Here is a 72,089-nt window from a genome sequence, read left to right as displayed (position 1 = left end):
TTAGGGGCCAATTTGAGGCTTTGTTCTGCTGATCATATGTCTTCTTGATTGATATACTCGACCTACTCTTAGAAACAAAGGAGGATTGTATAGTTGTAGAATATTTTAATACAATTGTTGAAGTAAAATGTAAAGGATGACCATGTGTGACAGACAGGCCTATTACCCTTCTCTATGCCATCTCTTCTCTCCTGTCTGTGCTATGAAGCTCCAAAAAAACCCTGGCCTATGCAATGGCAACCCTACTGCCAAGGCCCTGGGGAAACAACAGCAAAGATGATAGATGAGTCAGTGATTACAAGTCAATAACAATTTTGCAATTATATATTCTATAACCACATTAAAAACAATGTCATTAAGCCTCAATGGCAGGAAAAATTAATTAATTTAATTTTTAAAAATCTTCTTTGTTTGTCCAAAGTAAATACCCTGGGAAATTGCACAATGTCATTTGGTAATTACTATGGAACAATATAGGAATAGATCATGATTGGTGTCTAGCAAAACAACAATCACATTCTGCCTTCTAATTATGGTTGAGCTCTGGGGGAAACACAGCGAGCAGTGCTCCCTGCTGTTACACCACAGCAATAACACTCATTACCCCAGTAAATACTGTGGAATTGCACAGTAACACACAGGGGCTTCCCTGCTGCGAGGCTGTGGCAGAATCACTCATTAGGCTGGGAAGTACCACTGGATCCTCTTTAATTACTTCCAAAATATATGATAACAGGCCACTGTTACAATGCAGTGACATCACTCAATACTTCTGTCCTCATTTTTATTTTATTTTTTTAACATACTAAGAAACTCTGCAGTAGCCTTACTATAATGGTGATGCATTGTTAACTTATATGGATTTAATCACATAGATTTGTGTGCTTTTAGACTTATAAATACACAGGCTCCCAATGTGAAATGAGCACCAAGGAAAATATGCAGAACCACGGCTATCTTTCTAGCAATATCCTTTTTCTCACGTTACATTACTGAGTAGTAGCAACACTGTTGTAATCTTTCCTTTTTATTCTTGAAATTCGAGTGATAATTGCAAGGTAGCCCTATGGAATCCAGGGTACTTGTAATTATATCCAGCTACCTAGGAACACAGCAATTTCAAACCTATTACCCACAGGTATCATTTATGTTTATTGCTCTCTTTATGCAGCCACTACTTTTACTATGAATTCCAAGAGCCTGGATGCTTCAGTGGGGCCCCATTGCCATGGGGAAACAGACAGAGGACAGAGCAGAGGAGGTATAGGAATCAGGGTGTGCTCCTTTTCAGGAGAATTAAATCTAAACCTTATTAGGGTCTCTCCAGTGTATTTTCAAGTGGAAAGAGTGGTTTGAGGTTTGTACTGTTTCTGGCACAATTTCAAGGTAAGACTCAAAGTTGGCTTCATGTTTAAAACTTCACTTTATGCACACCTGCCTCATGTGCCACAAATGTCTGCATCAAGGGTGAACTAATTTTTGATCATGACTTGCCATGGCAGGTGAATTAATGGCTCTTGGGACAGCAGTTTGAAAAAATAATTAAAGCTAGGTGTTGCTGTTTTCATGTGAAAGAAGAAAATAACTGCTATGCCAGTGTATTCATCACTTCGATTTGAACAATTTATTCTACACATCAGTACTTGGGGAGGTTGTGCATGCAGTTATTGAGTAGTCCATCCTCATTCCAAAAGAGCATGTGATGGATGGATGTTTTCCTCTCTGCGGTAATTGTTGGAGTTGATTTGTGATGCTATAGTTGCATAAGGAAGACCTAGTCTTAGACTTATGAATAATAATGTTGAATATGTACTGAATATGTAAGTCAAGTATTAGTTAACTATAATAATTTCTCAGCAAAATCACATGATGGGCCCATACATGAGTAAGGAAACTAAGCCTTGGAGAGGCTGAGCAACATGCTCAGGATCATTCAGCTAGAAAAATAGAGCAGTCGGGATTCAGTGTGAGTCCATTCAGGCCTTAATGCTTGTCTTTTTACAGCACTACTAGGTAGCTTCTTTCACCTGCCTCCAACTCCATTTCTTTTGCCTTCTAGTTTTGTAATGTTTCCTAACAAACACAGAAAACTAGCTCAGAAGGTTAAAATTATGAAAAAAGCTTTCTTATAAAATTGATCTCCCTTATAGGAGAAAAAGACTCAAGGCAATTAAAACCTATATTATTAATAGTTCTTGTCTGTTTTTCTCTTTGTACTATGTTAACAGACAATTGAAGAAGATAGGTAGATCCTGTTTATGCCCCAGACTGGGCTTTTGGTCTCATCTATCTTTCAGCACCAGATTCTTCTATGAAGGAAAAGTGCAAAGAGGAAGATGTAAATTTGGGACCTCTCAAGGTTGATTTTGGAATCTAATTACCTAATTTAAGTACTACACAGGTCAAGATATTCTTGATTCATAAATTAGTTAATTAAAGATCAAATATCTACTTTTTTGTGGCATAACATCTTTCTTGATAATTTTACACTTTTATTATGGAACTTTTTCTTTCAATAAATAAATAAGTTCCAATTTTGTGCGATTCACTTATTTTCTCAAAATGGAATATTAGAAACATATATCCCATGTTTTAATAAATAAGAAACAACAAAAATGCATACACATTACAAACACTTATCTTTCCCTTCCACACTCATCCTCCTTTTTAAAACCAATCACCTCTATGATGCTTTTACAACCTGACCAATTTTTCTAATAATTTTGAGATCTTCAGGGCATTCTAAATACTAATAGCTTGGGGCTAGATGTTTAGTATTAATGTCCACAGGGTACAAAGTCTTTTCCAGCTCATTAAACTTCGCTTTAATTAATCCTGCCACAACTTTATAAAAATGGTACACTTTGGTTCAGGCTGAAGCAGGCTGTTTAGGATTGATTTGCCTTTTCCTTAAGCCAATGGCATTTGTCCCTCTGATCCACTCCAGTCCCTGTTTTAACACAGCTTAAAAAATAAATCAAGAAAGAAAAATGTTCATAAAAAATGACACTCTAAAATACCATGGCTTCCAATAACTCTTACTACCATCAAACCAAGTAAACAAAAAATGTATTCATTTGACAGTGACTAGTCACAAAATAGGAAGTATATTCCATTCCTAAATCAATATTGGGGAACAATCATAATAAACATTTGCACAGATTTCACAGTGTCAAAGCATTATCTCCCTCCTTTCAACTCTTACAGTGATCTTGAGACAGAGAATATTCTATGTCCAGTTAAAAGATGAGAAAATTGTGGTTCATAGGAATTGAGTGGCTTGCTTAAGTGTTATGCAAAGTTTATATAAGGAATCATAGCATGAACCCAAACATCTTGATTTCAACTCTGAATACAACTTAGATTCACATTCAGAAAAGGAGCAAGAGAATAAATTAACAGAATTTCCCTGATCTGTATGTATGAAAAAGGACATTCAATTTTTGGATTGAAAAGTCCAAGACTATTCTCAAACTCAAATTTCCATGGTCTTAAAATAATCATCCCAATACTCTGGCAGGGAGCCAATTTTGTCTTCTAAAATTTCCAGGCATCCCCAGCAGCAGATTCTGAACACACATTTTCTTGACTTATTGATGAACCGTGCTCTTTCTCTTTCACTCCTTCTGCAGGACATTTCCCTGCATGGTGTCCTCTTTAGTTTACTACCTGTACAGTCAGGATACACTTGTTCTCCTACAGTGAGTTCAGGGGGATCCTGAATAACACAGCATACACTACAGGTAGACATCTGCATGTAAAATACAATGATTTATTTTGGCACTATTTAACAGACTAGTGTGGCTTTACTAGATATTTCCCTTTTGATTCACATGAAGTTCAAGCTACCATTGTCAGATTTCTCAGGTGGAATTCAAGCAACTAAGCTTTTCCTACTATTTGTTTGTCTTCCATCTCCTCTTATCAGCTGTAGTCAAACATCGACTATACACCACTCCAGCCTGTTTATTGATCCTACTCAAGTCATTACAATCTCCTGCAAAGAGCCTCTCTTTGGTGACCAAGGGCACATGTCGAAGAGAGACTCCTCTGCTCTGGACACACTAAGAATATATGAATAAAGAAAGCAGGATGGAAGTAAGTTTACAGAATACAAATAGACAAAGAAAAAACTAGAAATTGGTTGTCTTAAAGGTCAGGAAAAAGAACTGTGGGGAATGATGTTTATAATCATAAAGAAATTTATATCACTTAAAGAATTTGAAATTAAATTGTTGGCTAGAAAATATTGCTCAGTTTTCAGAGTAACAAAGTTTTAATAGTAGTGGATAGAATAAGCTATAAATTAAAAAAATGGTTCATGATCAGCAAACTTAGTGTAACATTAGGAACTTATTTTCTATGGGAAGATTAAAAAGTAGCCAGAATTTTGTGAATTTCGAAATTCCCACAGATATCTTTGGCTACAAATGTCTTCCATGTCCTATATAGCATCCCCCTGACCTCATAGGGTCAAAATATTCTGAGTGTCCAAATCTTTGGAACAGGCGAATCTTCCTTGCTTCTGAGATCTGGAGCTCTGGTCATCTATTCAGGCTCCTGTCAGACAATGACACCCAACTCGCCAGAGACAACATAATCTCAGTAGAGGACTGGGTCCTGAGGTTAGAGAAAGAACAGCAATCATGAGGAAGTAAAAGCTCTGGAAATTCCATTCCAGTCTCACCAACACTCTGATGAGGAATTCCAGAAGCTAACACAATTAATTAAGCTTTCTCTCAGCCAAAAGGGAATGAAAATTCTGCCAGTGTTTTATTTCTCAATTTCTCTCCTCAGGGAACATATGTAGAAACGGTTTTGAAGTTGAGCTTTTATATATCTGAAGGACACAATTTGATTACAAACAGGGAGAAACATATGAAATATCAATTTTCATTATACCTGTCTTCAGTACACCTACCAAGGACCTTATAAAACTTTACAAAATATCATCTAACTCAACCATTAGTCATCTGATATTTCAGGTCACTGTTTCTAAGGGAAGGCTAAGAAGAATTTTTTTAGGTTTGTGAGAACAAATTCCTTTTCAGTTTCTTCTTCTAGATAGCCAGACAACTTATGTCATCCTACAGACACGCATACACATGCACACGCACTCGCACATTGCAATTAGTTCTTCATTTGAGTTCCAGTCTCCTCCTCTATCAAATGTGTTAACAGGGTTGGCCACATGATGATTTGTGAGCAGTGATGTATGTGTTAGGACTTCACAGAAGTGACATGAACTTCCCACCCAAAATTTAGTTCAGAACTTGAGACTGAAGATGCTACAGACACACATACAAAGGTGGATATGAAAAGGTTTATTATTCACAAGCTTTCTAGACTGCGAATGGCAGGTCCCAAACGAGTATAAAAATGGCTTGAGAGGGTAACTGGCTTTGGCTTTTCTTAGGTTGATTAGGGAGAGGAGCTGAGATTTAAGTTCTCTTGCATGAAGCAGGACTCATGTAGTTCAAAACTTCTTTCTGCTGGAATCAAAGGAGGTAGCCCCTAGACTTAGCTTGCCTAATGTGAGGCAGAAGAAGAAAGGGGGGTGGGGCTTCAAATCTGTCATCAGTCATAAGTATATTCATACTCTCTATTAATGTGTACACAGCATTCACCACATCCAATAAACTGTATTTTATTACCATTATTTTTAACCCAATTATCATGCCAGTTTAATCCAATATCATGTCTATACCTTCTGCCTGGTTAGCCATAATGAGAAAAACATTTTTGGATTTCAATGGTAATCAGTATGATCAATACAGAATTTGAAAGATTGCTTGTGTGGCTAAATATGACAGAATAGTAGGAGCAGCTTGGAGTGACCTATCTAGCATCATAGTTATAAAGTGCAGTGGGGATGGATTCTTAATACCTAGGCTTAAATCTCAGTTCTATTCCTTACGAGCCATGCAATTCTCAACAGTGGCATACAGGTTCTGAAACTCATTTACTCAGTGCAAGTAATGCCATCTACCAATTCCAGTGGATTGTTATAAACAATAATTGAAAGATAATACTATGATTACTACAAAGCAATTGCTTAGTACTTACTAGATACTCAGTAAACAGTATTTGAATGTGATACAACCCATCAAACCACTAAACTATCCTGAGAGTATTTTATTTACAATATAAATAAAAACATGGTACCATCACCCATTATACAGGAACATGATACAAATCAAAATCTACAGGAAATTTTGTATCTGATGGCACTTTCTAAACAAAACGTGCATATATATGAGATACTTCACTTATATATAAGTATTCAAGAAGAAATTTTGAAGATGGACTGTACGAGTCTTTTTTTTTTTCTTAATTTGGTACTAGGTACTTAAACCAGGGGTGCTTAACCACTGAGTCACATCTTCAGCCCTTTTTGTATTTTATTTAGAGTTAGGGTCTTGCTAATTTGCTTAGGGCCTTGCTAAGTTGTTGAGGCTGGCTTTCAATTCATGATCCTCCTGCCTCAGCCTCCAGAGTCACTGGGAGACTACAAGATTTATATATATATATATATATATATATATATATATATATATATTTTAATATTTAGTTGTAGATGGACACAATACCTTTATTTGTTTATTTGTTTATTTATTTTTATGGGGTGCTAAGGATTGAACCTAGTGCCTCACATATGGTAGGCAAAGTGCTCTGCCACTAAGCTCCAACCCCAGCCCAGAGACTGCAAGATTCTTGATAACATACAAACATACATGGCCCCACTTCAATGAAGAGTTCCTAAAACAGGTCTAGTTTTCATAAGATATTTATTAATTGTATTAGATGTGGAACATACTCTAAGACTCCATTTTTTAAAAAATTAGGGCCAAATAAGATTGATATACCTGATAAAACTAGGCATTTGCTCCCTCTCAGGCAAGAATCCCCATCTGTTGGTATAAGTTGACATTTGAGATAACTTGCTCCCAGTAACCATACATTTTAAATCTCTATTTCAGTAAACAGTCTCAGAAGATTTATTGATTCACTCAAGTTTTCCTCAAGAGAAATGAATGAAGAAGAAGAAGGAGTTGTATTAGAAAGCAGGAAAGACAGGGAAACCAAGATGTAAGTGAATGAAAGTTAGAGAAGTCTATGGAAAAGAAATTAGAATGGTGAGCAGGGCTGACACATTACCCACACTGCTTAGATGAATTCTGAGGTGTCCAGGTAATTAGCCAAACCTTTTAGAGAGACAAAAATACAGGTATTCTTTCCTTTCCTTTGTCTTCATGTCTCTCCAATGTAAAACTTCATTACAGCAATATCCATGCCCAGTATAGAGGGCTTTCAAGAGCTATCACACTAACCTGTATCATAGGACAGTGATGAACACAGAAGTAATCCACATGTCATGTTCTGTGACCTCCTAATGTCCATATACTAGGAAGCTGCCACACACCTTTATATGCTGCCAACACATGGGACCATGCTGTGTGCCTTACACCTCTCCTCTGCCTTCCTGTGCCAACTGGCATATTCAGCCAGGCATCCTGGGAATCATATGCTTATTCAGCCAAAGATAAATTTTGGCACTTAAGAAAAGAAACGACTTGGAATAAATACAGCTTGATCCCATTTTAAGAGGAAGATGTATTTATTTATACTCATTTTCTCTGAATATTTGGGAAATGAATAAGTTGGGTCATATAATGTGGAAAATTTAGTAATTAAACTCTCATCGACACAGAATGTCCTTGGCCTTTATCCACCTAGTTATATTTTTTGTTCAAGGATGAACCATATTATGGGATTTTGTGTTCACTGTTTTTCCTGTCCTATAAAAATTGGTTAATAGTGAAGTTGTCTTTAATTAAAAGGATGCATTCTGCCTTCCCAAATGGAGAATTCAATGAAGGGATAAACCAGCATTTTTTTTTCTGTATTTCCCTATGCACAAGTTATACTTTTAATACTTACTAGGTACTCAAAAAATATTGTCATCAGACTGATTATATGACTGACTGCATAGATTTTTATTTTTCTTCAAAGTTAAATAGCATTCATATTTCAACAAGGGCTTGTTCTTCTGTAAATCACAGATTTAGAATCACAATTTACAACACCAGTGCTCACCTGCCAAAACAACTTCAAATTAAATAGCAACTTTTGTTACAATATTTTGGAGCCATATCTGGGAAATGCAACTGACACTGGCATAGAGCAGAAATGGTTTCGACAAGGCAAGAAAAGGCATATTGACTGACAGGAGCATGCTCTGTTGCCTTGACAAACAAGCAAGAATTCAGCCCCAATCTGTTGGAGTCTCAAGGCTCACAAACCTGCCAGATTGCCATCTTTGTGCTGAATGCAAAATAATCACAGTAGCTAGAAATGATAAATTGTGGATGGCTGCAGTGGGAAGCAACATATTTAATCAATCTCTTCTTTTCACTCTGCAGGTTCTAACCATGAAACATGAACTTCAAATAGGAGAGAATAGTTCCGCTTCTGGAAGTGAGCTTGCCTCACGCCACTATCAATGACCAATCTTACCCATCCCCCACCATGATGCACATTTAGGGTAAACTTCTTGATAGTATCCACATATGAGGCTTCAGTGACTCCCAAAGGTATATGAAGTGCCAACTTTTAAGCTTTTTAATTTCTTAAACCCATTCCAAACTGGCTTTGCCATCAGCATCCTAGCTGTCATCTGAGCTGTCAATGTTTACTGAGCTTTTGCAGGGTGCCAAGTACTGTGCTCAGCATCTATCTATCCTTCCTCAGCGGTTATCCCAGAGATAAAATTGAAAAGGGCATTAAATGTATAAAGCACAATATAAATTTAAGGCTTCAAGGTATTATTCCTGGAAACGTACAGTCATTTTTAATTCTCTCATTTAACTTGTCAGATCAAACAGCTATGATTTAACCATGGCTTTTTGAATAGTTATTTTTTTCTCTTAAATTTACCATTATATAAAGGACAAAGGAATAAATCTTCTATGAAAGTTACATTATAAAAAAAATTCACGGGCCCACAGTTTCAATTTGTTTTCTTCTTTCTGAATGTCTGTTGCTCTCATCTCATACTTTTCTTCCCCTTTTCTCTCCCTTCCTACACGTACACATACACACACACACACACACACCCTCTTCTTTTCTTCTAATGGGTCATTTAAAAATGTTCATCACTCAGGCTGGCGCTGGGGCTCAGTGGCAGAGCAATTACCATGCATGTGTGAAGTACTCGGTTCAATCCCCAGCACCACATTAAAGTAAAAAATAGGATAAAGGCATGTTGTCCATATGAAACTATAAAAAAATTAAAATGTAGCTCATCACTGCTATCTTAAAATTTAATATTTCACAGATCTAATTAATCTATGCTGCCCTAAAAATATCTCAAACTCTCCCCATTTTGATATGACCATTGTCTCCCTTTATATGCTGCTGAAAGCTGACAATACTACTGGCTAGGAACTAGGGAACAATTCTAAAGTACATCACCTCCTTTTGAGACTACACCATGGAGTCATATGGAGAAGAGTTCTTCAGTCAAGTGTGTTACTTTCTTATCCTGGCACATGTCTTTATACTCCTCCTGGAGATCAACCTGTGCCTAGACTCATTCTCAGAATTTAGGGATATGCAGTTGTTATTTTTTCAATAAAATTTAAAATATGTGTGCAGTGAATACTGCTTAACATACTTATTTCATATCCGTTCCTATTTTTGTGATGCTAACTGTTTAGAATGTGCAAGACATTTTCACAGCAGATCTTTCAGAAGGCATCTCCTAGAAAGTTGATTTTCCCTTTTGTATTCACTTCCAAATAACGTTTTATTTTCAGAGACCTGTTTCAAATATTCATATTTTATATTTCTGTTCCATTTATCCTCAAATATCTGTATTATCTCTCATATTTTTATTCCTTTATCTACCACAAAAAAAAACAATTTGTTAGTTTTCCTTCCTGAATGAAGGTTCAATAGATTCCTCTATCATGACATTGCAGAAGCCTAGAACTTGAAGGAACAGCAAGATATTCAGACAAGTATTGATAATGAGGAGCACAAACAGCAGAAGGGAACATAATAGTGATGTTAAAACCAGAAGCCTAATTTTTCTCAACTCTTGGTTAACTGCTATCATATCAGAGGGTTTCATCTCAAGTCCAGGATGCTAGTCTTTCCTCTCAGGTTCTTTGTTACAGAGGACAAGAAAATTTGCTCCAGACCTAGAAATCTCAAGTATTTGAAATACAGGGAAGCCTCTTTTGGTGGTAACAACAACAACAACAACAACAACAACAACAACAACAATAATAATAATAACATAGTCCTGAGCTCAATACAGCTTCCATTTTATTTTAAGGTTTTTTTTAAGTTATCAAACCAAATCTCTCTCTAGGTAGCCTACTTGCTGTTATAATCAATGAGGCTCTGAGGCTCTGGACTTTGTGTTTTTGAAGACACACAGGAGAGCAGGCCCTTCATAGCAAGACTTCTCTGAAGTCGACAGGGCACTGTCTCATCTCTTCCTAAGGGAAACTCTTCCACTTTTTACTATTCCTCATCATCTCTCTTCTCTACTCCTATTTTAAATCCTATCCTTCTGAATGTCATCTACTTTCTACATTTCCTGTTGTCTCCAATAAAACAGATAAAATTTAGACACCTGTGCCTGAATCTGATAGCTTCATCTGAACTCTACATTCCTTTGTGTATTTTTGTGGATATAAAAGAAGACAAATAACCCTAGATGTGAAAAATCCTGTTGTTATTATTTCAGTTCACTTTGTCTCTGATTTCTTGCTGAAAGCTCCCAACATTGAGCCAACCCTTAGCAGCATGGATTTGGGCATGTAGTCATCATCTATTATTTGGTCTTATTTGTAAGGACTGTTTTGACACGAGTTTAAATACTATTACTTGTATCCCAAAATAAACCCATTAGCAACAAAAAGAGAAAAATTTTACTTTATCTGTCCCTATGAATACAAGGTTTTTGGTGTTTTGTTTTGTTTTGTTTTTTGTATTTTCAGCAAGGAATAAAAATTTCATAAAAAATTCAGCAAAATTAAGCAATAAACAGAGAAAGCTGTCAAAACATTTCAGGATATTCAGTGAAGGGCCATAAAGCACAAAGGGCCTGAAGAAGACGACAAAGGAACCACAGTATTAAATTCTTCAGTTTTGAGATTTGCCATAAATTATCTGTGGGTCCAAGCCTAGGTTATGGAAGCATGCATTGAGGCTGATTTCGAGAACTCTGGTAACTGTCAGGCAAGGCCTTATCATCCCATGACACTGTACTCAGCAATAATCTTCCTCGTTCCAGACACTTCTGGATATATGTAGAAATTGGTGAAGACGCAAAAGGAGTAACATACAGAAGAAACCACACATTTTCCTGCTGCCACTCATTCCACACATAGTTGCTGGGCATCTTCTTTGTGCAGGAGTTATTTATTCTGTGAAACCATTAGAGGACCCAGGAGTGCTTTGAACTTGCTGCCCATTTGCATATATGAAATCACAAGGTTGCCATTTGTATGTCTGTTTTCCCACAAGTATGTATTTGCCTTGAGTATCAAAACCAAATTCCTTTATTTAATTTCCTTAGTCCCAACAACAGACTGGAATGAGACGATCCAGAATGGCTGCTAACAAAATGAGTGGCTTACAGATACACAGAAATGCATTGTAAGTACATGTGTAGCCATCATCTTTGGTGATGGTTCCCCATCTCTTTGTGCTCCTCAGGTACCCTCCTTTGTGATGTGCTAAGCAGGATAGATCAAAAGACATGCATGTCTGTGTGCTTAATCCATTCATGTATGTAAGGACTCAACTTTGACACCAAGTTTCTTTAGAAGTTCATGATCAAATAATTTAAATCTTCAAAATTGATGCGATCTGAACAGAAATCTACCTCATGTCTGAACATTTTTTACTTTGTGTTTATTTCTGCAACCTAAGCTTTCTCACTATAGGACAACATTCTTAAATAGGGTCTTTTTACATAGGTTACTCTAATCTCTGTTGATTCATCAAATTTCCTGCCTGATTTAGGGCAGGATAAAGAAGCTAATGATAGAGATATTCATATACCAACTCTAACCTTATAAATTATGGTATCCAAATACAGGTGAAAATATCTTAAACTTTAATGAAAAATCAGCAGTAAAAGGTAATATAATTGGGAGAGTGTTACTACAATACCAGAGAAATTGTGTGATTTTCAGGAATGGAATGGGGTCTGGAAAGAATCATGCTTTAGAACCAAAACAACCATATTTAAAATCTGATTGTTCCCCTAAATAAGAAATTGTTGTGGTTTATTCTTTCTGCACATTAATTTTCTCATATTACATGTCAATGATATATATTTTGAAAGAGTGCTGGATGACATTATAAACGATACAATATTATACTTGTTTCTTTTCTCCTCATCTCTGCAAATATGGGAAAGACAGACTGATAGAACTATGTGGAATAAATGACCACTATAATAATAAATGCTGCATCCAGCATTGAGTCATAAATACCATAAACTGCACTCTCTCCTTGATGAATTTCTAACTTTATGGAAACTATTTACTTTTACCATTTCATTTAAAATACATATTTTAAATGAATGAAGAAATTGATAACTCCTAGACACTTAGCAAAATACTACCTGGACAAATGTTATTCATGGTTCTTTACATACATACACAAAAAAATCTTTTGAAAGAATAACACATTTGCTTGAAAAGAAAAAAAATTGCTGTGACTTACCAAGATCTGACTGCCTTTTGTGTGTTATTTGTTGTTATGTCAAGGGACAAGGGCCATTCTAAGAGTGACAGGAAAAGATAATGTGTGAACATGAATAAAGAAATGAAGACAGTTGTTATGGAAACTGGTTTTCCCAGAATGAGGGATGAATGAGCTGACTTCTTAGTGCCTTCTCCCTATTTCCCCATTTCAAGCTGAAGGAGACCCGTGTTTTTAGACAATCACAAGGGTTATTAAAAATCCTCTATGGTATTTTTTAAGTTTTATTTTATGTTTGATTGAAAAGCAATGCTTGTATATAACTGTGGTGTACAATGCTGTGTTTCCATACACACATGGTAAAATGATCAAATCAGGGTAATTAGCATATCTATTACTTCGAACTTTTATTATTTCTTTGAGGTTAAAACATTCATAATCCTCTCTTTTAGCTATTTCATTTTATTTTATTTTTAGTACCAGGAACTGAACCCAGGGGGTATATAGCCACTGAGCCCCATCCCCAGCCCTTTGGTGTTTTATTTTTAGATGGTCTTACTAAGTTGCTTAGTGCCTCATTAATTTGGTGAGGCTGGCTTTGAATTTGAAATCCTCCTGCCTCCGCCTCCCAAGTTGTTGGAATTACAGGCATGTGCCACCATGCCTGGCTCTTTTAGCTATTTTTAAGCAGATGATACAGGACTGGGGTTATAACTCAGAGGTAGAGCACTTTCTTGGCAAGTGTGACTCCCCGGATTCATTCTCCAGTACAACAACAATAAAATAAAATTAAATTAAAAGAATTATTATTAATTATTGTCTCCTTGTTGTGCAATAGATCATCAGAACTTCATCTTCCTAACTATGACTTGATACCTATTGACTAACATCTGCCTATATCACTAGTTTCCATCCTTTTTAGCTACCATTCTACTACTTCCATGAGTTTTAATTTTTTAGATTCCACATATAAGTGAGATCAAATGGTATTGTCTCTATGTGTCTGGCTTATTTCATTTAACATAATGTCCTCTAGGTTCATTCAACTGTTGCAAATGACAAAATTTTTTATGATTTTTTAAAAATCTTAGCAATGCTCTTGTATTTTGAGTGAAACCTAAATTGTGGTTTTTTTTGTATATTGACTTATGACCTAAGCCTTTTGATTGAACGGTTTACAATGGATATGACTGCGAATGCTGATGAGTTGTAGCCTTTATATTAAGGAAGAAAATGTCCTCCAAACTTTTCTCATTGAACTGTGATGATATGGATTGGTGTAGTAAACAACAACAACAAAAAAGGATAGAATCCTGCTAGACTGTTAATATGGGTCCCAAGGGTTCAGGGAAAATTGTAGTAAAATATTAGATGAAGTATCTCTCAATCCGGGTTATAAGATTGGAGAAGAATGGATTTTGATTTCAAGTCTACCAAAGTATGAGATGTTGGTAAGAGCAACATTAAAAACTGGGGTCATTGCTCTTTGAACAGTATAGATAAGAGTGTGGAAATAGTCTGTGATTATAGCAGCCTCAAGAACAGCAGGAGATTCCACTAAATAAATGGCGACGCTGGTTACTGGATCTAAAGAACCTTGCTGAACTCGGAGCTAGTTCTCTTCCTTGCCTGTATCCTACGGCGACAGCAGCTTCTCTGTAACCCTGGGAAAACAGAGACCTGACCTGAAATGGGTTGGAAATTGAATATCTGTTTATTTGAATGGGTGCTTGTTTCTTATCAAAGTCCCTTACAAGCTTTCCACCACTTCAGAGACTCAGCAGGTAAGAGGCAGGCTTGACTCCATGCTGTGCAAATGGAGCCAAATCAACCCAAACAGGAATAAACCAAGAGAGGTTCCTTTTCCCTTGCTATATCAGCCACCAGCACACTCCTCAGAGAGGAGGGGTATATGGTTTTAGGAAAACAAACTCTAACTCTAAGGATGGCCTCTGATGATTCCTACAGTTCATGAATGTTCTCCCACTATCCATGGAGGGTGCCATTCAGAGGGTCCTCCCATTCCCTTCATTACTCTCAAGGTCATTGTTAACACTCATCTCCTTTCTCTTACCTTGATATGGTAGAGGAAATAGAGGACTGTTAAATTTTGTACCATATATCATTCAGAAAGATCTTGTTTTCTCTTGATATGATCACTACTAGATTATCTGATTAACAAAACTCCTGCCTCCCTTGGAGTCTAAGCACCAAATCATTCCGTGATTTATCTCTACATGTTTTTGTTGAAGCACCTTTATATAATGTTGTGACTCAGAAGGATAAAAAATAAATATTGTGTGATAATGGATAAAGTTGAAGACAGTGAAACCTGTGGTGCTGAGCTGAAAGAGGTCAGTTTTTATAAAGTGCAATAGAGAACAAGTTCATTTCATGTACATATTCCTGATGGCCAGATCATTCTATAGTAGAGCATAAATGAAACCAAATTCCCTCAGAGGCTACTGACTCTGGTGAACCTTCATATATATTACAGTTCAATATGACAATAATAAATCGGTAATAAAATGTTGGCCTTTGGCCTTCCACAGCTATTTATTTTAGCTACTTCATTGTTGCATGAGGTATGTCCCTGTGTGTGTGTGTGTGTGCGTGTGTGTGTGTGTGTGTGTGTGTGTGTGTGTGTGAGGGTGGGCTGCTATTCTCTTGCATTTTCTGGCAGTCGTTTGTAATCAGTGGGTCTGTCAAACCCAATGCTTCAGTTTCATAACTGTAATTGGATTGTCTGACTTCCTGTTCAATTGGTACATGCTTCTTTTTATTTCTCTTTTTTTAAAAAAAAATCAGTAAATGGTTTGTGGTACCTTTAATAGAGAGGAATCAGGTTTTGCCATATTATGGAGTTGACATTTTCAACATTTATCCAGCCAAAAGGACCATTGGGTCTGTCAGGCTCAATGCATAGGTTTTGAATTAATTGAATCGTCTGGTACTAGGGATGTATAATAATGTGAACACATTTCAGGATGGAAATCAAAGAGCTCTATCAGGCACTGAACTTCACAAATATGTATAGAAACAAGTTTTCCTTCTTTTTTCTTCTCTTCACAAACCCCTTACCCAATGATTAAATTGTAGGAAACACAAATAACTTTAAGCTTGAGATAGATGTTGAAACTAAAATACTATGGATTGGATGTGCATATACATTTATATGAATGTGTATATACAGCTCATAAATTTATATACATTATAACAACTTTGTAGATAATCACATATATTCATACATGCACATATGAAATGAAGAAATGAGTCAGTATATGTTTCTTTGTATTTAAGAGTAGACAATATTTAATGCAATTCTATTCTACATTCTGCATCTATAGTACTGTGTTAGGAGATAAAGTTGCAAATAAGAATAAGATAGAGTACCCACCACCAAAAGTCCTGATGGAGAAAAAATGCAATCAGTAAATTCACATCTCTCAGCCTTTGATTAACAGATTAGAACCTTTTAGGTTTATACTATTGGTTGGTTCTATATTGACCTGAAAAAAATACACTGAAAAATAATATAGGATAGTGACTATAGACTTGGGGCTACCTGCTTAATATGAGATTCATTCCACATTTTATTGCTAAGTATTCATTTTGCAAGAGAAAGAAGTTTTCCACCACACAGAGAGCATTATCAATTGCTACCATCTTCCTCTGAAGCAATTACTATTCACTACTGCTGGAGGCAGAATCTATACTGAGTGGGCCACTGGTTTGTTCCATTGAGAGAGTTTTTGAGTTTCAGTGAACATATACATTTGGAATATAAAAGAAAAAATACTATCCATATAGTTATATCAATATAGTTAATGTTTGGGACAGCATTTAACTGATTGATATGCAGGATTTACCATTTCATTTTTTTATTTAATGTCTTGGCTAAACATGAGATGTGGAAATTCATGAATATGAAAAGAAGGAAGTTTTCCAAGTCAGAAATATTTTCTTTTAAAAAATGCACTGCTACCTAACTTCATGTGGAAGTCAGATTTCTACATTTCATGTGGATGAATCATAGAATGTGGATGAGTTGAATTATAAGATTGCATAGCATAGCGGTATCTTCAGGGCTCCAACATACGGAAGGTTGGTTTGTACCACTGGTTTTCTCTCTCCCCTACATCTACTGGCTTCATCCTTTCAGAATATAATCTCCCTCTGTATTGGCTTCATCCTTTCAGAATATAAATATTCAAAAACCTGTTTTGAAAAAGAATGCATCCTCACATCTACCTTCTTCTGTCTTCTCTCTTCCTTCTTTTCATGGAGAAGCTACTTGAATAAGTATCCTGTACGCCCTTCCCCAATTCCATATCTCCAGCTTGCTGGACAAGCTGCCTTACAACCTGAGAGTCCCACTTGTTTGCTCTTCTGTAAAGCTATATTTGCTTTCATCTCAACGGCTTTCATTCGTCTGAAGACTTCTTGTAAGCTCTGATTGTAAAAGCAAGGAAAAACTCCATCTCTTCAAATGTGAAGAGATAGCTGAACTATCTAGATTAGATCTTTATTTTAGAAAAATAAATCCCTAGACAGTGGTCCATTTAATTTCATTATACTAATTTTGTTTAGTTGCAAGAATAATGGCCATTTTTTGAATTATTTGGGTCAATGATGTATCATTATTTTTGTAGAACAAAAACTTGTTACATATCAGTAATTTTATATGGCTAGACTTAAATAAAATTACATTTTCTATGAATACTTTGATGAACACACAGATATACTCTGGAAGGAACCTTGCCTCCATTTTTGATGAAACAATTAATACAGGGCAGTGTCCACAATGGCAAAAGCTTTTGACACTGAAGATGGGAAAGTATTGAGAAGATGTTCCTTTGAGTTCTGTGGGGGAAAAAATTCCTTGTTTAATAAATTTAGAGGTACATTGTGAACAAAATCTTCTTCTTGAAGACTGACTAAGACCATAACTACTTTCATCACAAAGCTCTGAAATATTCTGCAGCAGATGAAGTCATTTACTTAAACAAATTTTTTGGGGAATACTGTGATAGACCATAAAATATTCTTTCTAATCAAATGCCCATCAACATGTTGCAGGATAGATATTTTTGTATTTCTTGTAATTCCATTTGGAAAACCTTCACCAGACTTGAAGATTCTTACTACAGACCAAGAGTTCACACAGGTCCTTACCCACATAGGGTTAACTTTCCAAACCAAAAATGCCAGTTTAGACACACAGTTTGTAATCTAGATCTCATCCGATGCATGCAGTTTTAGAGGAAATTATATCTAGTCTCCTCATCCACAAACTGGCATTTCATAAGATAAGCTATGCACTCTGAGTTTGAATAAATTCAGATGTTTCCTTTAGAATACATCACAGCTAGGGCATAAGATTCTGAACACTGTGACATTATCCTTCCTTAAGAGGTATATGTCTGTCTTCTCAAGTTAAGTTGCTGTTTTGTTCTACATGTATCTGTAATAATTGCCTATGATTGCTGGAATGAGCAGCATGAGGGAGCCTGTTTCATTTTCCCCGAACTTATTTTTAAGCAACCAATGTGGAAGCTTGTAGCCCGTGGTGCCTCCATGAACATTATCAGGGAATATCAATAAATCTAAATCCATAGCCAACAATGATTACCTTCTTTATTCTGGCAGGGACGGTGGCATTATTTAGATACAATTGTAGAGCAAGTAACAAAATAGCTTCTAAGATACTCAAGTTTCTAGGTTCCTAATGTTAATATAATAGGGTATGAAATCGCCACTACAAATGGTTTGCAGCTATGTGTGAAGAGGGCGCAGGGATTGGGGTTGCCACTCATGTCAAAGCCAAATCCTCCATTCTACTCTCAGAATGCTTCCCTCTCTAATACCTCTCAGGTTGGTTAGTACCACTGGTTTCTCTCTCCCCTACATCTATTGGCTTCATCCTTTCAGAATATAATCTCCCTCTGTATTGGCTTCATCCTTTCAGAATATCAACAGTTGTAAACCTGTTTTGAAAAAGAATGCATCCTCACATCCACCTTCTTCTGTCTTCTCTCTTCCTTTTTTTTCATAGAGAAGCTACTTAAATACGTATCCTATACTCCCTTCCCCAATTCCATACCTCCAATGTGAAGCTCTACCTTCCACAATGGATAAACTCATCTTTAAGGAGAAGAATCTCATGTGATATGGAGTTTCTCTTACCTCTCCCTATACTTCTTCCACCTCTCTCTTGATATTTGAAGCTGTACCTCCATGCCGGATTCCCCTTTTACTTTAACTTTTCTCTGTTATATCCTTGGTACCCAACGCTGTTATGTTATTCATGTCTGTTTCTCTTGATGAGAGACAGCCTGTGTTTTAATCACCTTTTTACCCCAGCATCCAGCATAGTGATTCAGGGAAATAGCAATAGGGACTTAATAATGCCTAAAACCATCCAACCTTTGGTTCTAAAACATTAAAAATAGAGTTGCCAAATAATCCAGCATTCTCACTACTAGGTATACATCCAAAAAATTAATACTGAAGAAATATCTATACTCCCAGATTTATAGTAATACTATTTACAATGACAAGATATAGAATCTATCAAAATGTCCATCAATGTATAAATGAATTTTAAAAATGTGATATATGTACACAATAGAATACTTATAAGCCATTTAAGGAAGCCCGAATTTTGCCTTTTGTGACAACATGGATGAAATTGAAAGTCATTATATTAGGTGAAACAAGCCATGAATAGAAAAACAAATACCATGTGATCTCACTTATGTGAAATCTAAGAAAGTTGATCTCATAGAAGTAGAAAGTATAATGATGGTTACCAGAGGCTGGATCATTAGCAAACTAGGGGAATGGGAGACATTGATCAAAGGATATATAATTATAGTTAAGAGGAATAAATTTCAAGAGATCTATTATACAGCAAGGAATTATGTTTAATGATGTTATATTCTTGAAATATATAAAAAGAATAGATGCTATGTAGTCTCACCCCAAACTGATAACTATGTGAGTTAATGCTAACTAACCTAGTTTTAATCATTCTACAGTGGACATATACTTTATAACATCACACTGGATCAGATTTATAAAGCCAGCATGGAGGAAAAGAAATAGAAAAAAAGCTTGCTGTTTGCAAATGTTCTATGCATCTTGTGCTGTGAACCTCTGATAAATGCAGTGGTGTTATCCAATTAACTTTCTAGCACTCAGGAGAGAGCCTTATGGGTTCTGCCAACTCACCATTGACTAATCTTAATTGTCTTTTGACCTATGCTAGTTGCATTGAGGGTAGGGGGACTGTTAGCAGAGTAGCAATTTAAAATATTAACATTATATAACATATGGATTACATAAAGGAAATCTGAACTCTTCCCCCCCGCCAAAAGAAAACAGAAGCTAATAAAGTATAGGCACTATGACTTTGTTTTTTATATCTCAAAATGTTTTAGAGCATTTTTTTTTCTCTCTCTGGTGAACCTGACTGATATTTAATGTGTCCTATTACAGAATCCTTATTTATATTATCTGAATAATGTGTTTATCCTTTTATAGCCTGAAGAACATTAATAAGTTAATGTATACACATTAATTATCAAATTAGCATTTAATGTGTGTATAAGAAAGCCCTCCATTGATTGACACCTACTACCAAATAATACAATCACACTTGAATTCTCTATCAGACCCTAGTTCCTATCTCTGCTCTGAGGCTTTGGCTACTTTAAGATGCTATTTCTAAATAGTCCCCTTTAGTGGCTCTTCAAGTCACTTCAGAGGTGCAGCTCATTCAGGAAAGCCACTCTACCAGGATCCTCATTACCCCAGAGCCATCAGCGCTATTTCTGTTGGGATCTAAAAGAGCAGACCTCCTACAATAGAGGCCCCATAGCAGTAGGACAGAATGGGTAGCACTGACTCCCAAATCAGCACCTAAGTTGGTGAAGTTCCTCACTCCCTCAAAGCACACTGTAGTGCCAGTGTACACTGTTCTGAACAGACATTGTAGCAGAACAATAGTAGTATTAGCAAAGATACCTCATTATATCAGTTATGTATGAGCAATATTTAACCAGTTTTCTGGCCTACAGATTTAGGTTCTGTTTGTCATCAATAATGAGGGAATGAGGATTCATACCAGCAGAGAAACATTCCCACCTCTGCCATAGTATCCTGAATGGAAGAAATGACTAATGATCATTTCTTTTGGATTTTATAGGGACTGTTTAACAGATATGACAGACCTTCCTGATTTAAGAAGGTTTTCTTCAGGTTGAAATAACGAATCCCACATTTGAAAATGCATATCATTCCAGCTTCCAGATTTCTGCTAAATTATTAGAATGAAAGTCAGTTCCCCAAAGCTAAAGGGGTCCCATCATTATGTACAACTGTAATGCACCAATAAAAAAATGTAAGAAAAAAAAAAGCGAAAGGGTGACTCAAGTAATTTAGGTAAACCACACACTTTATCTCAAACCCAGGCTTTTTCAGTAAACGATGTTTTGGATTTAAATTCTCTGGATAATTTCTCTAGTTCTCCTCTCTGTTATGCGTACATCAAAGTGTAATGACTTGGCCTGGGACAATTGAGAAATTAATAACCGAAGCAAGGGCTTAAGAAATCCATAGTAATGACACAAATGAGACCTATCAAATTAGAAAACCAAAATGAAAACACACTAAACACTTCAAAATTTAATTAGAAAAAGTTCCAAGTTCAGACCACACTGAGGCCATTTCATACCAGCACTCTATATTGGAACCTGAAAAAGAGTCATTATGGTGGAATGCGACCTTGGGGAGGAGGGAAGATGTGCTCACTGCCTGCCTTCCTCCATCTGCCTCTGAAGGCTCACCACCAACATTTTATAAAGGCTGATTCAAGGTAGGCATCTCTTCAGTTTAACCTTCACAAGAGACAAAAGTCAACCTTTTATTTCTCCCAATAGTGATATTGCAATTGACTGGAGCCTACTCACCATAAACCATTCGAAAATATTTTTCAAATTAATGCACAAACTATGCATTATAAATTGCCTGTTGATCTCTTTGAACCATTCCCATTGACTTTTAAATCTAATACTGTATATCATCAGATGAGAATCACTTTTCTCCCTTGCAACTTTGCGGGAATGGGGGTGGTTCAGAGTTGTATCTGTTTAGAATGGATCATCTTTCTTTTCTATAGCCTTTTTCATAAAATTGTATATCCTCCAAACACTAAAAGTGTCAATAGTACAGAGAGTACAAAGGATGAATTATAAAAAAACACAGGAAAAAGACAAGTTGTCCATCCTATATGAAATTTGTATGGTGCCTAACTCGGAAGACTGTATATGCTTTGCATCTTAAAATTTAACTTACTTCATTTATTGTAGAATTTTACCCATTTTATTACTTATACATTTATTCTCAAGTTATATCTGTATGTTGACCAACATTGCCATCAATCACAATCTTATCAGCGATGAAGCTGGGCAAACTGAAGTCTCTACAAAATCACATAATAAATACAATTACTAAAAACTCAAGTCCCATGAGGCCATTTAACATAATCCCAAAGATAATCACTGGAGTTATTAGGGGGTTTATATGGCAGGATAAGATGTATCCATATTTGTCTGCCAAACCAGATTTCTATTTTGTATAATTTTTTACCAGAAATATATATTTACAAAATAATTATGGAAAACTTTTTGGTTGAATTCTATTAAGATCTGCCTATGTATTTGCATTAAAGTTTGTTTGCCTCCTGAACCAAACCTGCAGTCTTTGGCACTCTGTAATTAAGAGTCTCCTTTATTAATGGGAAAATTCTTTCCTACTTTTGTATTAGCTAATCCTAAAATTTTCCCTCTCACTACCTGCTGTTAATGCTTATTCTTTCATCTCATAATATCCTGCAAAAGTTTAGTTTGCTAAAGAAAAAGAACTTTACACAGGTCCCTCCTTATCTGTGGTTTCATTTCCTCAGTCCTAGTTACTTATCATCAATTATGGTTCAAAAATATTAAATGAAAAATTTCAGAAATGAACAATTTGTAAGTTTTAAATTATACTCCATTTGAGTGGTGTGATGAAATCTTGCATCATCCCAGTCCGTTCTGTCAAGAGGATGAATCATCCCTTTGTCCAGCATACCCACCCTGTACACATCACCTGTAGGTGCCCAGGTTTTCAGAATGACTGTCACAGTATTTCTGTGCTTGTGTTTAAATAATATTTACTTAAGATTCTGAAGCACAAGAGTAGTACTGCTGGTGATCTTACTATGGCATATTGGCATATAATTGATTATTTTATTAGGCGAGGATGATCATCCCAAATCTGAAAACTTAAATCTGGAATGCTCCAAAATCTGAAATTTTTGAGCTCACACCTAACACCAAAAGTGGACCATCCCACCCCTGATTCATGTGATGGGTCACAGTCAAATCACAGGTACACTAAAAACATTGTCTACAGTTATTTCTAGTCTATGTGTGTAAAGTATATATGAAATATTTATGAATTTCTCATTTCACTTTGGGTCCCATTCCCAATATGTCTTATTATATTAATGTAAATTAAAAAATCCCAAATCTGAAAAACTTCTGATTATAGGCACTTTAGGAAAAGAATATTCAACCTCTGGTTATTGTTGTTAATCTCTACTGTGCCTAACCTATAAATTGAACTTTATCAAAGATACATATATATAAAAAATTATATGGATATAATGCTATATGTACATGTTTTTAGGCCTTTGCTAGGGCTCTTGAACTCTTATTCCTGGAGGAGAACTATAATTTTAAAAAGATGCTAATATTTTTTTTTTTCTTTTTCTCTTCCTTTGGAGAAATGGACTCATGCGACCTAGGAAGCTATGTTTCTTTGGGACATGTATCACTTTAAAATGCAATGCTAATTTGGAGTCCAAATCTCTTATTTCTTGGTTCCTGTGCTCATTTCTTATCATCATAAACAAGGTGAAAATGTTGAATGGGAGAGAGATACTTAATATGGGATGAGGTCAGATAAAGACCAACCAGAGGCTTCTTGAGGAAGGCCAAGTCACTAGGCCTGTCCACAGACCTGAAGAAATCCTCTGCCCAGAAAGAAAATCTCATCTACTGGGCAGAGGTAGCTAATAAGAGCATCAGAAACTGCTATTATGGACACTATAAGACCCTTTCCTGAGCTATAATGCCAATAAAGGTATTTCTGTCCCATTTACAGATGAAGAACTTTGTGTACTTTTGCAAAGTTTGCATATTTTCTGGGAGGAACTGGCATTCCCACATTTCAAAACTCCCTCAAGCACTATAGATACACATAAACCTTGATCATGTACACAGAAAGATGCACACAGACACACACTCATACAACAGCACAGTCTCCTGGTAGAGAGAGCAAACCTTCGATTGGATGGGTATAGTAGGACATGAGCAGAAATGCAACACTAAGCGATTTATTTATTACCGAGTAGAAATATATTACTGTCCATTTTCCTAGTGAGATATTTCAATTATAAAGAACAAAAATCCCTCATGGAGAAAAACGTAGTTGTGACAGTCTATGAAAAACTGCGAGTGAATCCCAGGGGTGAAAATGCACTTCTTCCCTACTCAACTCCATGACATTAGCTTTGTGTATGTCACACCTCAAGGAAGAAGAGAAAGATTGGGATAGCTCTGGAAGGCCAGATCCTACCATGTGGTTTGGAGGAACAATGGAAGACACAATTCCATGAGACAGTTCATAACCCAGGGTGGGGTTCTCTCCGTCTGCTCTGCCTCATGGACTTCTCTGCATGGTTGGTTAACTAGAGCTGCAGACCCCAGATTAGCCAAGATGGTAGTCATCACTGAGTGTCCCTCAGGTGCTGGCCAGAACCCAGGCTTTTTCCTCTGAAGACCCAGAAAAGCTAGGAAGGATGCTGATTGAGCTACAGACATCTTGGTATAGAAAGAATAGGGTTTCCAAATTCAATATAAGAACATCTTTCTCCCTTCTAGGCCTTTCTTCCATCAAATCAATAGGCATCAAATTAATAAAGCTGTGGCTTTTTGACGTTAGTCGATTATAGAAAGACAAGCTGGAGTGACGGGTAAACAATAGCAAAGGAATGAGTTTCCATAAACACTTATTTATTTATGAAGAGTATGTGGCATGCAGAATTAATAAATCTGTAGTCATTGTTCTTTTTTGAAGTTTGTAACCTGTCATCGTAGGTTAAATAACTGTCAAGAGAACTCATACTTGTGATATTTTAAATAGGAGCTGAAATTGGAGTTTCCCTAAGGCAAATGGAGGTTTTTAAACATGACTTATTTTTTTCCCCTCAAAAAGTTTTATTTAAGTGAACAAAAGAAATCAGTGTAAGTGTTCTGCTTGTAAAAAGGGATCCGAGATGGGAATGGAGCTGAGGCATGCAAGGAGAAAAGTCAAGTTATGTGGCTATATTCTATGTGAGCTATTATTACGTATTTTCATCTCCCTGCAGGTGAATCTAGTTTATTTTATTTTGTTTTATTCTACAAATTCAATTGTTTCCTGACAATAAACATTTTTATTTAGTTGATCTTTGGAAATTCCACATAACTATATTTAGGGATATAGTCTTTGACATCTTTTCTTTCTTCCATTTAATCTTCTATCCTCTAAACAGTGTTCTCTTACACAATTTGCTTTTAATATTTACTATCTTCCTATCATTCTCTTTATCTATTTTTTAAATGTATGTGTGTTGTAGGGGGATGTGTCAGGGATCTTTTCTATTTTTATCAGTTCTAGTGACAAACATGTTTCATGTTTTTGTTTCCTTGTTTCAGTTATAGCTTTTCTTTTCTTTTTTCTTTTCCTTTTTTCTTTCTTTCTTTCTTTCTTTCTTTCTTTCTTTCTTTCTTTCTTTCTTTCTTCCTTTCTTTGTTTCTTTCTTCTTTCTTTCTTTCTTTGTTTGTTTCTTTCTTCTTTCTTTCTTTCTTTGTTTTTGGAAACAGCTTTACTGAGGTATACTTACAGGCTGAGAAACTCATCCACCATTAATTGTACAACTCAGTAATTTCTGGTGTATTTACACTTACAGATTTGCCCCCCATCTGCCTTTCATATGCTGAAACCCTAGTCCCTAATGTGGTGGAATTTAGAGATGGACCCTTTGGGAGGTAATTAGATTTTGGTGAGGTCATGAGCATGATAATGTACAAATAGAGATACCAGAGAGCTTGCTCTTCCTCCCTGCCAGGTGAGGACACAGTGAGAAGGGGGCCATCAGCAAGCTAGGAAGAGAAAGCTCACCAGAATCCAAACATACTGGCATACTGATCTTGCCCTTCCTAGCTTCCAGAACTATGGGAAATGAATTTCTGTTGTTGGCAGCCTGAGAAGACTAATTCAACCACATCTGAATTTTAGAACATTTCTATCACCCCAGTAAGAAACTCCTTAGCCACTAGCTATCACTCCCCATTCCTAGCCCTAACTCTTTGTGGATTTTTTGTTGTTGTTGTTTTTGTTACTACTGAGGATTGAACCCAGGGGCCCTTCATTGCTGAGCTATGTCCCCAGGCCTTTTTATTTTTATTTTGAGACAGGATCTCACTAAGTTGCTAAGGCTGACCTCTAACTTGTGATCCTCCTGCCTAGGCCTCCTGAGTTGCTGGGATTACAGGCATGTGCTGCCCAGCCCAGCCCATTTTAATTTAAGTTTGAAATTCAGTGGCATTGAGTACAATCTTATTGTTGTACAACTTGTCACTATCCATCTGCAGAAGTCTTTTTTTCATCTTTCCAAACAAACTCTGTACTCACTAAACACTAATTTTCATTTCCCCCTGTCAGCACCTGAAACCCACCATTCTACTTCCTCTCCCCACAAATTTGTGTGCTCTAGATGTCTCAGATGAGTGGACTCCTACCATATTCATCCCTTTGTGACTGACCTATTTCAATTAGCACCCTGTTTTCAAGGTTCATCCATGATATAACATGTTTAGAGTACCATTCCTTATTAAGGCTGATTCATGTTTCATTTTATGTATACATCATATCTTGTTTATCTTTTCATCCATCAATGGACATGGGTTGCTTCCACCTCTTGGCTGTTGTGAATTCTGCTGTATGGACTGAGCATCTGTGGGTGTTCAGGTCTTTGTCATCAGTTCTTCTGGACATACACCCAGAAGGAGAGTTGCTGAATAGTATGGGGTTCTTTTTAAAATTGTTGACAGAATTCCTTACTGTTTTCCATGTTGGTTGTGCTGTTTTTCAATCTTACTAACATAACACTGCATAAGTACCCATGTCTCTACATTCTTGCCAACAGTTGTTATTTTCTGGATTTTTTGACACCGACCATACAAATGGGTATGAGGTGATATTTCATTGTGGTTTTTAAAATAATTTTTAAATTTGTTCTGATTAGTTATACATGACAGTAGAATGCATTTTGACACATCATACATAAATGGAGTATAACTTCTCATTCTTCTGGTTGTACATGATGTAGAGTTAGTTATACAGTCATGTAATCATATATGCACATAGGGTAATAATGTCTGCTTCATTCTATCCTTCCTATCTCCATACTCCCTGCCCTCCCTTCACTTCCTCTGTCTAATCCAAGGTACCTCTATGCCTCTCTACTTCATATTGCTGCTTGCTGTCCTCACATAAAAAAAAAAACAAAACCAAACAAACAGAACAAATTTTCTTGCATGCATGTAGGTCTGGGTTCAAACCCTAGTGCCACAAAAACAAAAAACAAAAATCCCCAAAGCACATAAAACCAAAATGAATACCTTTCATCTTTTCTTCCCCTTTACAACTTTATTTTTTTTTCTTTCCACATTTATCTTTCCCATTCCCTGTATCTCCATTAACTTAAACATTTTTAGAAAAGCAAAAGGAACAGGAAACTTGAAAATTTCCAAGTCAAAAGGAAAATAGAAAACTCAGGCACACCTTGGCAGGGGCTGAATCCATCTCTGAATCTCATTTTTAAGTGAGTTCAAAAAGGGAGAGGATGCAAGAGAATCTGTGCTGGCCTGTGTGTCATTTAAATTAGGGAACTTGAACAGTGAATGAGCTGCTCCCATGAGTAGTCATCTGAGATGCATCACTGATAAGGACAATTAGGTGGTTTCTACTCTTTATTTAAAAAAAAAAGTATAGTGGCAAGTCATTTCACACCAGCAGATAAGCAAGTCCAAGGGAAGAGATAATCATTCAGGCTTTATCATTCCAATTTTATCCAACTTATTTACACTGTCCTGAAAATTAGAGGATCCCTGAATAAAAGGTCTCCTTTCTCTCTCTCTCTCTCTCTCTCTCTCTCTCTCTCTCTCTCTCTCTCTCTCCAATCATATACTTAGATGAGTGTGTATATATAGTTTCCCATTCTGTGCCCTCTGTGTTTGAATCATTTTCAGACTTTTGTTTCCAGTTTCTTTAAGGCACCTCATGTCTCATGCAGATATACAGGTGCTATCTTGTGTGAAATCCATGACTTCTAGTTTTTACATAATCAAATAATGTTCTTATATTTCCCCCCAAATAACACCTCCCCTCACTCTCTCTCACCTAACATTAACAATACTTAAAAGAGAACATTCAATGTCTAGTCACGTCTCCTCTTTACTTCATTGTACATACCTTCTGTGTACGTGTGTGTGTCTATATACCACAGTTACACATTTTACTAAGCACAACAGTACCAATGAAATACCTTTAGATGGAAAGAAAGGGTGATTTTTATGATTCTAATACACTATGCTATCAATGAGGTGAAAAAACCCAAAGATCATGTTGCTGTGACAAACAGCCAGTGGGATGAAAGTTCCACGATAACTTGCCATCCTGTCACTCCATTGCTCCATGGGGAAGATCTGGTAACTGCTAAACAAAAACCAGCAGGCATTTATGATGTCCTCAGGGCTTTGAAATAAAGAGGGCAACCCTGTTAGACAAGTTTCCTGCTTTTTGTTATCATTGAGATAATATATATTTTAAAATCTACGAATCATTACTTGAATAAAATATTGAATAAATATGAAATACTCTAGACTCCCCCTGTTATGGTTTAGATATTAGGTGACCCTCTCAAAACTCATGTGAGACAATGCAAGGTTTAGAAGAGAAATGATCGGATTATGAGAGCCCTTACCCCATTCAGTGAATTGATCCTCTGATGAGATTAACTGATTGGTAACTGGAGACAGGTAGGGTGTTGCTGGAGGAGGTGGGTCACTGGGGGCGTGCCTTTTGGACATCTATTTTGTGTCTGGTGAGTGGAGTCTCTCTCTCCTTTCTGAGCCACATTCTTCTGCCAGGATGTTCTGCCTCATCTCAAGCACCAAGAAATGGAGCCAGCTGTCTATGGACTGAGACCTCTGAAACTGTGAGACCCTGGATAAACTTTTCTTCCTCTAAAATTGTTCTTGTGAGGTCTTTTAATCACAGCAGCAAAAAAGCTAATCAAAACATCCCCTGACTTCTGTCCCAAGCCACCCGATATGACCAGTTGCCCTTCCTCTTACCTTTGGCTATTTCCTGTACAGCAGAATACCAACCCGGTAAAGCATTTTGTTATCATATTTTCCCATAGTTGGAGAGCCATTATGTTACTCTGATTTTGAGAAATTCAAAAGCATTACCTTTGAGCAACAATTAATATCTATTTCTAGTCCATTATTCCTTCTCAGGGCAGGCAGCAGTATTTCACAGGGTCTTAAACAGGATATGGATATCCCATCAAATATCAGTGGGCTGAGCTACAACTCTGGCACCAGGCAATCTGCCAAAAATGTGATCAAGTTTAAAACGCACAATGCTAAATTATGTTCTTCCTAAGAACAGCCTAGATCTGTGAGGTTTACCCACTTACACAGGCTGTCCTGCTATCTGCAAAAGTCATGGTTCTCTCCAAATATCAGAATTACAGTTTTTCCACAATGTGCAGGAACCAGAAAGGCGCTGAACATCTGAGATAACATGAAACAGTTTAGCTCTGTTGAATGTCACCCTCTGTTGTTGATTTCCACACATCTGTGCATTTTTTCTATATCCAAGGCTTCATTTAAATGTGCTAGTTACTGAGGAAGATGTGGAAAATTACAAATTCAAGTTCTCTTGCTCGGTTTTCCACATACTAGTGATCTAAAATTTACTGTACACAGCTACCTCTCCACACTTGGCCAGGTAACATGTTTGTGCTTTTTTTCTTTTTTTAAATAACCCAAAAGAGCAGTTTGGGCTTGGAAATTTCCCACTGTTTTGAAAATGTTTCTGTGTCACCATAGTTAACTGGAAACCAGCACGCAGACTCCACTGAGCAGAAAGTACAGCCAGGAATAGTCAAGGCCTTTCAAGGAACAGACTGGACAGGGATCCTGAAAATGGTGGAGTCCTTCTCCATCTGCTACTTGCTCTGGAGGCTGAGACGTGCCCCCTCTAAGTTCTGACAACAGAGAGGACCGTGCTCTCTCCCTAGATGAAAATCAAGATGTAAATTGTATTCTATCCAAGTCTCCCTTGTTTATCTGCCCTGACAGGCCCCGCTGCTCTTGTGTAGCTAAGAGCCCAGAGGGTATCTGTGACCTTTCTCAAAGTGCTCCCAGCTGGCATGAGGGCCACTGTCCCTCCTGTATTTTTGTTTCTGTTGCTTCTTTTAGAACTCCCTCTCCCCATGCCTTGATTCCCAGTCTTTCTTCTTGCTTGCACTACATCTCTCTCATTGCCACCCCCTTCCCATCAAATGGCCAGCAACTTTTAATTTTATTACCTGACACACAGCTACTTTGCTCTATCCCTGGATTTCTCACTTTTAAAACCCTTCCTCTGCCTTTATCTTACAATTTATTTGTGTTTTACCTCTTTGATTTTTTTTTTTTTTTTTTTTTTTTTTTGGCAAGAAGAACATGGTACTTGACCCAGGATACTAATGCTTTCAGAAATCATAGAGTGATGAAAAAGCAAATAACAAATAATCTCTATTGCTCTCCTCGCCCGCCTTCTCCTCAGCCGCTCATTCTCACCTCTTCGTGCCTGGTTCACTCTTCTCCTCTTAAGCACTATTTTCCCTACTTGCATCTGTAATTCAAGGTCTTAAATATCCCAGGGCAGCCAGGATGTGACTGAGGACTGTGGTGCTTCCCACCCGAGAGATTCTGCAACTTCAGGCTTTGGAAAGCAGCAGCAGAACTATGTATTATATTTTACATGTCCATTTGGGAAGCTTAAGGCTTCTGGGGGCTTGGCAGGGACATCATCAGCACTGGAGTAGTGCTCAATCATCTCCGCAGAGAAAATTCTCAACACTGATCACCACGTGCTTTAGAAAATGGGCACTGATGTTGACCGGAAGGAAACAGAAGCAAGAAAGCTCTGGGGAATGTCTCAGTCTTTTGAGAAGGACGGCATTTATAAAATTTGTCAGATTATTGGCTACATTGGCTATTTTGTGATGCAATATGCCATCAAACACATCACTTTTGTGATGCTCAATCAATACACATAATGCTATGTTTGAAGGAAGATTTTTTTTTTTAAATAATCAGAGCCTAATGGCTCAATTTGATCATTTTTCTTTTCCTTCTAATGCTGGGAGGAACAAATTTTTTCAGATATGTCTTTATGCTAAAATGAATTTAGTGCAGCAAGATGAACTTTAATCCAAAGAGAAATTTTCCAAGCTATGAAAAATAGGAGCGAAAATTAGATTCAACTATTTGTTTGGCAATCTATGCAGTGAGCTGTTGCATCCCACACACATTTTGTCTCACCTCCCAACACACTTCCCATGATGCTCTTCTCCCAAACCAGGAGAAGGACTGGAGGTGAGGAAGCCAGCACACAGCCAGCTGGGCAGTTGCATCCATGCAGTCACAGAACTGCTGCCATAAATTAAAAAGGTAATACTTAGATCCTATCTTTTCCACATCAGTTATTTTTTTTTCATTTGAGAAGAGCTTTATGCATTTAATACTTGGCTTTTATGAAACTCTAACAAAAACTTTCTAATTACAAACACATGTTCAGAATTATCCCTGTCAAAATGCAGTTTCAGATTTTCTCCATTCACTAATGTTTATTTTTAAATGACTTTATGGTCTAGAAATCTCAAAGGCCTGGTTATTCTTAAAGTTGCTGTTATTGATTTAAAGTCATTATTTATGCTGGTAGTTAGCTAGATGAAGCCATTGAGAATGGGTGGAAAAAAACCTAAGAGATTTCTCATCGGTTCAAGGATAAGAAAGTAAAAAAGCCAAGTTCATTGTAGGCAGACCCCAGATGACCAGCGGCTCCTGCCCACACTCTACCTGATGAGAGCAGTTTCTTGTTCTGTCTTTCCCACTTCTGTTTGTCTCCCTATTTCTTCCTCTGTATTAAGAATGGTGCTCATTTTGCTGCCAGATGATGAAGGAGAAAGAAAGACCTGTTTCACAGATCGAAAGCAAGGCACTGCTTTAGAGCAACATTGGCAGAGTGTCTTGTATCATAACTCTCTCTGGCTTTATCCGTCATCACCAACACTTTGTCTTTTCCAGCTTTGAGGGTGATGGGGACAGGAGATAAATCACTACCTGAATACAAAGAAATGCAGGGGTGGATAAGAAGCCCTGTTTCCTGATTTCTCAATGTGTCAACACCACAAATAACCACCTACAGATTCACAGTCTTCTCAGCATGTACACAAACATACTTATTTATTCTCAAGTACTTATTGAGTTTTCATTATTCCTGGATTCTTGGAACAGCGTACTAATTGGTCTCTCTGCTTCTGCTGTAGCCTTTCTTCAATATATTCATGATTCAGTAATCAGAATGAAACTGTTGAAATCTAAATAATTCACTCTATTTCTCCTGGAGGGCTCCTGACTGCTCAGAGTAAGATTATAGGTCCTCAAAATGGCCCCACGCATGGCCCTCAGATATCTCTCAGACCATCTCCTTTTGGTCTCCCCTCACTTGCTTTACTCTATCTCTGTAGTTTATTTCCTTTTTCTTTCTCTAGGTTCCCACCCCAGGACCTTTGCACTTGCTCTTTTGCCACCTCTTGCTCTCTTTCAATACCTACACACAGCAAAACCTCTCTAGTGACTTTATCTAAAATCACACTCCCTCTCCCAACTTTCCCCATTCCTTTGTTTTGTTTTATTGTTCTATATGTACAACTATCTAACATACTATGTATTTTCCTGATTGGGGGGGGGCGGGGAGGGAGGGTACCAGGGATTGAGCTCGCTCAGGGGCACTCAACCAGTAAGCCACATCCCCAGCCCTATTTTGTATTTTATTTAGAAACAGATTCTCACTGAGTTGCTTAGCACCTTGCCCTTGCTGAGGCTGGCTTTAAACTCATGATCCTCCTGTATCAGCCTCTGGAGCTGCTGGGATTACAATTGTGTGCCATCGTGCTGGGCTCCTGATTTATTTTTTATGTTCTCACCTGAATTAAAAGTTTTGTGAAGGCAAGGATTTATTTGTTTATTTCATTACTACAACTTTAGTGTCTAGAAAAGTGTTTGGCATAAAGTAAACACTAAATGAACATAAATTGAATGAATGAATCAGGGAAAGGAATTACATAGAAAGACAGAGATTGTCACTGCCCATAAGATATCATGGTATACCAGGAGAAATCCTCAGATTTCAAGAAACAATCAATGATGTCAACCTTCAGCCAACACTGTAAACATACAAGATATCCAGAGGGAAGATAAAAGGTAGGCAGCCCTGGTTTACTCTAAATTCTCATAAAAGGCCTCCCTGTGGGTAAGGCATGAAATCTGAGATAAAACTCACCATGACGGTGCAGCAGTGGGAGAACAACCTTCTCCTAGAGGAACGGCAAATAAGAAGACCTTGGTCTTTTGAGGTAGGAAAAACCTTGGTGTATTGGAAGTACTGAGAGGACTTGCAAAGCTGGATCCAAGCTGTCTGTCCAGCAAAGACAGACTCTGGGGCTGGGGATGTGGCTCAAGTGGTAACATACTCGCCCATGCGTGGGGCGCTGGGTTTGATCCTCATTAAATCTAATCCCCCTATGAGGTGAAGGGCATCACTTACCCACCTCATGGGAGGAAATGAGGTGCACAGCTAGTAAAGGTAGGACTGAAATTCTAGAAATCAGGCTCTGAACCTGAAACACTACTATTTCTACATCAGCATTCTACAGTGAAATGTGTGTTGAGGAGCCATTTAAGTATTTTTAAACACTACATATCCATGGCATATTTAGGGATCAGGCAATTTAATAAGCTATGTAGTCCTTTTACCTGTAGGGGGAAAAAAAAAACAAAGCTAGATGAGCAATATCTTATCTTGATCATGCAGGGAAGGAGACTGGCTGTACAGTTTCTGCGAGGTTACAGGGGGGAAAGAAGTGCAGAACAGGATGCAAACCTATCTTGCTTTACACTCCCCAGCTTATCTGCCCTGAATCAATCAGTCATGCCCCTACACACCTTCCAGGTGCAGATGGCCATGTGTACACAGGCAAAGGTGGACCTCATTCCCAGCCACCGCCTTGAAATAACACGGAGTACAATCCAGAAGTAGTGCTTTGTGTTTCCGGGAATCCTCAAAGAAGCTTTGAAAGACTTGAAGAGAAATGATGTTAACAAAAGAACACACACACACACACACACATACACACACAAGGAAAGAATAAAAGGAAAAAAAGAAACTTGAAAGTGAGCAGAAGTTCTGAAGTATGTGAGGTAGGAAAAGCCTCCTCCAAGGGGAACAGGGAGGAGAAAGATAACTCAAAGTGACCAGAATAGCTCTGCGAGCCCAGGATCCAGTGACTTGGTGGTTTTGCTCAGCAGGGAGGCTCAGGCTCCTGCCAGCAGAAAGAATCCATCTTACTTGGCCTCCAGGCAGGTCTGGTTTCAGGGCTTCCCTGCCTCCCTGCTGTGCATGAAGGACTAGACCCAGACAGACAGCTGCAGATATCCAAGTCACATACTCTGCTGTTCTTAGAAAACTGAAAGAGCAAATTTCTGGGCCTCCTGACTGACCAGAGAGGATCCTTTGTGAGAGATACAATAACTGTAAATTCTATTGTACAGCATGCTTTGCCAGCTCGCCTGAGAGCCATGGTTCCTGCTATTTCCATGCAACCTTGGGCAGCCTGAGCCCCACCTGCACAGCGCCTGGGAGTTCTTGCATAAGCCCCCTTGTTGGTGATGGAATTTGGCTAACCTGGCAGGCATCCATTTTTATCACAGTGTTAAGTATTTTTTTTCCCCTATAGCAGCAACAAACCCAAAAAGACACAGGCACAAAAAGGCCTGGTCTCCTCAATTAAAAGGAGTAAATGGCTTGGCAGCACAGCAGGGTGCTGTGCACACAAAGGGCAGGCAGAAGTGACCTGTGGTGTTGAAGTTTATTTGTTTGAACAGCTGAGAATTATCTCCTGACCTTTGTAACCCCCATAACAGGTGGCCCTTTCTGTCTGAGTCTCACAGCACTTGTTTTGAGAACCTGTCAAATTTCACTCATGCAGAAAGGATAATTTTTTTTTCCTCATAAGAAAAAAAAAAAAAAAAAAAAAAAAAAACATTTACCATGACTGCTCAAATGCAGTCATTTACCCAAGTGTCTCTATGGGCAAAGGCAACTACCTCAGCTATTCCTCAGTTTCTATGTCTGCAAAATATAGAAATGACTCAGTGCTAGGTGTGCTATTGCACTCCACAGAAGTTTTTTAGAAAAAGCCATGCAGAAGCTGAAAGAACAATACAAAACAAGAAACACATTGCTAATGACAAGTACAAAGTTGCAAAGTCAGGTTAAAATGTTTACAGAGAATATAAATACAAGAACAATGTCACCAGGTTTTTCTAAAGAATTCATGGCTGTGGATTACTTGGGGAGAGCTCATTTTGCTAGGCAGATAGAGGTAAGGAGAAAACTTGATTGCATTTCCCAATGTTGGCAAACATTTTGACCAAATTAGAAATATTTCAAACTACTGCAAAACCCATGTGCCCTCCTTGCATTTAGCAGGAAGGGGCTGCTATGGTCCCAAGGGTTCTAGTGGGCAAGGTTTTTGATGCCACCTTCTTTGCTGGGGCACTTGAAGGAGGTTGATTTTTATTTTTATTTTTTGGTAGTCGGGTGGCATTTCCAGTGAAGACTTCCCAGCAGAGCTAGGAGGTACAAACATGGCAGAGAAAAAAACAAGACAGGGATTGACCTGACATTTTTCATTAGGGAAAGATCATGAGAGGGCAGGTCAGGAAGACAATATCAGGAAGTGCTTTTGCTGAAACTATAAACACACTGAGGCGTAAGGACCCTGAAATGTCCTCTTAGTTGAATTTCTCTTGCAGCTCCTGGTGACTCAGAGATCCACTCTATGCGAAGTGCTCAGAGTGGCATGGTCTCTTCTGCTTCCATAGCAGCCTTATCCTTAACCCCATGCTGCTAGTTCCTGGACAGCTTGCACTGGGGCCCATTACTGTGGCAGATAAACCATCCTACCCAAGCAAAAATGGAAGCTGACTTCTATTGCAAAGATTCCTGGGTACTCAGGCTACTTTTTGTCTTATTTGCCTAAGATTGCTGACCATTTTGATCTCTTCACTCTTGGGTTAGAGCTAGCAATTGGACAACAATCCTGTGGGGTAATGGCTGCCAGTCCATGTGCACTGTCTGGCTGTGTGGTTTGACAGGTTGTCTGCAGCTCTTCACTGTCCACCCAAGGACACATCTGATTACAAAAAAAGTGCCAGAAAGAAAGATAACATCTTCAATTTAGATAAAGATTTGGGAAAATGCAACTCAGAAATCCATCAAAATAAACACTGTTGAGGGTCACAGATTTTAAAAGGAGTTTGTAAATGGTTAATAGATAAAATGCATTGAGTCACAGGCCTCAGCCGCTGCCCACACTAGTGAAAGCACCACATGTACAGAGATCTAAGTGTCATTAGTGGCATTTGTGAATCCATCACCGTGTAGATTTTTACTTTGCAGATCAAGTAAAATAAGGAAACAGTAAGAGAGACCTGTTGAGATTCCATGCTACTTGAAGAAAAAAAAAAGAAAGAAGAAAGAAAGAAAGAAAGAAAGAAAGAAAGAAAGGGAAACAAATCCAAAAACCCTGATTTGTATTCCTTCTATTCCTAAACCCTTTGCCATGAATTGCTGATGTCCCCAAATAAAAAGAAAGCTAGTGGTTTCTGTTCTGGTAGAATAAAAAGCCCTTTAGTTTAACAGCAAAGCATCTGTCTTCCTTGTTATACATATGGCATCTAATCAGAACGCAGGATGTCTGAGCAGAGGGGAGTGAGGAATGTTGAAATATTGGGGTGGAAGCTAAGAAAGATAGCAAAAATTAGAATGTTCAAGTAAATTAAGGAGGCAAGAAATTTTCTACAAGAAAGGGGGATAGAGACAATGAAAACAGGGAGACAATCAAAAGCTAATGTCAGGAAGAAGAATAAGAAAGAATGCCCCGGAAAGATGTATGAAGGTGAAGTGACTCTGGATGAAGATGGGAAAATAGAGTGATGGGCAGCAGCAGATAGAGAGCAGCTGGAGAGATGGAAGCAGGTTCTGATGGATTGGGAAGTCTGAGGAGCGCTGTCTCAGCTGTGATGATCCACACAGTGGACTGAGCTTTGCTATGAGGGTTTATGATCCTAGCAGAACTATTTGATTGAATTGTGATTCCCCAATTGATCACTTCATATCAGCAATCTTTGCCTGTATGACTCATCACCACCCAGAACTTCTCACAAAGAGGCCATTCTGTCTTGAGAACTTTGGTGATATTAACCATTTTTAAAAGAGTATATTAAAACTTGGGCAGCTCCTGTTGACATTCCACAAAGAGAGAAATGCCCTCAATACCAATAGCTTTCTGTGCTACCCTGTGAGAGAAAAATAATAAAGTAGGAACAAGGAGGCATGCCAGACTACACCTTTGTCTTTTAGCAGAACTAAGTGACAAGTTTGCTAAGAATCATACAGAGGTTGGGTGGTCTGATTGATGCAACTCATCCCGACATTGTTGTGCTTGAACAGCTCATTCATGACCCCTCCACACCCAGTTCCCAGTTCAGATGAAGGCTTTGGGATGGTGTGAGATGAAGAAATTCTGAGTAAGTTTTAGAAATCTTTAGGAAATGTAGTCCTGATCCTAATCTAGATAGAAAGGTGGGAGACAAGGCTCTTCCCCAGGCCAGAAGCCCTACTTTCCTTCTCCAAAAAAATTATCCAGGTTGAGTAGAAGGACCTGGCTACAGGCCCGTCAGAGCAGATTATTCACCAATTTCCATTATCTGCACTGCCTGCTGCTCCCCTTCTTGGTGAGGGTAATTGACAGCTGTATGCATTTGGGAGGACAGGGCTATAAAGCTGAAACTCTTTTACAGGTATGGTACAGAAATGAAAGGGTAGCAAAGGCACCGACCTAGACAATGCTTTTTGAAAGCATATTTCACCTAACTCTGCAAGATTACTAGGTCCAGAGAGGAGGGTGGGTATTTCAGAAGAGCTATTAGAAGTACTATTAGATTTTGGGAGATTTTTGTGGAGCTATTGAACTTTTTATATTTTAACTTAGGATGAGGGTATTGGTTCCATATCCAATTCCTTTGTCTCCTATATCCAAAAGCATTCTGGTCTTCTTCCTGCCACGGTGACTGAGCTCCCAGGAGCAATCTAGCATCCCAGTGGAAAGTGGCCGACCTAAATGTAGCTCTCCAAAGACAAAAAAATTTATTCTGGGTACTTTATGATGACCCAGATATGAGAATATATTACCGTGGGTCCCCAAATGTCTATTTCAAAGCTTCCTAACCTAATATCTACTTATAGTATTATTATTTTTAGGTCCTACATCTCTCTACACTAGGATGACCATACATATTTGGCTTTCTTACATTAATTCTCAAGAGAAGACACCAGAAAGATTTGTTGTTTGGGTTTTAAAATGTATATAAATGGCATCTACTTTAAAGACTATGGAAACCATTGGGTTTGTAACTTTTTGAAATGCTTGTTAGCTTGGTGATAAAAAATAAATAAATCTAAATAAGCATGAACCTAACAAAATTAGAGCTGATAATGATGAGATGAATAAACCATGTATCTATCCCCTGAGAGCCTTTGCACATGTTCTGTGGGCCTCCATCCTGCATGTGGTTGGTCTTTCTCCTCCTCTGGACCTCAGCTGAAAGGCTGCCTCCCCAGGGAGGTCTTTTCTTACTCCCCCACCAAAGGACGGTATTCTTTACCTCTGTACTCTGTCAGTTCTTTCTCATTTGTTTATTTATATACTGGTTTAAAATGGGTCTGTCTTCACGGCTAGACTGTAAACTCCTCAATTGGAATCATGTTCCTTATGATCACCCTTTCATCCCCAGAGCTACCAGTGAGCCTACCTGGCACATAGTAAATGCATAGCTAACAATTTTTTAATGCCCAATGAATGGTGTCTGGGTCAACAAACTGATATGCACCTCTTCTTTCACCACTGGATGACTCCGAGTCCCACCAGTGATTGGATTTTCCTGAGTTCTTAATAGAGGAAAGAAAACACTGATGACTTGCATAAGCATTTGGAATGTGCGGTTTTCCCTTTAGTACTATTACTAATAACTAAGGCTGTTGTATAACTACAGCTATTGTTAAAGGGTTGCTATTTTTCACTCACCCCAGTTTACATACATTCTTTTATTGTTTTATTTTTGGTACTAGGGATTGGGCCCAGGTATGCTTAATAATTGAAAACTACATCCCCAGCCCTTTTTATTTTTTATTTTGACAAGGGGCCTACTAAGTTGCTTAGGTACTTTCTTAGTTGCTGAGTCTGGCTTTGAACTTGAGATTCTTCTGCCTCAGACTCCAAGCTGCTAGGATACAGGCATGTGCAACATGCCCAGTCCATATAGTCTTTATTTAATATTCATAGCAAACCTATAAGGAAGTTCCTTTATTATCCTATTGCACATATAAGGACACAAAATTTTGTAGAGCTCAGTGAACTAACCCACATGAGCTTAAAAGATTATAGACTAAAATATGAACTGAGGCCTTTCTGATGGCAAAGCTCTTCACTTTTCTGTTGTGTATGGTAAATTATAAATGCAGTGTTATAACTGTCTAATTATTTGTATCATATATGTTTACCCTGCCTCCCAATGAAAATTATCTTTAGGGAAAAAAAGAGTATGTTCTTTGTTTTCTTTCTTCCTCTCTCTCTTTCTCTCACATCCACACACACATGATTTATTCACATACATTTAATTACCATAGAATCTCATAATCTGCTTTATAAATGCTTGCTAGCAAATGATTCTTTGAGTGACAGCCCCCAAAACAGCACATGACTCAGGGCATATTAACCAATAGAGGGGCAAAAAAGCCAAATCTCCAAATTTGTCTCATCAGCTATGACAGTATGTATGTAAAATGATATAGTTAACTAACATCCTCCCCAAATACCCCAAAATATCCAGGTCATTTTTTACCAAAAAATAGTAAAAGCTCTTAAAATAACAAAATTTATCCTAGTGACTGTTATTTATTTATTTTAAAATAAAAGAAAATTAGCTGAATGCTAACCTATTCCCAGATCCTCAGAAAAAAACATCAGGAGAACATTTCTTGTCATAGGATGCTGGGAGCCATTAGCCAAGTAGGTATGACAATTTCCTTGCCAGCGTACCCCATGTTGCTTAGTGGAAGGACTCCTGGAAATAGGACATTTTGCAGTGACATTGCCTGTAGGTGACCTTGCTCAAGGACCAAGGCGGATCCGGGTTTAGGGTGTTCCCGGTTTAGGACAATCCGGGTTTAGGACTATCTGGGTTTAGGGTGGTTCCAGGTTTAAGGTTATTCCTGCTGCGAATAGGGTGTATCCTGCTGCCTGAGTTCCCCTTGAATTCTCATGGGATTCAGACAGTATTTTTTGGGAGACAGAAGCCCAGTGGGGGTGGATTTGGGGAGAGAACGTGGATTTCCCCAGAACGTGATTGTAGACGGCTGGTGTGAGTTCGGGAATAAAGAGTTGCTGTTTGAATCTAGAAGCTGTGTGGTGGCTCGTGATTTTGTGCCCAGCCAGACTGCGGCAATAGGATCAGCCTTTTCTTGGGGTTTCATCTGGGCTTACATATCAGGAAGCTCGTACTACAAAATATTATTGTTCATAAATCTATTTTGCCTGCCTTCCATTTATATCTATTGAAGTATCTAAGTTTCTTGAAAGGTTAAATTACATTTTCCCATCTAGAATGTAGAAATTGAAATATTTGCCAGCCACCAAGCTATCTGAAGTTTAATGAGAGTGTTTAGGTCCAGGATTTCTTTGTCTGGTGTTTCATGCACAGCACACGATAGACTCTGTACACAGAGGGGCAGGGGAAATGTTTGCTGAACAGAATTTCTGCAAGGAAGGATTCATGTCATAGTAGGATTTCCACTGCCAGCCTATTTCAAGACAGAAAATATTTACCCTGTCTAATCAACCAAAAGATTGAGGATGGATTCTTTTCTTTTTCTTCTTCTTTTTTTTTTTTTTTATCCATACCTATTTCTACTAGGATGTACCTGTGTCATTAGGATTTATCTATGTAAGCAAAGTAAATGAAGATTTGACAAATTATATATGGTGAAATCAAGCCAAATAGTCTATTAGAATAATGTGTTCAGCAAATTCCCTTTGGCACAGGAGCCTTGTTTTTGCCTAAATTGTCTAACTTTACTTCGAATAATACAGATTAAATGACCAGAAGAAACAGTATAAAAATACACAATTGTCCTGATGTTCAAATTAACTGCTGACATAATCATTATAACAACTATTCCCACTCTGAAAGTAATTTTGCAAACATTCTTACCAAAACATAAAAGATATTTTGGTTAAAAAATACTTGTGTTTAAATTATTCTCAATTCTAATATGTGCAGATGTGTATTTTGAAGTTATTATAGAATCTTACTTAATTTTTACTAAAATAGCACTACTGCTTATGTAAGGGACAGATTGATAATGGTAATGAGCTACTGTGAAAGATCATAATATAATGATCTGGACAGTGTAAAGAAGGACTTGAGCTTTCCCTTTGAAGTTATTTTGAAATAATAAACTTTTAAAAATTTAGTCAATTATTTGACTCATTTGTCAAGTAAAAAAAAATCGAGAGTTATTTTTATTTGGGATGTATTGCAATGAATAAGAAGATAAAATCTTTCCAAGGGTAGAGTGATTATGTTTCTGAGATTTTAGGATAGCATGAGTTAACAAAGAAATTTTTTCAAAGACTTATAAACAGGATGCAACAAGCTTCTGAATATTAAAATTCATTTATCCTGTACTAAAAAAAAGTGTAGTTTATGTTGTTTTGAACTTATTGCTTCTTACCTCATGGTTTTGTTTATTTATTTATGTCTTCAATACTAAATCAGACCTTTTTCTATACCTCAGTGATCAGACTATACACAATTGAAATATTTTATGCATATGGATCAGAAGAGGCAGTTACTAAAAATTAAGTAAATAAAAACCACTTTCCTGGAAAGAAATATTGCAATAATTGCTTAAAAAAAATCCTGGAAACAAGTGCTTTCCTTTGGTGCCAAATTGCATGGTTCCTAGTGTAGCTGAAGATATTATGTGTTGAAGTATCTCTTCTGGTCCAAGCTTGATATGCTGTCTGTGGATTTCATTTTGCTAAGATTTGCTTAAATCAATAGTCACAAACACACGCACATGTACACACACACACACACACAAACATGCATACACGTACACAACAGAAGTAGTTAGAGTTCTGGAAGCAGCGTAAAAATAAATTATTTGGGGACACACATATTTCTAACTTCAGAAACTCTATCTTTCTTTTGAAGTGTCCAAAGCGAATGGTATATTGATTTTTGCAGCACACCCTGTACTTTCCACTGATTGGTATCAAGGTTGTGAAGGCATCTGTTAAGTGAGCTCAAAACTTTCTCTTACATGTAAACAAAATCCACAGTTTTAATCAAATTTAATACACTCTGGCCTATATGTGTCTTGTGAAAGTCAGAGTGGTCTATGACAACAGAATTGAAAGCACATGTTCCACAAAGCCTCACCTTTCAGATCTCTTGAAAGCAAAGCTTGTCAGAGGTATTGTCTATATGTGCTTTTAAGTCACCTCTGAGGAGGCAGCAGGGGCATGTGGAGTGAAATTTGCATTTCAGAGCTTGAGCCAACATCCGGTTACAGAAATATGATGAATTAAAATATGTCTACATCTGAAGGACAATGAGAGCCTGTAGCACAGGAGTTCATTTCTTACAGTAAAAAGAGCAAGGATTTCAGGTATTCACATCTCAAGGTCCCATTTCAGAAGGTCCCCAGTAAGGAGGTAATACGCTGCTAGAATACTAATTAACTCTCCTTATTCAAAAATGAACTGGGTCCTTTTTGAACCAAAATGTAGTTAATGACTTGAAAGTAAAATTAAGTATGTTTACTCCTCCGATGCAGAGAGGTTAAGCAAATAGGCAGTTTTACTGAATACATTCCAGAAACTTAATACAGTGAAGTAAATATTTCAACATAGTTGTTTTTAGTTCATTTACTAAAAGGTAAGATTTTTTTTTATTTTATATATATATATATATATATATATATATATATATATATATATATATAATGAGCATTCTCTAGAATGTTCACCAGCAAAAATACTTATTGTCATGGGCAGGAAAAGAGTCAAATATTGTCCACAGAATTATGTAAGAAAGATCGGTGAAAAGAATATTAGAGTATTCATGTGAAAGAAAGGAATTTTGGAGTTAATCCAAAAATGATGGGGATATTGCACAGCATCAGGGGAAAAATAAGCTTAATATATTAACATTTTATGTAACCCAAGGCAAGACAGGCAAACTCACATTGGCATCAGTTTTCTTATATGTTAAACTTAGACATTAATATATCTGTCTTAAATGTCATGAAAAGCAGTTTGTTCATGCACAGTGTTTTATGATGAGGCTTCCTGTTATCAACACAAAATTTTCAGGTACTCAAAATGTTTTTCGTCAGTCACTAAGCTGACCCTATGACATGGTGATTACATGAGAAGAACAATATATTATACCATTTCTGGGTTACCATAAGGTGCCCTTCCTATTTTATATTTAGATTTAATTCTGAATTAACACTGGCTTATTAGAGACATCTCTCTATGCATAGTTAGAGTCATCCTACCTCTAAATTTCAGGTTATTGAAAGTAGAATCCTTTTCCATCATCAAACCACAGAACTTAGCACATATACAGATCATCCCTGACTTAGAATTTTTAGAATTTATGATGGTGTGAAAGTAATACCCATTTAGTGAAAAGCACACTTCAAATTTTGAATTTTGATACTTTCTCAGATTAGCAATTTGAGGTTCTGTGGTCCTCAGTTCTCAGTCAGCCATGTAGTCATGAGGGTAAGCGATTGATGCTTCGAGTCTACTGTGTTGCTAAGCTGTGACGATCTGTAGCTCAGGTGTATTACATGCATTGTTAACTTATGCTATTTTCAACCTGTGATAGGTTTATTGGTATGCAGCTCCCTTGTAAGTGGAAGAACATCTCGATATATATAGCATATAGTGTATGTACATAGTAAATATTTGTTTTTTTATTTGTTTATTTATTTTGAGACAAGGTCTTACTCTGTTGCCTAGGCTGGTCTTGAACTCTTGTGCTCAAGCTATCTTGCAGCCTCAGTCTTCTGGGACTTCTGTAGTCTAGCTGGGACTATAGTTGCATGCTACCTTATCCGGCTCCCATAGTAAATATTTCTATGCCTGAATTCTATACTGTGAATCACAGCTTAATTCTTGTTTCTTTGCAGTGGGGTAGGTATACACAATGAGAATATAATTATTGCCTTTACCCCTAAACAGACTTTCCAGTGCCAAACATGATGGATGGATGGATGTCAAGGACAAACCCATAGTAACCAAACATATCTATGAGAATCTAAGTACAAGAAAGCTGTGGCTCATTTTATCTGTCTGCCTGGTCAAACGACTTTTGCAAAGTCTGGCTCTAATGTGCTCTCTGATTTTCATTTAGAGATAAAGCACTTATTCAAGTTTCCCTTGGATGATTTTTCATTTTTAAGATAGAGATATTGAAAAACATTCATTCTTTCAAGACAGTTATTGACAGATATTCCCAATAAGAGCAAAATGATTGGCAGGGCCATATCCATGCATATCCTCCTTCCTTAATTCTCTCCTCTCCTCCAGCCCACTTCTATTCACAGACCACAAATAACCAGGACTAAGAAGAGTGAGTGGAAGGGTTTTAGAATCAGAGCAAATATTACACACAACAAATGGAAATAAAGTACCGATTCCTTAATGATAAATATATGGTTATGACTATTGCCATTATTATCAGAACATACTGAATTCCATGGTCCACAATTACTTACAAAGTTCCTGGAAGAAAGAACAAGTTAGGATGTGAATTAATCCTTTATGACCTAATGGTCTAAGGATTTACCTTTCTCACTGGGACAGTCTTGCTGAGGAACTAGATCAGGTTCCTTTGTACAGCCTTCACTGATCCCTTGTAAGGATTTGTGCCAGTTGACAAACATAAGCAGGTGAAAGGTGACTGAGGAGGGCAATCACCAGCTGCTCCACTGGGCCAGCGGCATGATCTCCCTGACCAATGTGTCAGATAGCTTTTGAAAATTAAGCACAAAAACCTCATTTACGCCTTTTAAGAATAGAGGTCAGGAGCTTTGCCTATTTAAACTTTAAATCCGCCTATTATAGTCTTTGGACAATAGCAGAGAGTCACCCAGTTTTAACAAATTATAATTTTTTTCTTGTCTTTGGTTGAGCTTTCTGTCTGCATGATCATGACTGGGAAAGTCCAGGGAAAATTCTAAATACTTCAGTATTTGTTTACACACTAGGCTCCTGCTTCTTTGGTCACAGGATCCTACTGAAGACACTATATTTATTATGAATTCAATTAATTTCTTTAACTTATTTATAACATGAAGAAGAAAAGTTAGGGTATTATGTGTCCTATTAGGATAGGAAAGCTTGCTTTTTAATGTGTATAATTACACCTACAAAAACTATCTTCCTTTTATGTTCTGGTATACATATAAACATATAAAGGGTCATTCTCTTCAAACAAGTGCAGTATCCACATTCAAGAATTATTGAGGAGCAATATTCCTGTACATGCTAGTCACTAGGGATGAAAGGTGACAAGATGTTTTCCTTGCTTTCAAAGAGCTCACACCTTATAAAACTTCACTGAATTCTTGAAATGGGTTTAAGCTTCCAAGGCCAAATACAAGAATAAAAATTCAGGAAGATGAGACCACCGAAAGAAAAGTTCTGCTCCCATTCACATTCTAAAATCAGGGATAATTCCAACCAATTCATTAAGGGGGAAAACTCTTTATCCTCTAGATGTTACAGCTTGCTCTGTTTTACCTTTGGCAAGTTTTATTTTTATGGAAAGACTAGCAAGAAATATGGCTGAAGAAAAGGAAGAGTAGAAGAAGTTGGGAAAACTTTTTTGGGGGGTATTTTGGAAGATTAGGAGGTGGGTTAGGGTAACAAAGATAGGGTTGAATACTCAAGAGATATGCACAAAGGAAAAAAGGGGTGCACTAGAACTGCCTTGAATAAAACAGGGTCTCTGATGGGGGTACTTTGTTTATGGAAAGGACAATCACAAAAGATGAACAAAAATGAACAAATAATTAATATTATACCTCCTGATATACTTTAGACTCCATTCTGCCAGATGTTTACATTATTAATGCTTTTAAAGGACAGATAATAGAAATATTACTCCCATTTTTACCCCATGTTTACAAATAAGGAAATTTAGGTTTAACTTGGAACTTAGTATTTTGAGATTAATATCTACTCAAAAACATTTATTTTTTATTTTAATTTTTACTGTCTTCAAAGTCACTACTACCCTGAACCCTGAAAAATAAGACAGCATTTAATACAGTTTACAGATGCCTGGAAAAAAATAGTTTCGCAGTTTATAAGCCTTCTCCCCGGTCAGATGAGGTAGTGGCAGTTAAGATGTGGTGAACACCACGCCCCAGCTTGGAGTTCTCAGGGAGAAGACTGAGTTTTTCTTCTAAAGGAGAGCCATGTGAAGGACTTCAATGTTTGCTGATTTACACAGTCAACCCAGAGCGACAAAAAATTGTTCTCGTGAAAGGAAAATATATAAGTTGAGAGAGTCTCATAAAATGTGGAAATGGAACATTGGGATGATTTTAAAGGAACTTTCTTTCAACCTAATACACACAGGAGGGTGATTCATCCTCATCTGAAATCAAGGATGGATGCAAAGGTTCCTTTGCCCTGAACTAGTCTGACACACACCTACAGAATGCTCAAACCCTGCTCTTCTGCAGGCTGTGGCAGAGAAGCAATTGCAAGACTCCCGCTGTGAGACTTGAGGATCCACCAAAGACAGGCCTCAGCAGGGGCTTGGGAGGCCCCCTACTGCAGGACTGTGGGACTGTGCTAGCAAGCAGCTCCACAGGAACTAAAAAACAGCCCAGATGTGGAAGCTCCAGCGTCTGAGAGGGAGTTTCATCCTTTGAGCAAGTACTATAGGTAAAAACTACAGGGCCTCCTTATTTCTATTATTTCTATGAAGCTGTGAAGCCGAAAGTCTCCAGAGAAAGACATATTTGTATTCTTCTCTATTCTCTGTGAATTCTTCAATAGATGATTGGATGGTGTCACTACTGTCCTTCTGATACCAGCTTTTTAAAGAAAATCACTGGGAGAGTGGGGAAAGAAATTGAGAAGAAAATTTGAAGTGCAGGATTTACAACCTGGCTTTTCCAAGATTTCTTTACAGAGATCTACCAATAATTATACCTATTTAAATAGTTGCATAAGCCTGAGATGAGAAAGAGTTTCCTCAGATGACATCAAGTTCAGAAAACAAGGTTAGGAAAAATGGAAAAGAAACATAAATGTGTCACCTTCCATAAGAGTTTAATGTAAATAACACGCTGGGAAAAACAGTTGCACCAACAAACCATTTATAATAAACCTATATGATACTAAAGCAGGTTAATGGGAAAAGAAATAACATGAATTAAACAAGATGACAGTTTTGCCCATTGAATTTATAAAGATAAAAGCATTTTGGTGAAAGTTTTGCCAGAACTACAAGTTGATACAAACTTTATGGGGAAGATGTGGCAATAATTATCACATATTAAAAAAAAACAAGTGCAACATTTTAATAAAGCAGTTTCTATGTTTAAGAATTCATAATAACAAGTCAATCAAAAATGTTCACCATGAATTGGTTGTGGAGATGTTCACTGAATTTTTGTTTCTAACATCAGGGAAATAGCCAATCTAAATGTCAACTAATAAGGGGTGTCATCAAATAGAAATACTTAGAACAGAATATCCTGCAGCCATTATAAAGAAATGCTATAGATATATGTCTCTTCACATGCAGTTATATTAAAAACACAATATTGAGTGAAAAGACCCATTGGCAAAATTTTGTATATGGCAATTTACCATAGTTTTTGAATATGCATAAAAGAATGTATGCCATTTTCTTTCATTTTTCGTTCCAGTCATTTCTTTCTTTCCTTTCTTTTCTTCTTTTTTTTTTTGTACAGGGGATTGAACCCAGGGCACTTACCCAATGAGCCAGACCTCCAGCTCTTTGTGTATTTTATTTAGAGAGAGGGTCTTGCTGAGTTGCCTAGGGCCTCACTAAGTTGCTGAGGCTGGCTTTGAACTTGTGATCCTCCTGCCTCAGACTTGCTGGGATTACAGATGTGTGCCCAGCCATCCCAGTTCTTCTGGTTGGCAAATTCAAAGCCAGTTTAGGGAAGGATTCCTCTTTTTGATCATATGCATATTATATCTTCTCTTTAATATATACATATTACTTACATTAAAAAATGCTTTTAAGATTCTTCGGAATTTAGTCTGGAAAGAGAACCTAAAAGAGTGAAATTTTCCTTTCCCCTGCTGAAATACTGTCCTACAGAAGTATTAGGCTCTGTCTGCATCCAGAGAGGGTGAAAAAAAAAAAAAAGCAGCTAAAGTCTACCTTCTTTTAGTTCTAATTAGAATGAATCAAACTCCACAGTTGAAGTATAACCAGTTTGCAGACTTGACATCTTGTAAAGAGTAGGCACTTTGGAGCCATAATAACTTGGGTCTAGTCTCTGATCTGTGCCATATTTGTGTGAAAAATTGGAAAAGTAACAAAAATTCTGAAAACCTTATTTATTTATTTATTTTTTTGCAAATTGATGTGCAGATTATTCTTATGGACAACACAGTGAGAATTAAATGGCAATGTATTAAAAAGCATCTGGCATATAGTAGGTGCTCAAACAGCACTAGCTTCTTTCCCTTTTATCAAGATGTCAACATCAGAACAGAACATTGCAACTGCTAGGTGGGCGGACAAGAGGATCTGAACTTCCTCATGGACTGAGGAAGAATCTGCTAAGGAGTGGGATGAGATCTTCCTTACAACCCAACCCCTGCTTTAGTGCTTGCTAGGTTTCTCCCCTTTTCTTTTTTTTTTTTCATTTCTTTCTGCTCTTCTGCAAGGATATCTCTGACTATTGGGAGACAGGGACTGCTGTGAAACGGAAGGAGCAGCAGTGTCAATGCTGATGATGATTGCAGCTTGGATCACCACAGTCCAACAATCTGTAAAGAACCTAGAGACACAGTTCTTGAAGTGTCATGTACATCTTCAAGGTTCAGGGAAGCAGTGTAGATACTTAACTGTGGCCCCATTCTCCCTTCAATTCTGTAGAGCCCACTCGCTTGTTCTCTTCTCCTTCTCTAATTTCTCTTTCCTCTTTCTCCCTTCTTTCCTTCTCCCTTCTCTTTTCTTCATTTCCTTTTTTCCTCCCCTTTCCTCCTCTTCTTTCTTCATATCCTCCTGCATTATGGAGGCGATTTTATTTGAATGAAGGACAGGTTATCAGCTATAGCCCGAGCCCACCAGCATTTTTTCCAAACTCTACAACCCTCTCCCTACAATAGGAATTTGTCTTACATGCCTCCCTAACTTAGAAAACATATTCATTTCCCAAAAGGATTCCCTAATTAGAGTCATAGAAAGTTAGCATTACACTCCACATATTCCCATTAGCAAATTATTAACCCAAGGGACAGAAATAGGTCAAAAGTATCTCTACTAGAAATTAATGGTTTGCCAGTTATGTACAGACTGCCAGTATGATGTCAATGTTGTATATGTGTTACTTTCGGTACAAATTAGAGTCCACACTACTGGGTTCACAATGGGCTAAATGAAGTTGCAAAATATAGTTCAAGATGTGCTAAGCTTTTTTTTTTAATTCATTTTTTCAGTACTGAAGATTAATCCAAGGGATTCACACATGCAAGGCAAGAGCTCTACCACTGAGCTATGCCCCCAATCCCTTATTTTGAGATAGGATCTCTCTAAGTTGACCAAGTTAGTCTCAAACTTGTGACTGTCCTGCCTCAGCCTCACAAGCAGCTAGGACTGTCTGCACGTGCCACTGCACCTGGTTTGGTGTTTTTATTAAGGAAAATCATCTAAGTCATTTAAGGAAAATCAACTGAGTTTATCACGTTCTGACTGGGAAATACAGTGAAAGAGGAAAAACATGTTTTGGATAATGACTTTTGGCAGCAAAGGGAGATAAGACAGTGAATGAAAGATTCCAAAGTAGATTTGTAGAGAAAATGAGCAAGAATGAGTATTGGCAATTGGAGGGAATTAGAAATGATAGAGGAAGGGGAGACAGATAATTCTGTCTTGGACCATTATCCTGCACGAGGGAATTTTTATGAGTGTAGCTCCAGTGAAGTCCTACTCAGTCCATGTTGAATAACATTCAAAGGGAATTTCTAAGCCAGGTGTAGTAGCACATGCCTGCTGCAGCAGCTACTCAGAAGGTTGAGGAGGAAAAATCACTTGAGCTGAGGAATTCAAGAGCAGTCTGGGTAACAGAGAAAAAAAATATTAGCAATTTCTATGTGAGAGGGCGTATGGTAGGTTTGTTTGGAATGGTTTAAACTGGAGCTGACTGTGTGTGCTGATTTACCTTGACTGATGTTCTTTCAGTAGCTTAAAGACCCTCTATTTGATGACTTCTTAGGTTCCCCCCCTTTTTTTTTGACTCAAGTACATACAAGGTTGAAAAAATACATTTTTAAAGTGTGAGGTTTCTGTCACTTTCTCTTCTGTGTGCCAAACCAATCCTAGGAGCCTGATTAAAGCAACAGGGTCTTGGAGTCAAGATTCTACATGCCACTGTTGATTAATTAAATACCACAACATCACAGCTAAGCTTCCTCTTTGTAACTTCAGAAACCACATAGTACATGTCTTCCCCTTGAATGATATAAACTTGTTTTATTTTTTTCCTTAAAAAAAGCAGGATACATACCAATGTTTATATATCATGAAATGTTTCTAAAAATGGGATATCAATTTGAAGTAAAATGAAGTAAATTTTCTAGGCTTCTTAATGTGTATGCCTGATTGATCAGCACCATCTCCTTTAAAGATAAATTGTTATTTGCCTTACCCCCCAGGAGCTGTTTGTTCGAGGATAGGACCTGTGCTTAAATTTGCACCTGCCACTCCTGACAACCACTACCAAATCAATTGCTCTTACTAGGTTAGTATCTTATCAGAGAAAAAGGCTCAGGGTTTTCTTCATCATCTAATCAATCTTTAGAAGCAGCTTTCAGAGTGTCTCAGCTTTTTTCAGTAAACCAAAGTTTTTTTTTTGTGCTGGCACTGAGCCCCAGTCCGGTACCCAATGTCATGTCTCATGATACCCCAACATGTGTCACAGATCTCTAACTCATCCCTTATTGTGGGATAGTGATGCATGAACAAATGAAGCGTATTTACAAACAGCAATACTGGGGTCCTACTCCAACTCTAGAATTGAGGCTCCCTGTGTCAGTCCGTTTACATGTAGTTAACAAGAAAGTTGGATTCTCAGGATTATTTTTGTTTATCCATAAGATAATTTTAGTGCTGTTACTTATCTGGGAGGTTCTTACATCTCATTTATTTTTTACTTAGCAAATAACTCTATTCAAAACCCGAAGATACTGTCTTAATGACCAAAGAAATTTTTATAAAAATGGGACAAAATATTGGACAAAATCTTGAAGTAGCTTGACTGGTACAAATTACTGCAAAAATTTAGAAGAAAGAAAGAATTGGAAACTTCAACTGAAAGACATCTTAGGAAAGGCAACTTTAAAGTCCAAACTTTCATCATGGGTAATTTTTTATCATAATACATAGACCTCAATGACAGGCCATGAGCAACAATGAACCACTTGGCAAAGCAGCATTTTCCAAAGTTTTTTCACAGAGATCCCACATGGTATTATCTCAGAAAGGAGTCCATGGCCACTAACTCTGGGAAGTACCACCAAGGCAACTTATTCTTTGTGAATCACAGTACCCATCAGCATATTGAAGACTTAAAGTCTTAGGATAACACAAAACTAAAGAACTATTTATTATGTTTAATTTTCTTTTATTTTTTTGTGGGGAATGAACACATATTATAGTACATGTAGAAGCCCTGTTTACTTTTTTTTATGCATTTGTTTTCAATTTGCCTAATTCATCACCATTTCCACATATCACTGTGGTGTTGATTCTGTGTCTATGCCTGAAAGACAGAACCCGTGTTGAAATCTTGGAAGTGCAAGTTAGATCAGGATGAGTAGATTAGGTGTTATTCAAATCCTTGAGCACAGGATTTTTAAACATTTTTCTATACCAATTGATTGTGAATGATTTAGAGTAATAGCAGACCGTGGCACCAAAGAGAGTTCTTCAATAAATGTTTGATGGGCATGATCTTCATAATATGGGTTTCATTAGACATATTTTAATTATTTTCCATTACCGTTCTATGAAAGATTTTTTTTTTTATTAATATATCACCTTACCAACTATCATCTGCCTGGTAAATGTTGTCTGTCCCCAGAGCTTTGTCCCTCCTCATCTGCATTTTTGCCTGGGGAATTTCATCTACCATAAGGTTACACCAAGCAACATTGTTTCCTGACTATCTAAAGCCCTGCTTGCCAGTTGCCAGGAGCATGCCAGTCTCAAGCCACATAAACCCAAGCATTTCTGTGCTTTTACTCATGATTCTACAACATCTCTATTGCCCTGGCCTTCATTCATCACCATTAAAATAGCTTTAATCTTTCAAGGTCAACAAAGCTGTATTAACATAATAAATAACAATGAGTCCAACCCAGACTGAGTTCAAATCCAGGTTCTGTCATTTGAAGTCCAGTTACCTTGAACAGATCATTTAATTATCTGTGTTTCTGTTCCATAAACATACAATGGTTATGGGAGGGAGAGAGAGACAACATTACACCAATAGGAGTATTTTAAGAATTAGGTGGGATAATGAACTTTGGATAATACCATTTGACACTTGATTAACATTCAGCATAATTTAATGTAAATGAACAAAATATTAAAAACACTTCCAAAAAACTTTTTTTGACAAATTTATTAAAGTTAACAGCTTCTTCATTGGTAGTCTGCTAACTCTATTATTCCCTGACAACACACAGGTCTCCTCTACTGCCTGCAGATTTCCTCAGGTTTGTGTTCTCCTACCACCCTCTTAAACCCTGACTAACATCTCTGAAGGCCAGAACTGTCTTACTCACCTTGTTAGTCCTCCCACTGAAAGTATCTGACTTTAACTGGCTCTCAAAACTTATTTGTCAATTTGAAAAATGGAGCAGGTACACGTGAAAAATAAGTGAAGCCCAATTTAATACACAGAGGAACAAGACAGATTTGAAAGAGAACATTTATTCTGGAGTCCAACATCAATGTTATCTACTTGGCTAACCTCTTTTTTTTTCTTTAACAACTGAACAATGTATTTAGTATTGTGATATGGACTTGGCCTTGTCATCTAGAAAGGCCTTAGTGCAGGTAGCTTAATGAAGTGTTAGTGAGAAGCTGTCCCATCCCGTGTTAAGCAGTGTATTGTCTAAATGAGTTTAATTACCATGCAAATTACTAGCAGCTCATATGCCCAAGGCCTAAAACATATCAGATGGCAGGTCTAAGAGAAATTCAGTAACCCATGCCTCTCTTTGCAGTAATGTTTTTATGTAATAAAGAAAAAAAAAGCAGTGGATGTAAAAAGAATGAAATGTTGCAATTATTTGTGAATTTTGGCCAAATTAGTGAAATCACAGAAGCTTGTAAAAATTGTAGTAGACTTATAGTTTATTTTTAGAAAAAATATATATATTTTTAAGAATCACGAATTGACCTGTTGGTTCTTTTCTCTAAAAATTGATCACTGATGATTAAATATCTTAGTTCGTTTTTAATACATTTATGAATACTTGGGAAAAGTTTTTCCCCATCACACTGAGGGGGGTTATTTGGGGACATGGGACATATCTAGAAATAATAGATGTATATTCTATGTCAATTTACTAGATATGTGATCTCCTGTGGGTCACTTAACATCTCAGTTTCAATGTTCTCTTCTATAGTAAATTCTAATAATATGAGTCATGGGATTAAGATATGGAGTAGGTGATACTAATTGTCTTAAAAATTTATACAATAATATCTGTAATATAATTACCTTTTAAAAAATAAAACAAAAGATATCTTTCTCTTCTTTGTCTTGATCCCTACATGGATTTTGGGTCTGTCAAAATTCAAGCAATCAAGTGCTATCCAATTTATTGACTTCCCTACCCTGAGCTGTATGATTCTTTGACACTTGCAGGCCTGACTAAAAGCAGTATGTGTTACAGGGGCTAAATAAATATGCACAGTATGAGACAACTTTCATTACTACATATTCATTTGGACATCTTTCCAAAAATTGACCAAATTACAATGTAATGGAATGTGACCATCTGTTATCTAGCAAATAAAAATGACCTAATGCATTTAACTTTTACAAGGAGTCTCATCTGTTTAGGGCCAAGAATAAGATGGCAGATAAGCACATGAATTTGAGACAGTATGGTGGTCTCTGCCACCCCAGGGACAAAGGGCAAATGAACTCTCAGGACTTTAACTCATTGTCTAACAGCCATTAAAAGACAGTACATGATTTTTCTCTGTTCTCCCACCTTAATTCATGGCTTGTTGGGTATTAAAAGTATGGTATCTGACTTAATCATACCCCATAAACAACCTTATCAGTTTCAGAGATCAGGGGCATCATTAGGGCAAAGATGCTCTTGCCAAGTTGAGGACAGATAACATAAAGGATAAAAACTGTTGAGGAGTCATCAAAATGGCAAATTCCCAAGGCCCATAATCTGTTACTTGCCATGATTTGTGTTCTTCTCCATTTCCCACCTGTATGTTCTCTTAACAGTACAGCAACTCATCCTTTTTACAAGACAGAGATGTTCATACAGAATGTGGCATCCATATGACAAACTACCATTTAGCTTCAGGATGACCAGCTGACCATGCCTTTCCCATGGTCAGGCATGCTTTCCTCAGAGTTAAAGTGCCCTTATAGGAAGAGAAATGCAGTCCTGTGAAATGTACCTAAAGACAACTCCTAAACTTTAGCCCCACTCACAAATGGCCCTTTCATATAATCAGAAGTAGCTCTCTTCGTTGTAGGAGCCAGCCCAACACTCTCCTGTCAATTCTGTGGCTCCCTTATCAAAGAGAAGCCCAGAAATGGACCTAATTATTCTATGTACATTATATGAAATACTACAGGGAAGTTCACTTATGTATATCTATAAAGCACCAATTAAAAAAAATAAATAGAAAACAAGTAGAGTAGGGGAAGGAGAACAGGGGTAGAGGGATAAAGGAGATAAAAATAATGTAATAGCAACAGAAATAAAGCAAATTATATTGCACTAATAAAAACGTTTTTTTTGTTGTTGTTTTTTAAAAAAAGGCTTGCCTATATGTTTTTTTTTCTTGCCTGACTGATTTTTTTTTGACCAATCCAAAGTCTCTGGTGCTTGGCATCAAATTCAGATTGAACTTTTAAGAGTTTTTCAGCTAAATATTTATCAAAATGTGCCTAGACTAAAGCCATAGCTTATGGACAATATCCTAAAGAAGCATGTTCCTAACAGGATCATTTAGACTTTTTTGACTACAACTTTCAGAAAAAAAATACATCTTGTGTTATTAATTAAAAATCTAAGTAAAACACAAAGTATTTTATTATGTGAGTTGTACTCCAAATTGTTCTATTCCATCCAACCTGTCCTGTTCTAATTTAAAGAATTAATACAACTCATACATTGTTGATAGGTTATGACCCATTGTTTGGAAAGCACTGCTCTGACCCCAGCGTTGTGTAGGCACATAAATATTTCATAGTCTATTTGCTTGTTTGGAAAGATGAGAAAATAAGACCCAGGTGCTGGTGAAATGTATCCATCCTTCAAGGCAAGAGTGAGTTATCTGTGGTAAAATGGCATTTTGCAGATTAAAACATATAACATGAACTGCAAACGTCATTAAGGAGAGTTTTTGTGGGGTTGTATGAATAGCTGTAAGTAAGGTCAAAAAAGGACTGATATTGTACTTGATTTTCCTCCTTCGCCTTCCAACAACTGAAAAACTGGAGCACATGGGTCAAGGAAGGTTGATATGGTTGCTTTAGTAAGCATCCAACTATTTGATTTAATGGATTGTACTGGATTCTTTTCATTTAGTGGGATAAATGGGTGAAATTTAAAGGAAGTTAAATATTTCTTTAAAGGAGAACCTTTAGTTTTAATTTAAAGACATCCAGCTAAGGAATGTACTGTTTTATGGCCTAGTGTGTTTCTCATCTGCCTGTGTCGAAGCAGGACTAGAAAAAAGATTTACAAGAGGATTAATGAAGAAAGTTCCAACACCAGAGGAAAGAAGCTGCATCTAAAATTGCATTGATTCCAGTTCTGTGGCAATTAGTCACGTGTGACTACTGAGCACTTGAAATATGGCTACTGTGACTGAGGAACTGAAGCTTTAGGTTTTCATTTTAATTAGTGTAAACTTTAAGAGTCATATGTGATGACCATATTGAACTGTGCAAATCCACAGAAAACACAGTGTTGATTACCTGCTAAAGCAAATATGACAATTTCAAATGCATATAATGCATTCCAGATACTAAAGGTGATATGGGATCCATGTAAAGCAAAAATTATAGGATTGCTACATTAAAAATAGAACTGTTTTGAGACTATGGACAAAATTACTGCCAGCTTAGGGTTTTGGTTTTTATAACTCTGTGATGACAAGTAGGTTTCTTCTGATTTTCCACAGAGACTGCTGACCTCACTGACTCCTATAGTGGTTTTGAAGAAGTCATGCTCCAAATTTCAGCTGATGCTTGAAGATTGAACTTTGGACACTGAAAGAAAACTCTACTAGTTCCTTCAAAGTAGGGCTCTTTTTCCATTTGTACTGATAGAATAAATTAACACAGAAAATGTTTGTGAAGTGGATGTCATGCAGTAATTGTGCGATAGGACTCTTCTTCTAGTAGGTTTATTTAAAGTTAAAAACTATATTCGTATAAATCTCTAATCCTGAATTTCTTTGTCAAAACTCTCTCTCTCACACACACACACAAACACAAACAAGTGTCATTTTATTAATGGTTTGGTTGCATCTGATTCTCTCTATATTCTGAGAAACTTTTGATTATATGACATTTTTATTGATTTAAAAGGAGAACGCACTCCAGACACAAGAAGCAATTTGCAAGATGCCCAGAGTAGAGGTGAGTGGACAAGGATAAAGTATCTGCTTTAGAAATTAAATCTAGGACATTTAAAAGGACAGCTGCTCTAAAGTATATCAAATCAAATTAAACTAAGGAATGATTCTTTTCTTGATATTCCCAAAGAGTACAAGAACACCAAGGAAGACATCAATCAGGATTTCAACATCTTATTTTATTTGTAAACAAGTCACTAGACAGTAAATTTGAGTTTGCATCCCTTACTGCTGCCTGGAGACTCTATCAGTCAGATCCTTGCCTACTAAATTCTCTGGGAGTTATAAAGTTTTGTCTTGAATGTAGTTAACCCCAGGGTTTGAGTACTCATGGGAGAAGTTAATCTCTAACAGGTTGTACAGGGGGAGAATGTGAGAGAATTCCAAGATGAATTTCACAGATGTGTGTGGCACCCAGGGATACGTTGTGCAAAATTCACTTGAGGACTAGGAAATGATGTTGACCACTAAGAATGAAACTAGTTTGAAGCAGAGATAATGTGTGTGCACCAGCTACCTCTTGCAAGAAACCAGGTCATGATATTTATAAACATGTGAACAAAGAGTTTTGAGATTTCTATATAGCTTCCATCAAGGTGAACCAGGGAAAGCAATGCAGCAGTCTGATTGAAATTTAATAAGCTGGACTCCAAGCAATTTTTGTGTATCCTGTCCAGAGAAATGCTGAACAAAGTGAAAAAGATTAGCTTGGGCTGGAGAAAAGGGAAACCAAAGGACCAGAATTTGGGAGGGAACATAGTCCCTGTTTTGGGAACTTGCTCACTTCTCATGACATGTATATACAAATTTTAATAGATTGTTTAATTAATGTAAAGTTAGGTTCTGCTGCCAGATTACCTGGATTCTAAACAGAACGTATTCCTTTACCTTGGTCAAATTATTTTTATCTCGGTTACTCAATTTTATTTTCTATAAATGAGTATAATAGAATGTACCACTCACTTCATTGTGAAAATAATGGGTTAATATGTGCCAAGAAATTAGATGTGTTTGGCCTATAGTTATTAGCTATTAGTAAAAATTTATAATTATTACCTTGGAGATAAATGTATCAGACACATGAATAAATATGTGACTCATGCAACTAGTTGCTTTTCTTTTAATTTCATGAATGTTAAGCAATTCCTTATTCCACTTGTATTGACTAGAAGCAGGATGGATTGGTAGGTTGACTTCCATATTTAATATCAGTAGATAATTGGAAATTTTGGCTTATACTTTAATCTTCTGTATGTTTTCTTATTTATTAGTCTTCTGAATTCAATCAAATCTAGACACTTGATAAGATTGACATTTGGACTATTTTGAGGCTGAGAGACACAGAACCTTGATACATTTCTCTAAGGTATCCTACCTCTAAGATTTTTTTTTCTTTTTGGCAAAAACTAAATATCTATCTTCTGAAGACCTTAGTATATATTCTTTCAAATGTCAGTAATTGACAATCAAGATTTTCCTACCTATAGTTTAGAATCCCAAAAGAAAATAAGCAGAGAGAGGACCTCTTTAGACTTGCAGAAGGGTTGTTCGTGAACAAGAAATATCAATAATTAAGATTTTCCTGTCTTATCTAATGCTTAAAGATGTTGCCAAATCCCGTAGACCAAGACTGGGATGGATATAGACAAAACAAGGTAGAATAGTTGAGTGATTTTTAGTTCAGTGATACCAAACTCCTTCTTCTTATCAACGCATAACTGGACCAAATTAGTGCTCACCTAAATCATTGCTCAAGGGCCACTAGGCTGCACTACACATATTTATTCTATTCACTATAAACAGAAATACAAGAATCAGTATTCTTAGGGTATGGGATGAATCATGTAGAATTTTTTGAAAGGGAAAAAAATGATGATGATGTATGTTTAGGGCACATCTAGGGTCAAATTGCCATTTTGCTGCTTGTGGGAAAAAATGGATTTTGATATACCCTCTTATGTAGCGTAGTTGTGAAAATTCCAGGGTCTCAAATGTAATTTTCAATATTGCTTTGGTTCTTATGCCATGAGCCTTATGCAAATGTCCCTCATCTGAACATTTCTTAAGATTCTCTGGATTTGCTTGATGTCAGGCAAGCTCTCTGAGGACTCTGGGTGCGGGACTATATTGCAGCCCCTGAGCACAAAGGGTTCTGTTTATGTTGCCTCTGTTTGTGTGGGATTTTCTTTTTTTAATAACTCACGTCCAGTTACAGAGGAGCAGAATTGAGCCTCTGAGATATGATAAGCCTTCCAAAGACAAACTCGACAGAGACTCCAGGAACTAAGGAGGCAGGAACAGCTGCTGCTCTGGCAAGGAGAGGCAAATCGCCAGCGTTCTGCCCAGTGGTGCCACATCAGTGCTCTGAACGTTAAGCCGAGTTTACTGCCTCCCCAGCGACTGTGCTAGTCACATTCGAGAACATCTGCCACAGGCTTAATGACAGAGCCTATGGGAACCTAATGAGTACCCCCTACACCTGTGCAGCTCTACCAGACAGCTGTTGCCCACTCCTCCACCTCCATTCTCAGTCCTTCCCTGAGCGTGTGCTCACGGCCCCATCTTCCCCATAGGATACAGTCTGACTCTCAGATTGGGTCTGGGCTTTTGTTAGGATTTCATTTATCTCCATTTACATGACACTAAAAGGCAGTAGGGATAAAAAGCATAATGTTTTTTCAGAGTGCTTAGGCTTCACAGTTCACTGTGTAAAAGGTAAGACTGAGGAAGTCAATCAGAAGAATCAGTGGTCAAAGAGATAGGAAAGAAGGAAGAAGGAGATGAGAACATTTGATTTCTTTCTTTCTTTCTTTTTTTGCCATCAACTCTTAGATATAAATATGGGAATTCACAGAGTTAGGGAGATACTTCACAGTTTACATATGCATGCATGTACATATCTATGGAATTGCTTTTCTCAAAATATTTTCTAATTGAGAGACCTGACCAGCAAACTCCTAGCAAAACACAATATAACAAAACAACCTAGTTTTACTTACTAAAACCACTTTGAAAACTCTGGGAATCCCCATTGTATTAAAAGAATGCAATTTTAGTTTAGTACATGATAGAAAGAAGCTTAATAACTATATGGCGGGGCTGGGTTATGGCTCAGTGGTAGAGCACTCGCCTCGCACATGCAAGGCCCTGGGTTCAATCCTCAGCACCACATAAAAAATAAATAAATAAAATAAAATTATTTAAAAAAATAACCATATGGCCTCTACCAAGTTATTTATCTTCTCTGAGTTTTCACATCTTAGTTTGTGAGATGAGGTTATAAATACGTGGATTTGGTAAGGTTATGAGAAGTAATTTATATACATTTTATAAAGAATATCACATGACACCTGGTACAAATCAAGTGCTTAATAAACTTTGTTGTTATTATTATCATTATTATTATTACCAAAAACAGCCCATTTCTTATGGCTTTACTAAAATCATTGAAAGAATATTTGCCTTTGTTATATGTTTTCTCAGAATAAATCATCCTCTTAATGACAGAAGAGAAGTAAAATATTCCCTAGATGAGAAAAAAAGCTTCAACTAATGATTTCATTTGTTATGTAACAAAAGCTACTAGCTGGAATTTTATAGATAAATAGCTAACAGAACTTGGAATGTTTGTGACCATTCATTTCAGTCAGTTCACAAATCAGAAATATTGTAAGTTTTATGATAAATAAAAGCCACATTGCATGATAAAACTCTGACTATATAATAGTTTGTGCTAAAAACAAAGTCTCTTCTCCCTCTAAACTTCCACTGCCCAATGGTAATCACTAATCACATGTGTTTATTGTACACGTGAAATGTGGCTGCTCCAAATTAAAGCATGCTGTGATTAAAAAATACACACCAGATTTCTAAGTCTTAGTATGCAAAAAGAATATGAAATACCTAAATATTTTATATCAGTACATGTTAAAATAATATTTTGATTTATCGCATTAAATAAAGCAATATCATTGAAATCAACTTAACCATTTCCTTTTTATTTGTTTTAACTTGCTTATTAGAAAAATTTAAATTATATTTATGACTCCTGTTGTATTTGTTTTGGGTAGTCAGGCTCTGAACGAATGGTTCTCAATGGTTGTTACCCATGAAAGGATGCTGTGTTTATAAATGTCACCTACAGAGCTTAAAAATTCATATTCCTGGGCTTTCAATAATTCTGATTTCAATGGTCATGGAATTCACATTTTAAATAAGAAACTCGATGGCTGTTGGAACCCGCCTTGAAAACCACTGTTACAGACGAATGTATGCTAAGTCAGAAATAAGATGCTAAAGAACACAGGTGCTAAGATTAAGGGGCTGATTTTGGACACCAGTTATGGCAATAGAAATGCAGAAAACAAGGGGGAAAGGCAATGTGGTAGTAGATACCCACTGGCCTGCTGTCACTGATAAATAATTCCTCTCTCCCAGACATGAGGGGGTAAGGAAATTCTACACTATGACTACTTCTCACCAGTAAATTATAAAATTTGCAGGTAAGGTTTACATGGCTATGCGGAATAATACTGAGGACAGAATTGTTTTCAGAGGCAACTAATAAAATCCCTCTTATTTAAAACTCTCACTTCTATTATTACTGCAAGTTGGCTGCTGGTGACACCAGTAAGTTGTATAAATCAAATCTGGAGAAAGAAAAATATCCCACACTGCCTTTGCATCCTACTTCATGATATAGCTTAACCGCTATGGAAGTAGTAATTACACTCCAAGCACAAGGTGACTGAATCACAATGATTGCCCCATAGTTGTGGCTGGAACTTGAAGCCTCTCTCCACCATGCACAGCATAAGAAACTCTTTCTTGGCTGTCAAATAAAAATAAATTATTCAACTATAATAGGATGGACTCTAAGGAAAACCATTCAAGAAACCCAACACATCCTCCAGGGCAGTCTTTCTTGCCAAGCTGGACCAGCTCCACCCTCTTTTCATGAGATTCTTCTACTCAGGATGTCCTTCTAGTTCATACCTACCAACTTGGTGTCTTTACCTCAACTGCTCTTTCCTCACAGGTTGCTCTGCTTTTATGCTATTATGTCTTCTGCTCTCTTTCCCTTATCCAGCTCACATTAGAAACACAACTGATAAGAGTCTTGATAATTGGATAGTGACTGTCCAATCCAACATGTTATCATTTCCATGTGCACCTTTCAAAGCCATTATTGTCCTTTACAACAAAATTATGACCCTGGCCAGGAAATTTTGCAATCAGGTTTCACCTTCATTTTGCTGTAGTAGGGCAAGCCTCTGGGTCACTGAGGGTGCTCTCACTGTGAGGTGTGATGTACATTGTGTGCTGTTCTCAATGATGAAATGGGAATTCCTTTTCCAGATAAGGGCATTATGGAAACACAGGATCCTAAGTTTCCAGGCTTATGTTGACAATTTATATTATTCCCCTAAATCTAGAATTTTCTATTGTAAAACCTACAGAGAAATAAGACATCTATTGAGTTAAGCAGTGCATTGAGGGCATTTAGGTCAATTTCTTATGCCACCTAGCCTCCCAGTGGGATATAAACAATAATAACAAAGTTTCAGACACTTTACCCACAATTCTCCCATGACATAGCTATTTGCCTATTCAGTAGAGGAATTTATAGATCCTTCCCTCCCTTCATGGGTATTAAGATAGAGATGCAAAGAAATTGAGTCACTTGCCCAAGATTATAAATTAAAACTGTCAACATTTTTTGAGCTTCGGTGATCCATTTCTAACTTCTAGAGATGAAAATGCTTAAGACAATTAATCTGCACTTTCTGGATCTCAAATTTACAGTTTTAAATGAGTAAAAGTTAGGGCCAGAACTCTTTCAGGAGTGATAAACAGCAGCTCTGCCTCTCTTTCCCACTGGGGTTGCTAAAGGCTAGGTTATAATTATGGAACTCTGCAACCACACTGGCACTGCAAGTGGTAGACCAGAGATGGAGAGGACTTGGGCCCTGGCACTCCTTTAGATCCAGCTGTGCCTGAAAAGAGGGCTTGACTCCTCTCTCTGATATGTGAGCCAAGAGATTCTTTTTCTTCTCCTCAAGCCAGATTGAGTTGTGCTTTCTGTCACATGAAAACAAATGCTTTCTTAAGGAGTGAGCAACAAGGCAAGTGACTGTTGCCCTACATTTCTAATGATTAATCTAACGTTTGACACCAATTAGTTATTCAATAAATATTAGATTCTATTCTTCCTTACATTGATTCTCAGGAGCAATCATTTTGTATTAAGTTTCTCTACTTTTGCATACAGCCAAATAAATAAATAGCAAATAAACAAACTGAAAACATACTGCAAATCCACTGAAAGGTTGAGAACTGTCCCCGGGAGAGACCAGACAGGAAGAGTATACTCACTCATCTTCTCCACTTCTAGCTCTGAGTGGGAGTCAGAGAAGGAGAGTGTTCCCAGCATGGCTCACAGGGAAGAGTTTCCCAACAGGATTCTGGAGGTTGGGTTTAATGCACAGACATCAACATGCCAGACTCACCCTAGTGCCACCTGGTAAACCAAGGGGCCAGAAGGTATCTCCAGAAGAAAGACTTAAGGGAGGTAAGGAAGTGGAAGGCAGTTCATTGAAGTTCCTGGCATCTGCCTGAGGGCACAGCTGGAGATATTAATAATCATTTCTCTCATCAGACTGTCGAAAATGAGCACAGAGTGAGTGGGGGGAAAAACAAGTGTTTTGCTGCCTCCTGTTTGAATTAATCTCTTCTGACAACTGCTGATTTGGGTTTGTGATTCGATCCTCCATATGTCTAGCTCTATTGGTCAATTAAGTGCAGAGGGTGATTGGGGGAAGCAGTGATGCTCAGCTTGATTAAAGGAGGAAGCATCACATAGCATTTAGAACATGCAAAGCAGCCCATTGCGCTCAGCTTAAAGGGAGTCAAGCAGAGCAAGGGCAGTGTGTGATCCTGCCAGGAGGGTCAGGGGAGAGCCAAGCCTCAATGCTCACATACTAATTCAAGTAAGCCAGACATCAGAGTCTGCTTCCCATGAGCAACACAGAAGTTCTGGAGAATTATGAATAGAATCTAAAGCTCACGCAAAATTCAGTCCCCTGGCAACCAATTCAGATCTGACTTCTCCAGTTTGCGCAATTAATAAACCACTTTTGATAAAATGTCATAAGCTCAAAAACAGGAAATAAAGTGGTATTTAACTTGGAGAGTACAACCTATGCATTTGAAGAGATCGTCTGAAATAGAGCTTAGACATAGGACAGGAGAACACCAAAGTTAGAGGAAAATGGCACAGAAGGAACAGAGCCCACACACTGCAATGCAGTAATAAAAACACTTGAAAACTGAATTCTAGTGCTGCCAGTGGCTTGTTGCTTTTTCTGCAGAAAGATTCTTTTTTTCTTTTTTCTTCATTTCCACTTCCCCATCTTCCAGGGGCTGATGGAGGCATTTGGGCACTTTGTACTCTCACAAATATGAAATCAAACTTGAGCAAACTGCTCAAGGGAATGCTTTGACAGCAGTGATGACAGCTCAAAGTCTTTTATGAATTTGATACTGAAGTACTTCGTATGACTATTTAAAAGAATAGCTAATAAAATGATTATGCACCATTTTAGAAATGAAAGTTCCATATCAATGCTTAACAATCATCATTGCAGGCAAAAAGCTCATTTCAAAGTAGCATTATATGAAGGAAACAGCTACAATTTTAAGGATGTGGTCACAGACTTAAAATGCCATAGAATATGAGTACTTCTGTTTTCCATTCTGAAAAGACCTGAGTTAGTTTTAATTCCTATAACTTGTACAACCCTTCCCCCCACCCCCCAAAAAAAGGAGGGAACTGATATTTGAACAAATGGTGAGGATATAATGAGTTAGCAGAGCAAATGCAGTATTCATTTAAAAGAAGTAGAAAAACAGGCTGAAATGCAAACCTATTGGGTATGCCCTTAATAGAATAGCTGTAGAAAGTTTTAACACATGAATTCGTATTATCTGAAGGAGAGGCTAATAGCCTAGGAAAAACTCCATTCTAAGCTCTTATCTTATTCAACAATTTTACTGGTGACTTGGGGGAAAATGTAGATATATTATAGGGTTATCAACTCATTTCCAAAATTTAAGAAGAAAAGCTAAGATATCATAGAGGCAAAGTATAAAATGAACTCTTGGTCATTTCAAACCAAATCAATAAAAGAAAATCCATCAGAGACAAGCAGATTTCATGTTGGTCTACCACTTCACCATAAGTACTAATTGGTGAATGCAATTTTACAATGTTACATCTGAGTTAATCATTGTAACCAACTGTAAGTCTCACTGTGATTTTGCAAGGAGTGCACGCTACCAAGAATAGCCATATATTCTTATACTTTACAAAAGTTCAATGTCATGACAAGGGTTGCTGCTTTAATCTATGATGGTCATTCTACAGATCAAAAATATTTTTTAACTTCATCCCTATTTAAAGGTGTTGACAAAGTTTAGTTCAAGTAACAAATACTTAAAATGGTGAAGAAGACTTGGAAACTGTCAATTACAGAAATATTGAAGGAATTGATCAAGACAGAGCATATTTGAGATAAAAAAATCAGACTATTTAAAGGGTTTTTTCTTTTTTAAATTTTTTTATTTGTTTTAATTAGTTATACATGACAGTAAAATGTACTTATATTCTTTGATATACATAGATGCGACATAATTTCTTAGTTTTCTAAGTTTTTTTTTCCTTAATGAAGAAAATATTTAGACTTATCTATAAAATCAATGTGTAGAAATTTCAGATATAGACTTTGACCATAATGGAAAAATACTTTAATTAAAGAATGACTTTTTAAATAAATGGTGAGTTTTCCAACAGTAGAGAAGGTTCAAAAGCAACTGAGCAAAAACTCACCCAATAAAAGAGAGTCATGTGTCAATTAAGATTTATTCATTTGACCTCTAAGATCACTTAGACTATTTGACCTCTAAGATCACTTCCAATCCTGAAACTCCTTGATTCTATATCACACGGAAGAGTTCTATAACTAATTGTTGTCTATCTAGAGGACACTTGTTAAGTCTTGGCATACATAAGTCTTTGAATGAACTGTAAACATGGAAGACTATAACATCAACAGAGTAGGATGTAAATTCTGTACATTTTATAAGTATATGGTTGCAGAAATAGAATCGAAAAACAGTAATTAGTAGTCTTTAGAGAATTAACAAACTATAAGAAGCAGCATGGTGTTCCATGGTGACCATGAAGATATTATACATGGCAGAGATGTGAGAATGGTGTTGAAAAGCTGAGGTTCAAGATGAGCCGCTCTCATTTATATACTGACTCTGCACCTTGCTAGATGTAGGACCTTGGTAATCTCTTTGTTATAGGTTCTTCAACTGTAAAATGAAGATAACAATATATCTACCTTACAGGGTTATTATGATTATCAAATTATTAATTTATGGGAAGATTTTTTTTTAGAATAGTTCTTGAAGCACAGGGCTACATGAGTAACAGTCATTTTAAAAATTAAGAAAAACTGAAGTAGAAATACTCAAGTTAAGATGGATGTGCATCCAAAATTTCAATTGGTAAAAATAAATAATTTTTTCTTAGACAACAGAGGCCAATATTTAATTTCACTATTGCATTTATTTACTTGATATTTGCTGTCTGGGAGAGTTATATGCTAAAAACTGACTTTCATCCTGTTGTCTTATCATTACTGGAGAAAAAAGATATAGCAAAATAAATTTAAGTCATTGTAAGTTTTAGCCATTACTTAACATTTGCAAAAGCTGAAATCTAACAGACTAAAGATTAATCCTGGCCTCCCTTTTTCTCCTTCCTGTATCTAAGGTAGAAGTGTCAACAAATGACCAAAAGTTTGAGAGTCATAAGGGAAACCATGCAATTATTAAATTGTATAATTTTTTTACTCATAAGTGAGAGTTGATTATACGTATAAATTACAGGTTATCTGAAAATGGACAAGTATATTTTAAAAGAATAAAATTTAAATGGTTGATTTAATGTGATGAAAATAAGTGGTAAAAGTCAAAATATTTAAACAAACATCAACAATAATGAACTCTATGATACACTCAGCATCTATTTATAGAATGTTGTACATTGTCCACAATGTGGGATTTTTTTTTTTCTTTTTGTACCAGGGATTGAACCCAGAAGTGCTTAACCACTGAGCAACACATCCCCAGCCCTTTAAAATATTTTATTTGAGATAGGGTCTTCCTGAGTTGCTTAGGGCCTCTCTAAGTTACTGAGGCTGACATTGAACTTGGGATCCTCCTGCCTCAGCCTCCCATGCTCCTTGAGATTATGTGCATCAAGGCACCCAGTAATGTGGGGATTTTAACAGAAATATTTTCTTGGGAGGAAGAGAGGGAAAGGGAAATAGTGGGGAATGATATTGGCCAATTTAAATTGCTATATTGGGTGCATTAGGAATGTGTAACAAATCCCACCATTATTTAAAACTATAATGCACCAATAAAAATATGGAGAAAAAGGGAAAAAGTCAAAAAAAATGAAGAAAAGATAAAAACGACATATTTTATTTATTCAAAGCAAAGATGTCCATCTTTGTGTGTCTACTTGCCTTGTCTATATACAAGCACATCAATGGCAAACAGGTGGTAAGAAAAACTTACAAACTTGAATAAATTACATGAAAAAATTCCACATCTTTCTTCAAACAGTGGATTAAAACTTTTTTTTTTTCCTTTGACTTTTAAAAAAGCCTAACTGCTTCACAGGCCTGATTTAAAAAAAAAAAAAATCACTGACAGATTTCTTTTCTTCCTCTTTTTTTCATTGCCTGTGATAGAAATGCTAATGGTACCATTTTATTCAGCAATTCTACTTCTAAGGATGAGGAAGCAATACTCTCTAATATTTGAAAATGTATCCCAGATTCCAGTTATAGTTCCTTGTTTTATTATTACATGACCTTGAGAAAATGTTTTAGCCTCTCTAAACCTCTGTATTTTCAACTGTAAAATAGAGACATTAATATATGTTTTATTGGTATTGTGAAGATTAGAAGTACATATAAAGTGTTTAGCATAATCATACAGCTGTGTTAAATTTTGTTTTTTATATCAAAACAGATCAGTCATTGAAAAGATATTAGTTTTAGAACAACTTAAAAGTCTGAAAGAAAATACATTAAAATGTTAACATTGCTTAACTCTTGGTAATAAGATTACCCTTGGTTTTAATTTTTCGGTGTGGTCTGATTTTGTACAATTAATACTACATTAATTGAAAAAGTATTAAGAAAAATAATTTTGAGAATAAGCTAATATGAAAGAGGTGAAAACTATATAAAGAATTTTCATATCATTCTAATAAGGCTGTTTTTTTTTTTTTTAGAGAATATTTTAGGCAAAGGGATGTACTCGTCTACCTTACTGCTATCCTTAGGTCACTGCATTTAGAATGATTCAGGGTTCTAATATAATGAATACCAGCCAAAATGGCCCCCAATCCCACAAAGCAATAAAACTATCAAAGAAATAATTGAGAGCAAATTTGAGAATCAGAGTTAAGAATATTTATCTTAGAGATTTCAAAGCATTTGCACACATTATCTTATGTAGAATTGATTCTTACAGCACTCTCCAAGGAAAGCAGGTTGTATTCAGTCTTTTCTTTGTCACAGGGTTTGAATGACTCAAGTTCATTCACAGCTCTTATGTATGAAATCTGGATTTGAACTCAGGTCTTTAGATTTAAATTATGTGAATATCATGGATCAAATGAGTTTTTTTTAACATCCCTCTTTTTCTTCTCCCTCTGTTTTTCCTCCTCTTTCTACATCTTACCATTACCTGCTTCTATTCAAAGTAATAGACTAGTGCTCAGGACACAGTGCATATACTATCAGCATTTGCTAAATAAAATAAAAGTGAGATCTCTCATATTGGCTTGAAGAAAATAAAATTCTGGGTCTCTTTTATGAAGAAGCTGTTTATTTACCTTTTCAACAACAACAAAATAATCAAAACCTTCCTTGCTGATTTAAAATAAATATGAATGTTGTCAGAATCAAAATGGAGTCCCTTGTGTCAACCGTCAACCCTATCACAAGAAAAGTAAATTAAGCAGGAGGTTATGAAGGATGAATTCTTACGTGTGATTGCTTTATAGTAACTATCACAAAGGCTGCCAGAACCATGAACTTGCCCAGGAGGCTTCACAACCTCTTACAAAAAGTACTTCCACAAGAACCTCTGCACAGCAACTGTCTGTTCAACCTTGGACTGAAGCCACTATTATTATTAATCATTGTGGCCCAGAATTATTGTATCAAAATATCTGATGTGGTCTTTTTCATTTTTGCCTTGAAAAACTTCCCCTTGCCTCAATCTATTTGAGCTCATCATGTATTGTGATACCCATATTCTTAAAGCAGTGGTCTGCTATTCTCAAATAAATACATTTTTTTCCAGAGATTTTCTTTTATTTTTTTAATTTATGTTGATAATGAAAAGAAATTTTACTCTAATAACTAGTCTCATTTATATATGCACAGGACTTCCACTCATAAGACCAGAGGCCCATGTGCCTCTCATCACTTTTCTGTCAGTCATGCTGTCCAAAGCCAAACAGAAGCCAAGTGCTGACTGGCGTGTACAGGGTACATTCTGCAATCACATGTACCCTGATGATAGCACCACTGCAGCAGGCCTTCAAAATTGGCTCTGTCACTTTAAATATAATAGACAATAAATCATCCCTCTGAGACAACCCCTAAGGAAAACAGGGGAAAAAAATAGAAATAGCATTTAAAAGCCCTTTTCTATTACATGCCTCTAGGGAGCTTTTAAAATTGGAGCTCCTTTAAAGTGAATTTTATGCTTTTGGGGGCTTTTAACAGTGCTTCTGGAATTAACCTTGCAATTCCATGACCAACTCTTCCATCAGATCCTTTAACTTGGGGCCCTTTATTATGCCAGTATTATCATATTTGCTTATCTTCTGTGTTGCTTCCTCTGGTCTTCCAATTACCAATTAACCTGCTTTCTCATGCTTTATGTAACTGATTTATTTCTCTCTCCTTCTTCTCCATAATCCTGCCAGTATTATTTATTTAGCCTTTCCTTCCTTCTTAATTTTCTTTATTCCTTCATCTAATCCAGTTTTAGTCACTTCTCTTCTGAGATACACTTTGGCCCTTTGAACTTTGGACACATATAATCTTACCTATTAGGGTACCTGGTAGCTATTCTAGAATTTTTCACTTCCCTCCTAATATAGCCAAGTTTTCCAAGACACAGCGAAACATTCACCCATTTCTCTCTTGTTCTTGTGGGATTCTTAGCTGATAAGAAGACCAAGATAACAAAGAAATTTGACTCTCAGTTTGGAAATACAGTCTTAATCAAATCCTGGGACAAATATATAATAGGTGTGCTATATATAAAGCACAGTTATACAAAGGGTCAGGCTTCACATTAAGAATAGGAGATCCCATTTGTCCATATTAGGAAACCAGTATCTCTTTATATTCCATGTGAAGGTATTAGACAAAGTATTAAAGAATTAAATTAAAATATTAAACAAACAAGGAAAAAAAGAATAGGAGATGATAAATCACAGCCCAACACTGGTGCAATCAGTTCACAGCCCTGATCGTTCAAGTCCATGTAGCATTATGTGGCCCAATAAAACAATTATGGTTCAATGGCCTTTATTGTTCTTTCAAATTAAAAACCTATACTGAACAAAACATAGTTTATCTTAATATTGAAAAAACATACCAACTAGACAATAAATAACAGGACAACAGCGACTGCTTCTTGACAATATGCTGCCTGTCTTCTTCTACCCCCACTACTTTGAGAAAGAGAAGAGAAATCCAACTTGATATTGAACTGGTGTCATTTAATAAATTGGGAAGGCCATAGTATGAAGCAAAAAGCAGTGCGAAAGGATTATTCTGACACCTTTTAGATTTATAGACTTCCCAGTCTCCTTAATGGCCATTCATCTCACCTGACCTGCCAGAGTTGCTCCAGCCACCCTCTGGGTGAGCACTTATTACCAAAAAGGCAACAATCAAATTATTGAAGGGAATTTACTGAGTGAGATAAATAAAAGCTGCCTAAGTCAGTGTTTCTCATACTGCTTTGTGGGAAACATAAGTCTCACAGGAAGACCAAAAAAATGTCCCTTGGACACATAAGTGTTGTCAACAGCAGACAAGCCCCTCTGGACAGCACCTTAGCATAGTAAAGTCACTGAGAACAACTCCAATAAAGAAAGCTGCTTAGATTCCACCAGCTTTGACCCAGAATCATAGCCTTCTTATTTTAAGTCAAACTTTTGAAAAAAAAAATGCTCTGGAAACTTTGGAAAGGCCTGGAGGAGGTATTTGCCTAAAAGAAGATCCAGAGAACTCTTTTGGAGGTGGTGATGATTGTTCCATGGAATCATTAGATGAAAGGAAATAGTTAAGAAGGAATATTGCAGGCTTGTATTAATGATTTCCACTGCTAAAACAGAAAGAAATGTACCAGCAGATCACAGTCATTAAATATGACCCATGGGTGGACAGCAAATTACATACTAGGGAACCA

This window comes from Marmota monax, unplaced genomic scaffold (assembly GCF_021218885.2).
Source record: "Marmota monax isolate L192 unplaced genomic scaffold, Marmota_monax_Labrador192_F-V1.1 WCK01_AAM20220418_F8-fsc00119, whole genome shotgun sequence".
Lineage (NCBI taxonomy): Eukaryota > Metazoa > Chordata > Mammalia > Rodentia > Sciuridae > Marmota > Marmota monax.
The sequence above is the reverse complement of the archived record's forward strand: the minus strand, read 5'-3'. Positions refer to the sequence as shown.